Consider the following 72089-nt stretch of genomic DNA (forward strand, 5'->3'; position numbering starts at 1 on the left):
TCTTATTCTTTGCAGTCTCTTCTGAATTTCTCTTCTCTGTCCACTCCTCTTGCATTTGTGACTCCTGTTATTTTAATGTCCGTCTGTTCTTTCCTTTTTTTCCCTACTTTTTCTGATTCTCCTTGAGGACTCCCAGGCATCCCCTTCTTTAATAAGTATCTCTAAAACACGATAAGCAGTTTTTGTCTTAATCCAGATATATCTCCTAAATTTCTCCATGGATACTCTATGGCACCTTAAACTCGTTCTATCCAAAATAGAATTCATTCCATTCCAAGAACTATTTTTTCTCTTCCAATTCAATTGCTGCCTCTCTTTTTCCTTAATATTTATGTAAGTCAGGTGTAGGCAATTTTTTTTCTGTAAAGGCCAGAGAGTAAATATTTTAGGCTTTGTGAGCCATGTGGTTTTTATCATAACTACTCAATCGTGCTATTGTCCTGAAAGGCAAGTATAGTTAATATGTAAACAAATGTGTGTGACTATGTTCCAATAAAACTTTATCAGCAAAAACAGGCCAGTAGACTGGATTTGGCTCTTGGGCCATAGTTTGCTGATCCCTGATCTAGGTTAATGGCCATTCCAGCCAGAAACCTCTTAATTGAACTTTATCTTCCATATCTATCTGATCAATACGTATGATGATTCTACCTTTCCATCTGACCTGACCTGTTTCTGCTATCCCCACACACTTTCCTCTCTCAGACCTTCATCTCTTTCCTCCGTCAGTTGCAGTAGCTGTTTATCCAGTCTCATTGCTTTCTGTCTTGGAGTCCTCTAATCCATGCTCCACAGGCTGCTTCCAAAGCAGTCTTACGAAAACAGAACTTATCCTGTTGTACCTAGTTTAAAATATTCAGCACTTTGCAAATACCTACAATGCAGGGTTTCCTCAATTTTAGGTGCATAAAAGCTACTTGGAGTCTCTGTTAAATTAATCACTTGTGGGGCCCAGAAGTTCTGATTATATGAATCAGAATTGGAAGCCAGGAATCTGTATTTTAAACAAACATCCCAGATGAGTTTGTGGCATGCAATCCTCAGACATTTGAGAAGCACTGGCCCATGGGAAAGGGCAAACCCCATTTCTTAGAACACAAAGCCCTCCCTGACTTGTTTCTCTCTCCAGCCTCACCTCTCACAACCTCTCCCTGAGCATGTTGGGCTTCAGCCCTTTTCCTGAGCTGGGCTTGCTGTTTCATCCCTTTCAGTTTTCCCACAAGACAGTCACTTTGCCAGTAATGCCATTAACTCCTTGTCTGCTTGGCAAACTTCCTTTAAGGCTCAACTCAAGTACCAAGTCCTCTGATGAGTTTTTCTCTAAATGCCCCAATTCTTACCATGTATGTATCTATATTCCAGTACCTATAACATCTGTTTTCATTTGTTTATTTTTCTATCTCCTCTATTAGATTGTGAGTTTCTGGAGGGCAGGGGCTATGTCTTCTGCATTTAGGGTACACTAAAATTATATAGTAAGTACACTAAAAATTTGTTGATTTGATGTAAGAATTAGGCTGGGAATATTAATATTTTTATTTTATAGATAATTAAACTTAGGCTCTTACATGTTAACTGGCTTGTTTGAGGTTAACCATATTTCCAAAACAATCAAGAATATCATATTTTTTTTTGACTTTTGGTGCTTTTTCCATTACACATGCTGCCTGCCTAACATGATGGGGTTATTCCCTTGGCTCGGGTGAGCCTTGAATCCTGGAAGTGTCCAGTGGGATTTCCCAATTTGGGTATACTCATTAGATCTGTTGATTATTTAACGTTGTTGCTTCTGAGGCTGACTAGACTGAAAGCAAGTCAGTCCAGAGTCATTGCTCTTCACAAGCTTGGCCTCTACTCTATTTGGGTTTCTGGACATTTCCATCTTAGGGCTGCTACATCTTTTGGTTTTCTTCCAAGAATATAAATTGTATTTATTTTGCCTACTTTTACTATAATGAATTGTGTGGGCAACATTACTATTATTATAACTTGACAACTAACTGTTCAAGAGAAGGTAGGCTCTTTTTGGTGACTGCTTAAAGAGGGTACTGCCCATGTTTTCCTTTTCTGTACTTCTCATATAGCTCCTGGAATTCAAACCACCTACATCTTGAAATGCCCAGCTGAGATTAGGCAGCTGAAATCCAGCAAAGTTCAGAGATAACCACAGCAATCTCTAGAACACTAGGCTGGGTTTAACATAATTATATGGGAAAGGAATAAATGCTAATTCTTGATTACTTTTGTCAGAAAAAGAAAGATAATATGTGCTAAGAGATACAGACACGTAAACTTCAAGAACAGTCAGTATGCATTTATTTAGTGCTCGTTTTATTTTCCTTGTATTAAATTTTATCATTTCTGTCTCCTATCTACTAGGAATCTTGCATTTTTATCAATTTCATCCCACCTTGCACATAGTAAACACTCAGAAGAAGCTTGTGAAATGAAATGAGTGATCCCCAAATCACATTTCAACCTTTCCCCTTTGACCTATGGTACAATAATGATTAAAAAGTGAAATGCTCCAAAGGTAGGCAACCAGAGATAGAAAGACATAAGGGACCATTGGAAACCATCAACCAGATAATCAACCTCAGAAAAGCGGATGTCTGTATGTATAGCTGGTTACTTACAACAATAAAATACAACAAAGCAGCCTGGAAACCAGAAACTTGGCATTTTAATTTAAGAACTTTCATATTTCCTCGATAACTGTCTGTTTCACATAAATAATGTCCACTTGTAATATTTGTATTTCCTTGAAACACTTAATCATTTAGTATTTAATGAATTATTGCCTGCACCGTAAAAAATAAGCTGGTCTTCTTTTTAAGCAATTCAAATTTTTATTGGTTTTGTTTACCTAACAAGGAATCAGCCACTATAGTAGTTGCCACTTTAAGTGACCACAGAAAAACAAAATATATAATTATTTTATGTGGTTATGTTACAAGTTTATAAAGTTAGCTTCAGCATACTCATGTTTTGCTATAAATTGTATTCTTTTGGCCATACATAAGCTGTCAATACTAAAAGGTGTCTGAACATGCACCCAGATTAGCAATGTATAAAGGAGAAAGTAGGCTAAAATCACTTGTAAATCTTTTAAGTTTTAACATCCATACCAACGCTATTTTTGTCCTTTGCTATATTATGCAGTCCTTAATACCAGGAAAGATGTTTTAAAGTTAAATAGTAGCACCTTTTCCTATATATTGGTTTTAATCATGCCAAAAAATCATGTTTGTTTCTTACCAACCTTTATCAGTATGTTCACATTTTGAATCAAACATTTTTAGAAATGTTACTGAACACAATTTTATTATAAATAATGCATGGATGTACTCTGCGTGCAGTTCAAAATTTGGCAAGATGATTACAGACCACAATGCAGACATGCAGAAGGAAAGGGTATTAGGATGTAAATGAGGAGGAAGAAACAAAATTCAGTACATGGTAATAAAAGCGATCTGAAATTTGAATAGGTATAAAACATATTTTAACAAACTGCAAAAATATTTGTGACTCAACGTTAATTTAAAAACCAAAGTCTGAAAGGTCTTTTGTGATGACAGGCATCTGAAAAAGTGATCAGGAAGAAATTAATAAACAAGACTGTGAGTGATTTGTAAATAGAATCCATGTGGCATGTGAATTAGTTATTGTCCTTTCTTTTTGGCCACATTGTTGGGGTTTGATTTACTATATCATCACATTAGATGCTGGCAGAAAACAGCATTGCTAGCTTATTTCCAACATGTGGCCCCGGGTTACTAAAATAAAAATGTAGAAACTCTGTTGTATTTTAAGACAGAGTTAAAGCTCTTGGGCCCAATTTGTTCCTGAAGTCACTCTGAGAACATTGCAGTGTGTTTTGCTGGAACAGAATCAGGACCTTTTGCACTGATGTGACGGGGCAATGACGAACGTCAGGCTAAGAATGGGAATCTGTCCCCATGGGTTTCCTCCCCCCTCACCTCATTTCCTCTCCCTTCCGTTTTCTCTTGTATGTATTTTCACACGCATCTCATCCCAAGTTAACCTAAGGCACCTTCCTGGGGAGATGAAAGAATTAGGCAAGAATGCACAAAGTACGGGGTTTTTACAGTCTCAAAAAGCAGTTTTGCCTGTAAGTGACAGAAAAACACCATGTCAAGAATTCTTTTCTATTAGTTATTTACAAAAAATAATATAAAAATTAGTAATAAGCTTTATAGGTAGCTGTTAAATTGACTAATTTGTGTGATCTTAAAGAATAGTCAGTATTTTAACTATCATATTATACATATGCTGGAGAGCATTTTTATTACAGCATGGGTGAGAGACGATGCTGACTTCTCCTTTGTCAAGTGGACCCTGCTCCAGCCACTCACATTCTGTCCATTACGGGGTTACTGGCATCTCTCCGTTGTAAAGGTATGAACACTGGGGCCTGCCCTTCATTTAATCATCTACACGTTGTGTATTGTAGCTAAGTAATTACAGACGACAAAACTAAACAAATAGTGTTTAAATTACAATAGTGAAAGAAGATGTTTTAATAATCCTGAAAAAATCCTACATAGTATTTTCTTTGCAGAATACATGAATGGGAGATTTCAAAGCAGTCTTCTGGGAGTGTTCCAACCCTTCTCTCTCTTTCTCTTTGTGACATTTGCTCTTCTCCGAATGTAAAAAGTTTAATGATTTTCAAAAACCTTAATCTCTCTTTCTGGTAATTCCTCCTGATCATTTAAATAGGTTTCTAATGTCAAAAAAATACACCAGCTAAACTGCTTTCACATTTTGTGTCCAATTATAGTTCAACCAATGATGTGATACTACGAATAAAAAAGTTCTTTTAAAGAATTTTTAAAATTTTAAGTTGAGTAATTTAACCTTCATTTAAAAATTCTGTTTTACAGTGACACATTTCTTTTTTTGTATTGGATTTACATTAATTTAAAAAATAAATCTCTTTAATAGGAATTCTGAGTGGGCTCAATTTAGTTGTAAGTGGTGTCTGAACATACTGGAAGTTATTAAGAGCTATATTGAAGTGCTGACTGTAAAACAATCAAGTGCTTTCACAATGAGGCTTTTAATTCTTGATGCTTTTCTTCTCGTGCTGTAAACAGCTCATAAAATGTCATATGTAACTGTGAGTGTTAAGAAAATAATCAGTCTTACATTTTTACATTATTTTGTGCAAACACACAGTTGTTTTGTTTTGGCAAATGCCTCACTGTCTTAATGACTTCTGTCCAAAATAAAGAAGATGAGATTAAGTGAATATTCCTTCATTCAAGATGAGCTGTATTTATTACTGGAACGGAAGTTGTCATATCCGTGATCATTAGCTTTGAACTTTAAGCATGACTGCTTGTCTTCCAAGGACTGTTTTTCTTCAAATGATTGGCACCAGCAGCATAAGCACGACTGTACAAAACAAATAACTCGTTTATATGTTTACATCAGTTACACTGTCATGACCCTTCCTACTTTCTAGGGTTCTGACTTTCTTTGCATGATCCAGAATTCTTGGGCCACTTTCTTTCCACGCTCTCTTATTTTTCTCCTTAAAAACATATAATTACACAAGTAGTATATGACAATTTTTTTAAACTAGAAAATACAGAGAAGAAAAAAATGTATATAATTAAAATACTTCACCTTTTAATTAAAATTAAAAGAGAAAGTCACTCTTAATTCTTGATATTTACCCTTGATTACTTAAGAAATACTCTTAATACTTGATAAATATATAACTCAAGACCTTTTATATGCAAATAGAAATATGACCACACACATACATATACATGACTGTATATGTGCATGTTTGTGGAAGCATGTGTATAATTTATTTTAATAAAATTGTTATACATACTACTCCATAGACTGCTTTTTCTCACTTGACAGTGTCATAAACACCTTTCCATGTCAATGAGTTTAACATTACATTGCCATTTTTTTCAGCCACATGTTATTCTCATGTTCCTTTTCAGTATTGTTATACAATGAGATTATAAACTATAAAAGTGTTTCAGCTTTATTTATCCAATTTTTTTCTTGGATTTTTTAAAATGCAAAACTTTGTTCATTCTGTTTTCTGAGAATCTATATGCATAAGAAAATGAAATGGGAGGTGCACTGTTTTCTGTTCTGTAAAATGAAGGAGTTGATCTTGATGATGTTCTCTTCCAGCTCTAAAATCTATGAGTTTATGAGTGGGTAAAGAATTTTATAGACTGCCTTAGAGTTTACAAGGAAGCTAAGTTCTTGGCTTTCCAATAATGAACTACCAGGGACAAATAGATCACTCCCATATAAGGAGAGGGAACATTTCATTTCATGTTAAATTGTTGAAGGAGTGAAGGAGTGGTTGGATGGGTATTACAAGGCAAGCAATTGAACGAAGAATAATTGCACATATTCTACATCAAGGAGCACATCTCTGCTTTACAAAGGTGGAAAAGAAGAGGTAGAACTTGAATAAAATTTCTTTGCTTGTCTTGTTATTCTTATGTCCATGTGAAAAAGAGACCAACTTAACTATAATCCAAATTGTGCTGCATAGTCCAAAATCCACCAAAAACAGAAACAGTGTATTTAATTCATGTTTTAGCTCTTATTTTATTATGTGATATCTGTCAGATATCAATGCATGTAATTTTTATTAATTTTATTAACAATTCTATGTTTATAACTGATTGGTTGAGGCAGCAGGGAGTGGTTGACTAAGATTTATAGGCAGAAATCAACTATAGTGATTTATGAGCAAAAGTCATATTTTAAAAAATCATCCATGATGTAATGCAAGGGAAAATGTAAAACAATTTACTAGATCTCTCTGGATAGAAATATTAATAGTTTGGAAGGGTTACATTTGGTGCCAGATTAAAGGGAGCTTTTCATTTTGGAAAACTCTTACCTTAAAGCAGTTTTTGAATCTTTTGCTCACCAAATACAGAGCTATTGGATTAATGCAGGAATTCAGGGAGGCCATGTTGATGCCAATGTAGTCCAATACCAACAAAAAGCTGTAAAAAAAGCCCAAAACATGTCTGTGAAAAATATGCTGCTCTGAGCATGTATTCTTTGCAGACTTTTGTGTTTTTGTGAAGAAAAAAATTACTGATAACAATAGTTTTGACTTTCTCACTGGCCTTTGCTGATAATAATTCCTCTCTCTCTTCCTCTCTGCCTGGCTCTCTCTTTCTCTCATTCTCTGTCGTTGCCCACCCTCCACCCCCTTGCCCAGTTCTCTCTTTTAAAATAAAATCTCATTTGGAAGTGCTGAGGCTGGCTGAAAGAAGGATTTACAAAGTGTAGAGAAGAATCAGACCTGATGTTTTCAATCATGCTATTGACTCATCATTTTGACAACTCTGGCGCTCCATTTCCAGGGTTCTTATAAGTCCCCTTTACTCCTTCGTCTAAAATAGGAGCGAAAGTAAAAAAAGGAGAATCTTAATTGCTCCTTAAGGATTAGAAAAGTAATACCCTCTCTTTCTGCCTATGAAAGGGGTTAATGGAAAAACTTCTGAATGGCATTATTTACAATACAATTTCTATTTTACCTTTCTTACCTCAAAAGTTCACATCTATGGGGATCATTCTGATCATAAAGAGTGTGTTTCAAAATCCTGCTGAGGTGAAGAGGAAGCCAGCACAGGGCAAAGACAAGGACCAGGCAGAATACTGTTTTCGCCACTTCCCTTCTCTGAAATAAAACCACAGTCAGACACTGAATAAATGGTTCGTTATAATCACGGCATTATCCTTGCTAAGCAGAACAGTTAACACTGTTTACAAAAAGTCAGTGGCATTTGTAAAAATTCAGGACAATGAGCTTCAAATTAAATAGTTAATGTGAATTAGAACTAAAATAACTAGAGACTCATTTTAATAAGTAATGGCTCTTTCTAGATCCTTTTAGGTTATATAGAATATCTCTAGATAGATAATATAAAAAATATCCCGTGTATATTCAAAAATACCAGAAGCAAGAAAGGGAAATATGCTTTGGTATATAATTATTTTAGTTTGTTATCATCACAATAATTTTCTTATTCCTAACCATAATTGTAATCATGCCTTAGTACATATTTCTATTTTCTTACCTGCTTTAAGTGATCATTTAAAGCAATTTGCATGCCACTCTTCTTTCTCAACATTTCACAGGTCATCAAGGTATAAAAAAATGCAGTGATGGCCAATGGCAAGCAGAAATAGAAACTAAATAGCCACCAATCCTTAGCATTCTTGTAAAACTACGGTGAAGAGAGAATTTTATGATTAATATTCCTCTTTAAGAAAATCTTACATACCAAATGTTAAATTTTAAGAATGCTTTTGCATAACAAAGGAAAGCATCCCCAAAACAAAAAGGCAACCTGCTGATTGGGAGAAAATACTTGCAAACAATATATCTAATAAGGAGTTGATATCCAATATATATAAAGAACTTATAAAACTCAATATCACAAAAACAAACAATCTGATTAAAAAGAGGGCAGAGGACATGAATACATATTTTCCAAAGAAGACATACAGATGGCCAATGGGCACATAAAAAGACATTCAACATCACTAATCAGGGAAACGCAAATCAAAACCACAGTGAGATACCACCTCACAGCTGTCAAAACGGCTATTACCAAAAAGACAAGAAACAACAAGTGTTGGTGAGGATGTGAAGAAAAGGGAACCCTTGTGCATTGTTGGTGGGAATGTAAACTGGTACAGCTACTATGGAAAACAGTATGGAGGTTCCTCAAAAAACTAAAAATAGACCTACCATACCATCTAGCAATCCCACTTCTGGGTATTTATTCAAAGAAAATGAAAACACTGATTCAAAAAGATATATATTACCCCTATGTTCATTGCAGCATTATTTACAATAGCCTATATATGCAAACAACCTAAGTGTTCATCAATAGATGAATGGATAAAGAAAATATGGTATATACATAAACAATGGAATACTACTCAGCCATAAACAGGAGTGAAATCTTGCCATTTGCAACAACATAGATGGAACTAGAGAGTATTATGCTAAATGAAATGAGTCAGACAAATACTGCACGATTTCACTTAAATATGGAATGTAAAAAACAAAACAAATTGAACTAACAAACATAACCAAATAAAAACAGACTCATAGATACAGAAAACAAATGAGTGATTGCCATAGGGGAGAACCGTGAGAGGATGGGCAAAATAAGAGAAGGGGATTGAGAGGTAAAAACTTCCAGTTATAAAATAAATAAGTCATGGGCATGTAATGTACAGCATAAAGAATATAGTCAATAATATAGTAATAATGTATGGTGATGGATGGTAACTAGACTTGGTGTGGTGATCATTTCATAATGTATAAAAATATCAAATCACTACGTTGTACACCTGAAACTATTATAATACTGTCTGCCAGTTATATTTCAATAAAAAAAATTTAAAAATCATATTCATCAAGAAATAAATACCTTCTAAATAAAATCCATTTCATAAATACTATATAGAATTTTTCAGGCCACATCTACTGAGCAAATAATTAAATACATTAAATGAAACAAACTTTCCTAAAAAAGCATTTCAATTCTCTAGGGCAGTGTGCTATAATTATGCATAAAATGTAAGTAGTTGGACAAAATTCAAAATATTTGGAAATTCTAATATTTTTGTCTTCACATAAGCAAGTTATCCTTAAGGTGGTCTTTGTGTGAAATACCACATCTGAATATGTAAAGACATCCTAGTGTTTAAGGGAAGTTTTCACTTTTTAACAAGTTTGTTTTATGGGAAAAACAGATATGAAAAGGTCTATGTTAATCATTTAGCTCAGTAATGTATAAATCTAACCTATCAATTAAAAAAAATCAAAACTGCTTAAGACATGCCTTTTCTCTTATTGTTTTTCTGCTCTATTTAAAATTTTTTTAAAAAAACTTGTTGCTCCAGATTAATCTGTGTCAGAGCAGAATTTAAGTAACTTATGCAGTTCACATTAATGTCCCTCTTTATTCTTTTGATTACCATGATATACACAATTCGTAAAGTATCATGCAGTCTTTTTACATATAAAATAGAAAATAATCATCGGTGACACTTGGACCAGCCCCCTTTGCTTTAACTCCTCTTAACCCATTCTGTTGGGAAGATCCTTTTACACTAAGGCTCTGTACTCTGATGACCAGCACTGCCCTTCTTTTTGCTATCTCCTAATTCAACGTTCTTGAATAAATGGCCAAGATGAAAAGTTCTTTGCAATGGCAGCCTTCCCTCTACAGAGAGGACAGGCTTGCTGCTCAGAATCCTGCCATAGCAGGGCCACTTCTACTTGACCATTCGCTGAAGCAGCCATTCTCTCTCAAGGCTGCTGTGTTGTCTTATGCAGAATACGTAGTAGTGGTCAGTCTTTGTGGGGATTTGAGTAGAAAAGCTGTAAATTCAGACAGATTCTCTCCTGTGAACTTGGGTTATCTGCATCCCTGAACACCAGGATTTTCTTGGAGATGTAGTGACCCGGCTTCCTGCAGCTTGGGTTGTTACTCACCATTAACCCCGCAGTCCTGGAACTTACACTTTAATTTATGCCAAGGACAGTCATAAATCAATACCTTCCCAAGAAGGGGCGATCAGGGGGAAAATACCTAAATATTTATAAGGCAAGATGGAAAGGGAAAAAAAAAGTAAAACTTACCTGCATGAAGGCTGTTTTCTGAGTGGGATGAAGCAGGCAGATTCGCAGATAACTTCCTTTGTAGTCAGCGGTAATCATATCAAAACCCACGGCTTCAGGGACAGCCAGAACCACAGAGACCACCCAAATTAAAACAATTTCTACTGCTGTCCATTTTGGAACCCCGATTCCTTTAATTCGACTCCAAGAAGCAACAGCTCGATATCTGAAGAGCAAAATAGAATTGTTTGCCAAGCTGGCAGAGCCTGGTTTTATTGAATTATATAGTTTATTTTCTAAGTTACAGAGCAATCACTAGTATAGTGTCCAGGATATACTTCACTTAAATATTCACTCTTACCTGTCAATACTTAGAGCACACAGACTCAGCACAGTGATGCCCACGGAGGCCTTCTGTATGAAAGGCACCAGCTTACACATCTCGACTCCAAAGGGCCAGTCCTCCGCCAGCAGCTGCATGGAGGAGACATGAAGCTCTGTTAGGGAGACTTTCATGAGGCGCCCTCTCAACTGCATTACTTAGTGGAGAGTAATTAACGTACAGGGTAAGATAGCAAATTCCAGTTCTTATTCTTTTCCTCACGGACTACTCCTTTGAAAAGCACCAGTGTTCGATATATGGAACAAGAGAGTGGGCTGAGAATAATGAAAATGCAGCCAGTTCATGAGAATTCGTTATGCGTTTATAGTAGCTCAGGGTCAGGATCTCGACCGTGGGGCCAACTGAGGCCCGTCACTTAACTTCCCCTGACAACACTGAACGTGCGGTGCTGAACACGTCTCTGATACTGTCATGGAGTCTCAAATGCTCAGGTCACGGCCACGTCAAGACACGGGTTAGTTAAAAATAGATGATAAATGTTCCTTAGCTAGAGAGACTAGGCACTCCCATGGAGAACAGCGTGGGCATTCGCCTACTTTTTCTTCACTGTAGTCAGCTTACTTGACTGGACAGTAACTCCGCCACAGTAGGCACACTGCTCCTTGAACACACCAGGCACGCTCCTGCCTTAGGGCTTCACTGCAGGTCTTTCCTTATCCTTGAAGGCTCTTTCCCCACAGATCCACCCGGCTAACTCCCTTACCTCCTTCAGGCCTTGATCAAATCTCATCTTTTCCACATGACCTACCCTGATCACATTATTAGTACAGCAACCACCCAGGCCTCCAATCTCCCTTACTCTACTCCACTTTTGGTTTTATCTATAGCACTTATCAACTCCTATTGCATATATTGTAACATTTACTTATTTGTTTGTTTAGTTTTTGCTCTCCGGAACTCTCAGAGTACAAGACAGAATATGACCTCTGCAATTCCCAATTATACATGTATTTCTTTCTGTCTGACTTCAGACTATGCAGCCATCTCTTGTTAAACTCAGTTGTTTTCTTTCTTAAGATGACTGGGTGTGCCCCACACTGGCTAATGAATCCCTTTAGGTAAACATCTGGATCGAATGTTCATGAGGTTTTGAAAAAAAAAGAAAAGTATTTCAAATCTATGTTTTTTTATAAATGTTTTAAAAAGTAACCTTCCAAAAGTGAAAACTATTTTGAAACACAATTGAATCTTTCTGTCCTTTCACTAGTGAAGGTTCTTTCCAGAGTCTGTCAAGCTGGGCGATTGTTCTATAACTAGAATGGCACCAAAGGCTGAAATGTGTATCTCATTACCAATATGACTTGGAGCTCCAACAGGGGATCAATTTCATTTCTAAGTTAGACATGAAAAATTACACCAACATGTAGGACAAATGTTGGCAAACTTACCACAAATATACTTATTACAGGGTTCTGAAAGCCGACAGAGCCAGTCAGGTAACATAGAGGAATGGAGGGGGCCAGGTGTAAGAAAGTCATTGGTGTTGGGAAGATAATAGGGAGTGTTGGGGTCTGGGGTAAATCTCATCTAAAAGGAGTAGCTGCTAATGAACATGATGTGATTTTTGCCAAGGGACTCTAAATACAAAAATCTCTTGGTTTTTAGACCCCAATTGAAATTTTTATATGAAATCTCACAATTTAAGAAAGTTGTCAACTAATTCATTTTTTTAGAAAAATTGTCAGATAACATTGTATTATCATATTAGGAGAGTATGGTGGGATTTGGGGTACCGTCTTGATAGGCTTCTCAGCAAGGTCTCTCAGAACAGGCAACATTTGAGTAAGGACCTGACTAGAATAAGAGAGTAGGCCAAGCAAAGAGCGTTTTAGGCAGAGGAAAGAGCAAGTGCAAAGGCCCTGAGGTCAAAATAAGCCTGATGAGTTGAAGGGACATTAAGAAGGCTGATAAGGCTGAAGTGGAGTGATCCAGGCCAAGTGTCTAGGATGTGATGTTGTAGAGGTAGGAGTTTGAATGTTTTTTTGAGGAAATTCATTGCTTTTGAACAGGAATATGGCATGATCTTATTTATGTTTTTAAAAAGATCACTCTGGCTCCTCAATGTAGAATATATTGTGTGGCCAAAAAGGGAAGCTTTCGTGAGAGCTCATGGTGGGCTGGGCCGTGTGGTGCCATGGGGCTGAGGAGACTGGGTTATAGACGTACATATTTTAAAGGTAGAGCTAGCAGGACTTGTGGATGGGTTGGATGTAGGATTGACTGAGGAGTCAGGAAACTCAAAGAGGTTTATCATGTGAATGGTGGAGCCATTTATTGAAATGGGGAAGACTCAGGGTACCAAGGTCTGAACCAGCTACAAATTCAAAGTGCTTCAAAAGAACTGCCAATTACCCTCAGAAATATGAGAGCAAAAGCTTCCAGACCAGTTACAAGGACTCTGCCAGGCCCAGCTTGGTGTAAATGATCCAGACCATATTCTGTCTAATCATTCTGGTTGTCCTTAGATGAACTAGGAAAACAAAAAAAAAAAAACAAAACTAACACTGATATGGCACTTAAAATGCACTATTCTAAGCACTCTACACATCATCTATCAGTGAATCCCAAAAGCAATCCTAGGAGGTAGTATTACTATTATCCTCATTTTATAGAAGAAAATTGAGGCACTTAGAAGTTTATTGACTTGCTATGTTGGTTCTAACTATGTCCACAAATTCTTTGCTACTCCTCCCTTCAAAAGGTGAAGCCTCGTTTTCCTCCCCTTGAATGTCGTTTGGACTTAACGATTTGCTTTTAACAAGTAGAATGTGGTGACGGTGATGATATGTGACATCTGAGACTAGTTCATCAAAGGCATTTTAGAGCTTCCTCCTTGCACTCTCTTGGGCACTGATTCTGGGGGGGGGGCAGCTGCCATGTCAGGAGGACACTCCAGCACCTCCACTGAGAGGCCAACATGGCAAGGAACTGAGGCCTCCTGAAATGACTAGCACAAATTTGCCAGGTGTAGAAGTGAGGGGATCCTGCAGCCCCAGGCAAGCCTTCAGATAACTGCAGCCCCCGCCAATATCTTGACTGCACCCTCATGAGAGATGGAGCCAAAACCACCCAGCTAAGCTGCTCCTGAATACCCAACCCACAGTCACAGTGTGAGATAATAAATGTTGATTGTTTCAAGCCACTAAGTTTTGGGGTAATTTGCTGCTCGTCGTTAGACAACTGATATACTTGTCCTTGGTCACTCACTTAAGTAAGTAGTGTATCCACATTTGAACCCACGTGGTCTGATTCTAGAGTCTATAGTGCTTTAGAAAAGCTGACCTTAGAAAAGAGAATGTTTAGAATTAAATCAATATTAGCATTTTAAGGCCCATAGCTATGTGTCAAATAATGGTAAAATATTTAGATGTAGAGTAAAATTTTCTTCTAACCACTTAGCTATTTTATTCATGTCGTGTCCAAAAATTTGGATAGTCTCAAGTATTTTATTGTCTCAAACGAATTCCAAACATGCAAATATTAGTATCACACAGGTACAGCCATCAGATGAATCAGGATGAATGAGTGTCCAGGCCACTGCAGGGAAAGAAGTCCAGCCAATGAAAATGAGCTCTGCAGTGAAACCAGGCCCTGTTTTGAGGTTCTATTGTCTTTGGCTCAGCCTAGAAAGTGGATGCTTGCTCTTCATACCACTGGGAGGCCTGCAGCCCAACCTCTGACCCAAGTTATCACAGAGGATAGAGAAACACAAACTGAAAACTCTAGGGATTCTCTTCAAGTGTAACACAGAGATAGTCAGAAACCTAAACGTAATGAGAGACTACGGTTTTCTAATCTACCCTTCAAAAGGGAAAAAGACTGCAAAAAAAGGGAGTGTTAACCTTTATCAGCTTCAGTATTTCACAGTTTCAATTCAGACCCGAATGCTGCTCGTCCTGAGAGGCCATAGAAAATGGGGGATGGAGTGCCCACTGCCACTTCTATTATTTTGTAGTGAGAAGGATGATTTTGGCAACCTCTGACTCTCTCCGATCAGAAGGCTTTGCGGAGACATCCAGAAGCCTGATATCCTGTGACAGAAACCATGCCCACAACTGATGCTCATCTTTGTCTTCATGGCCTCCACTAAGAAAGTTTTGGGCAGTTTAGTGCCTGGAGCTTATTTAAATGCAAAGACTTCAACCTCTTGTTTAATGGTAAACAAAGTCCTGGGTGGGGGAAAAGCTGTGAAGTTAAAAAAAAAAAAATCACTCTCAACCAAGATGATATCTTTAAAATTCGGTGAAAGAATGTTCTTATAGATTTTTATGATTCCTGAAAATTAATTGCTTCACTATTTGCTGTCAAAAATAATGACTTTCAACAACTATAATTTGAAGTCCAACAATATAACTTTCCTCTTTGTAGAGGAAATTGATTCTCTTTGTTGCCAGAGGAAGCAACTCTAAACCCCACCAATGACACATTCTTATTCTTTATGTTTGGTTGTTTTCTTTGGACTTTACCCCATCAAATTAGATAACTTATGAGCAAGATCTGAATGCTGAAGACAAATCAAGCACATAATCAAACAAGACTCTCTGATTGCAAAATGAATGTTAGAGTTCGAGATTGGTTCCAGGTCCCCGCCACATGAATTAAATTTTCAGGTCTTGTTTAAAGTTAAGTTTGAATATATGTTACCTACAATTTATCAGATGTAGCCAGTTAGAAAATACTCCTATAACTGACACTGTTTTTCACACCGTGAGTCTCATTCACCGAAGAGCTTTTGTTACTGTTAGGTCCTACGAGAAGGTGGTGGCCAATTGACAAATAGCAGCCTATGCTTGTGCTGACCCTATTCCTCTAAAGCCATGCTGCTTCCTTAGCACATTTCTTTTGTATGAATAAACACAAATAAATAAACCCTAGATTGAAAAAAGTTATGACCATACTGCCTATAAGGTCTCTCCTCAAGTATGGCTATGATTTCAAAATTTTATGTTAGGATAGCTGCTTGAGAAAAAGAAAAGGCAACAGAATCCAAAGAAACTGTTTTTACATTACATGATAAAGTTATTTTTGAACCATATAGGTTTTTTTGTTAATTTCTAAAAGGATAAAGAGCCTGAACAGGAAATAAATATCTTTTCTTTAAAGGTATCGTTAAGTGAGTCCTACAAAAATTTCCCCAACCGGGGGATTTACATTTTTCATTTCTCTTTTAATTAAAAATTACATTCTTGAGAAATTAAATGGAGAAAATCCTGTTAATACACACTACTGTTAATACCCAAAGGAATCAAGCCTCATAAAGTCAGGAAATGCCAAAGTTAACTGTCTTGCATTAACAAATGTTCAATTGCCTCATTAACCATACATACCATTTTTTCTCCTATTTTTTTATTGCGAGAACACACTGAGCTTTAACTCTTTATTTGTTTCAGAATATTCTACAACATTTTTAATGCCTAGCACAGTGCCTGGCACACAACGGTCACTCATTAAAGCGCCTTGAATAACAGTGGATGAATGAGTGGATGAATGAATTATTTGATCATAAGGCAGAAATCATGTGACGAAACTTTTTTATGAGCTTTTCAGTTCTCATATTTGAAATGAATTCTTTAGAGAAATGAGATGACTGTGTGTTTATTTGTTGTATTGTCTAGTCCATGTCCTCCCCACTTCCAGATGCTCAGGTCTTCTTGACCCATAGAGCCAGGGCGTCGGGGATTGAGGCATGAGGAGGGATGGCTGTTCTCTTGTTGGAGTTTTGCCTCCTGAGCAGGCTGGAAAAGGTGAAAAGCAAAAATTCTTCTCCCACCTCTCTCTCCTACTCAAACCTGTCAACGAAATGACTGACATAAAGCAGACCCTACTGTTTCTCACTATGTAATGAGATCCTGTGAGGAGTTTTAGTAGTAGAGGATTGTAAATTTGGTGGAGATGGACGCAGTAAGCATAGAGACATTGTAAGAGATTATCATTTAAGAGGGTGGTTGAGCAAAGTATTAAAGATGACAACTAGGGTTACTTTGCCAGATTGCTATCTGCTTCATCTTGCGATGAACTGTGAATATTTCTTTCCAATGACTGGTATTATAGAAACGTTTTTACAGCAAGAGTCAAAAGAGGGAAATAACGGAGTGCTTGTGTTTCACAACTTTGGGAAAGGGTGTATTCTTCTGTTTTTATCTCAGTTTCCTGTAGCAGATAAGAGCTTTTCTGCCTTTGAACTAGTGTTTTTAATAAGACAAGGCACCCCTATTCAAGGATTTCCATGTTAGATCTCCCTTTTTTTTTTTACTCATCTGTATAGAGAGAATTTAAAGTAAGCCACTGGTCAAGTGCATAGAAAATATTTTCTTGACATACATTGTACCCATGCCCTTGGGGACAAATATCAATTACAAGTTCCACCCTGCATCCATCAAAATGCACTTAATCACTTAAAAGTTGGGCCATGTGAGTTAGAAATATGTGGGTCAGAAATAATGTCAGTTTATCCCCCAGCGGTGCCATTTAAATAGACCACAATGTGAACAGCACCCCCCAGAGTTGTGCAACGCAGAAGCTCTATCTCTAGGAATCTGTGCATGCACACCCACAAAGCAGAGGGTGTCCCACTGCTCTAGAAAGATTCCTTTGACTCGCTAAAATAGAACGACGACTCCCTGAAGATGAAGTAAGGGTTTTGAAACAAACCTCGAAGAGAAGCAAAGAGATACGAAAGAGATGAAAAATAAATATTTCTTAGGAGAAATTTAAGTTCACCTTAAATATATTTCCCTACCAGTGTTACAGTGAAATTTACTTCTAAGTCTGTAATAGGCCTATAAAGAAATGTATTGCTACTCTCCTATAATCTGAACCTAAAAAAAATATATCCACAGTTTGTGCTTAAAAACTTTCATTGACACATTACATATTCTGAAAAGATTCAACCAAGAGAAATAATAAATGCTATTTACGACCCTAGCCTACTGTTAGAGTCACTTATCTAAGATGGACTTTCTAAGATCACCATGACACCTGAAGAAACTGAAGAATTATAACCTGATAGCCTCATGGCTCAGAAAGACTTTCAAAGTTAATGAATTCAACAAGCCTTATTAAGTAATTTCATGTCTTACTGAAACCTAATTCTATTTGTAGAATATCCTATGGGACACTGGTAAACTACTATCAGAAAATGTTCGATTATTATGGAGTCTAAAAGCCCTTTAAAATAATTTGAAAACACTGAGTCAGGGGGAAGAAGACAATGTACAGAGTAAACATCCGGAGAATAATTTTCCTCCTCTCTGGAAACGATGGTGAAGCTAAAGAGGAGAGAAGTAGAGAGGGGACAACAGGCAGGAGGCAGGAGTATGGCAGTGAGTCTCAGGGACAGAGAAGAGTTTGAGAAATGCTTAAGGCAACTTGCTCATACATTTCTGACTCAAGAGTGACTCTTTCTCTCTCTCTTCTGCCACCACATTTTGGCCATTTTCTTGTTCCTTTACATTTTTGCCATAGGGTCTGTATGGAAAGAGAAATAATGAGTCTCTACAATAAAAGCCTTAGAAAGAAAAGAAGTCTAAAATTAGAGAAGTTGTCAGCTAAGGTATACAATTCACCACACTCAGCTATCTCCCAAACATAACCAACTTCTTCTTAACTTTGCAAAGTCCTGAAAGAGCATGTTTCACTTAATAAATTACATCTTGAATCTTATTTCAGCTCAGGCTTTATCTGTCAACACCCTGTAAAGCACTTAATCATTTATTAGCATTTGGCATGTTTCTCTAAAAATAATCAACTATAGCATATTAGCCACACAGAGATAACCTTATATGGTTTTCTTTGTGAAATGAAGACCATGGCTCGCTGGCCATGAAACACCAGGGTCTTGGCTGTTATCCTCTTGTAAAGCTATGGAAATATCTTCAATCCTGAAAGATTCATTTAAAGTGAGCAAAGGAAAAAATGTAAACTTTTGATAGATAAGTCTCACCATATTGAAGTAAACATTGCTTTGACATTTTAAGATGCTTGGATTTATGGAGTGACCAAGTGGCAGATCAAAGGCAAACACAAGAAGTACCATAGACTTAACCTAGGGAAACTTTCAATGTCCAAGGCCAAGAGTTTGCCAACCATCTTGTCACAGGAATCCATGTTTGAAGCAGTGAGTTGGGAATATGAAGTCTTGAGTTTCTGGGTTATTTGAATTCTGCTATTGACCTGTTATTCAGTTATGACCTATATCCTCATACAGAAAGGGGAGCAAACTTTCCCCCATCTTTTTCATCTGGACAGTTACAAAAATATGAGTTACTAAAGCCCACTGCCCTTACACCTTATATATAACATCTTTCGTCAATAAACACTTGTCTGGTATTGACTGTTACAGGTGCTCTGCTAGGTGGGTGTGGGGAGTTAGGCTTTCTTTGTTAATTGATTTGAGGTCATTCAAAGCTTCCTGTCTTATTGTTTAATAATACTCTTGTAAAAGCTAGTACTTTAAATGTGCTTAATTGGTGATCCTTAAAATTTTTTTGACTTTAAATAAATGAATCTCAAAGGTATCTAGGCTCTGGTTCTGGTTCAAAATTCTTCTGCTACTAAAAAATCTCTAAATATGACTAAAATATCACTAAAATGTCTTAGTTACTTAACTGGAAACGGGAACAGCGTTATTATCTTGGGAAAAATTAGACTCCCTGCCCCATGACACCTCTACTTCTTGAATTGCTGCGTACGCATAAACTTCCATTTAAGGATTGCAAAATTATGACTTCGAAAGTTAAATTTAATGCTGTTCCATTAACTTTTACTATTAACGATGAAACTAGTTAATTAATACAGACTTGTTAAGTACTAAAAGTAGTCTAAGATCAGATAATGAGAAAGGTGATTTTGATCAGAAATATAGTTTTGAGTGTGTCACAAACAGACAATGTCTGATTACCTGACAAGGTCACTTTACTCGAAACTCATTTGTGGGTTCAGTGAAGCAATTCCACATTTTGACACGCCAGCATTTTAATGTTAGATGCACCCCACCTTAACTAGTTAAATGTTAAGGATCAGCAGTTTCGCCTCTCAGAGCTACGAAGGCAGTCTCTTTGCCTCCAATAGCGCCTACAAAGTCTTAACAGCAAAACCATCTAAGGGCACTCCAACGGCTCACGGCCTAAATTTAAAAAGCTCTCCATCACTACTCGACATCCGATTACACTTAGATCTTTATTAAACTAATGTCCATTTCAATATCTGTCCTAGTTTATAAGCAGATTGTTTTCAAATGCAGTTTGCTTAAACATAAGGGAAGCTATATTTGAGAATTAATTGTCAACTCATTTATGTAAACATAGTACAAAGAGAGTGCAGTTGTTAAATAAAATCCAGAAATAATTTAAAAACATTATTTACTCAAGAATTTTTAACTACTTGAGAAGTTAAAGAAATTTTAGCTCCAATGTGCACTCAAGGCTTGTTAAATATCATTGCTAAACCAAACAAAGCCAAACCAACTAACCAACCAACCAAGAACATAAAAACGTTCACAGCGTCCACAAGTACATGAATCTCTTTTGATTCCCACATAGCTTTGACATTGGTGCTCCTACAACTTAGTAGTTAGATGGCCTCTCACAGGCACACACACATCTAAATTACCACACTCATTTTAGTCTATACAGGAAGGACACAATAAGTAGCTTGTGAATAAGGAGATATTCATCCTCACATCAGATACTTAAACATTGGCTTTTGGGTCAGGTACAGATATAAACCACGTAAATATTGGCATGGTGACCCCTGTATATATTAGAGATAGACATTAATACATGTATATCTATGTGGACATGTTACATAAAATAGTGATTCAAACTAAGAGTACAACAATAACTTTGGGGCACAATATGGCAATATCCATCAAAATTGCAAATGCAGATATCCTTCAATCCAGTAATTCTAGGTCTAGAATTTACCCTTCAGATATAGTCACACGTGTGCAAAGCCGTATGTACAAAGATGTTATTTGTAGTCATGTTTATAATGGCAAAAACTGAAAAAAGAAAACTCAAACACATTTCCATTCATGTTCATACACACACACACACACCCTAATAACATTTACTTATTTGCTTACTTTGTGCCAGCCACTGTGCCAAATGATATTTACCTGTCTACCTATGTATCTATACATTCTTATAACATTTAATATATTTATATATGTATATGTATACACATAAATACATATATATTTTAAAATACCCTTTTTGGATTGCAATCAGTCCCTTTTCATTTTTCATCTGGATGGTCTTATGTAATGTAGCGTGTAACAGCCCTACTATGTACTTTTGAGAAGGATAAACAAGGCTTTTATTTTCAGTAGTTTACTGAATATTTGCAGTACTTCAACAGCTTCAGTTTTCTGACTGTCTTATGACACCTCTCTAGCCTTCAAGACAAGATTTCCTCCCTGGCACAGGAGACCTGGTGAGTAGATTGACTCTTCCTAGAAGTTTCTGAATACCCAGTTCCTTGAGGGAGTCAAGGCACAGCTGACATGTTTCCTAAGGTGTTTCAGTCCCTCACGCAGTGCCTCCTTGTGAAATCCCGTCTCATTCTACAGTGGTGTCAAGGACTATGGCTTCCAGCGAGATCTGTGACATTTTGTGGTTTGTCAACTTTGTCAAACTCCAGATTTACTGAACTCCAGATTAATGTAATAGATTCACATTGACATTTCTGGGCTCCTGGGTGTTCCAATAGATGGAGTGAGAGGTTCTATGAACCCCCAGAAATTGTAAATGTGTGTGTGTGTATATATATGTATATATGTGTATTATAATATATGTTAATTATAATGTATATGTAAATTACCTGTAATAAATTAATTACAGATAATATGTAATATATATAATTAACCGGATTCTCAAAGAAAATTGTAATACCCCACAAAAACAAAATCGGAAATCACTGATTTAGAGATTCAAATCTCCCACTTTAGGATAAATTTAAATGGCATTCATAATTCGCTTATATAACTTTGTGTGAAGTATAATGCCCGGCTACTCTAAAATTCTAAATGCACTTTTTCAAACTTACTTCCATGGTGTCACAATTATTTAGGGGAATAAGTGGCTTTCAACTGGTTCTGTATTCGGTGTTTTGGTAAATAAAGCCTTTAGAATAACAAACAGTGATAGTATCAATGTTATATACTACAGACCATCTGAAGGGGATTTCAGGAGACAGAAATCTTCAGATGATTCAAATTAGAACTAGAAGTGCTTGCCAAGTATCCTACTGTGTGGTAGCGTGTCACATAAACCAGTGCAGTAAATGAGGTCCTAAGAATACTCCAGGTTGGAAAAGAGCATTCCGTGCCCGAGCTCGCTCAGTGCAGGGGGACAGGGAAGATCATAGCTCTAGGGCCAGATGGCCTGGGTTCAAGCCCTAGTTTCATCACTTTCTAGAGGTGTGACATTGGGCAAGTTACTTCTTCGCCTCTTCAACAGGTAGTTTCCCCATAAAACAAGGGTGATAACAGTAGCTCCTCCATAGTGTTTGCGGCACTGATTTAATGAAATAAGCTAAGTATCTAATGCATAATAAACGGTAGCCGTTATTGTTATGTTCTCTCTCAAGTGACACATATTTATGCATACTATAAAAATAAACCAAAGGCCACTACATAGGATTCACTGATGGCAAACCTAGTGATGGGACCTAATTCTATGTGATGGATTCATTTATGACCAATATAGATGACTAGATGGTCACATTTGTAATAATTTTGTTTCAGAAGTAAAAACAGCTTTAACAGACTGAATGACTTCAGGCAAAAGGATGTAACTTCTTAGGAAAATCATAAAGGACTTTGAAATGAAAGTAAAAACTGGGTGCCCCTTGGGAGTCAGATATCCTCTGGCTTATCAAATTTAATAATTTGACCAGACAGAGAAAGTATGATGGTCCTGGAAGAGCTGATGTACATCTGGCCTGGAGGCAACACATCGAAGGAAAATGTCCTCAACCCCACTTTCCATACAGCACTTCAGCTCCTGGCTGACTTACGAACCCTCAGAGTTCATAAGAAGTGGTTGCCTAGCAGGATTTTAGGATTTCTTCTATTTATCCCCCATTTCTGAGAGTGTTTCCTTCTAGGGCCTGGATCCTAATCCAAATCCTATCTGTAAACCTCAGAAATCTCTTGGATTCCCTTAAAGTGTGGCTCTTTGGATTAAGATTTCCAAGAGATTCATGAAAGGCAATTTAAAGGCATGCCTTATGGTGTCTTCTCCTGCCACAAAGATCAAAGTGTCTCCGGCAACCCTTTTCCAATCTAGCCATTTTTTCCTGAGTACTGAGCCCAGGATTAGCTTTAGGCAAAGCCCCAAAGCACATTCCCATTCCCTTACACTTTAGTTCTGTTTTTATGTTTGACTTTCCACTGCTGAGCATGATACGCAAGCAGAGTTTTACATATTTGCGTATCCTTTAAATTTTCTGGCTCTTTCACTTTGGCTATTTTTCTTAACACCATAAAACCTTAGTCAGTGGACACTAACAGCGTTACTGTAGAGTTGAGGAAACTGAGGCCCAGAGATGCTGGGATGTGTCCAGAGTCCCAAAGCAATTTGGAGTCAAAAAGTGTGGGGGTTTATGTCCTGCCTTAGCTCTCTATCTCCTCTGATGCCCCTGGTAATCAGACAACAATGTTAGCCGCTGAAACTGTTAGGCACTCTACATTGAGTGCTCTTTATCTTGTCCGCTAAGTAATCAACGAGGTGCCACTTAAACATTGGAACCTAACAGATTTGGGTCTGATTTCCACCTCCATCTCTTTCTCATTGTGAGACCTTGAACATCCTATAAATCATCTGTAAAATAGAGTAATATCTCCTCGTGGGTTGTGGGAAGGAGGAGAAAAGGAAAGTAACACATCTATTCCAGAGCTTGGCCCCCTGGAGGCATTCAATATAGAGCAGGTGCAGTGCAGTCATTCAGAATAGTGAACTGTGTTGTGTACTCACCAGTCTGGGTCTCCTTCTTGTAGGTCATTTGCTTCCTAAAAACCTATTCCTATTCTAGCCCTTATGCTTTCAGGGCCCTCCAAGACAATGATTCCCAAGGTTAGTGTACAAATGAATCACCTAGGCATCTTAAGGTGCAGATTCTGGGGCCGGTCTGTGGCCGAGTCGTTAGGTTGGAGCTGGAAAGATGTTGTTTGAATTGATAAGGGCAGACACAGCATCTACTAGGGTTTAGGAAATCATCCAACTGCGAACAGGAAGAGGAAATGCTGACTTACCAAAGGTTTGTGAAGTGTAGTCATCATTGTTAGGAAGTACTCATACAACTTAATTTATTTACTACTCTGCCCATTGCCTGCTGTGACTAAGGCAAGTTCCTGCATATAAGAAATTCACAGTGTCTTTTTTTTTTTTTTTTTTAAGGAAGATTAGCCTTGAGCTAACATCCCCTAGGCCAGGGCTGAGCCACTGTTACTTTGGTGGCCCAGGGCTTAGCAGATTGAGATTCTGAGCGCAGACCTAGTACTGCTCATCAAGCCATGCTGAGGCAGCATCCCACATAGCAGAACTAGAAGGACCTACAACTAGAATATACAACTATGTATATTCTACATAGTTTGGGGGAAAGAAATAAAAGAAGAAGATTGGCAACAGATGTTAGCTCAGGTGCCAATCTTGAAGAAAAAAAGATGCAGATTCTGATTTTGTCAGTCTAGGGTGGACTTGCAGCTCTAACAGGCTGTCAAGTGATATCAACCCTGCCAATCCATGGACCACACTCTTTTGGTGAGGAAGATTGGCCCTGAGCTCACATCTGTGTCAGTCTTCCTCTATTTTGTATGTGGGACACTGCCACAGGATGGCTTGACGACTGGTGTCTAGGTCCACCCCTGGGATCCAAACCCTGAACCCGGGGCCGCCAAAGCAGAGTGCAGGGACTTCACCACCACACCGCCAGGCTCTCCCCTAGGCCACACTTTTGAGTAGAAAGAACGTACCCAGTGAGCTGGACTTAGGGACTAGATACTTCAGAACCAATGGTTCTCAAACTTTACAGTTCATCATAATCACATGGAGGTCTTGTTAAAATACAAACTACTCTGCTCCACCCCAGAGTTTCTGAATCAGTAGGTCTAAGGTGAGGCCATAAGATGTCATTTCTAACAAGTTCCCAGGTGACGCTGATGCTGCTGGTCTGGGGACTACACTTGTTCTAGGCATAACAGAAGGCTACGGAATACCAGAAGAGAATTTGGTTCCAGTGATTACTGACTTTTAGGAGGATCTTCTTGAGTAAGCTCCCAGCAAAGGCTCGCCCATCTCCCCCTTCCTAACCCGGCCCCCGCAGGCGAGATATTAGCAGACTTTCTTTACCTTGTAGACATTGATGGGGATGTCAATGATGATGTGCAGCAAGTCTCCCAGAGCCAGGCTGGCGATCAAGATATTAGGGCCGTTCCGCATGCACTTGTTCTTGTAAATGATTCTCAGCAGTGTGGAGTTTCCGATGATGCCCAGCACGAACACTAGGCAGGACACTACTGTGTTGATGTACTTGAAAGTCTCCTTGATCTCGATGGTTCTTTCGCACGGGGGAGGAGGGAGGGTGCGTCGCTGGGCTCCCGCCGTCCTCCCTGCTTTAGGCATTTGCGGAGGTGCTGATGACCGCGGCACGCTGGCGTTGGACCCCGTCGGCCAGGAGGTCTTAGTCGGGGGCGTCATTATCTCTTCAGACCCCAGAAGTGGCGGAGTGGCCCTGGCCGGCGGGAATCTCCTCTCTTCTCCCTGGACCCCTGCCACGCCGCAGGCAAGGATCAGCGCCACCAGAACGCGTCCACACAGGGTTGGCAGAGGCTGCATGCTGCTGCCTGCTCCAGTGAGCGTCAGGTGGCCGCTCCGCAGCTTTCAGACTCTGGACATCCGCAAGGGAAGGAAGATAGGACCCTTGGATCAGCTACCCCAGCCACGCCCCTGCAAACCGCTAGCGCAGAGCGCAGAGCTCAGCTGCGCCACTACTATCAGCGCGCAAAAGTAACTCAAGTTGGCGCGCCAGCGGGAAACTCTGGCGCGTGTGACCCGCCTGCGCCGGTCAACTGTCCTTTTAGAACCAGCTTTCTCCGTGTTTTTTCTTCCCTCCGTTCCCCCACCCCTAACCCTGGGTAAATGATTCGCGGTGAGGCGGGGCATTCTGGAAGGGGTGTACCAGGGAGGGAAGGATGGGTCTCCAAGGCAAAGCTCTGAGCTCCTTGGTGTGTCCGGAGGAAGCATGTACGTTCTGGCTAGGCTAAGGACGCGTGGGCTCGCGGGGAATTACGGCACCTAGAGGCCAAGGGCATATGCCAATCTCTGCATTTTGCTCCACAGGGAACCCGGATACCCGATGTCTGAACAAGACTCCTCACGGCGGGTGAAAGCTGCTCCGCCTGGGCTGCCCGCCCTCTGGTTCCCCCTGCGCCCGCAAGAGTGCGCGGGCTGACTCGGAAAATCTGAGAATTCTCAACTCGGTCCGACTTGGGAGCGCATCAGCCTTTACTCGGAAGCTTCTGTCTCCTCCAAGTGGCTTGAAACACTTACGCGCTCTCCTTTACTCCAACCTCATCTAATTCGCTCTCTCTACTTAACTTTTTAAAAAGTATCTTCAAACTAGTAGACCAAGCCGAAGCCCCAGCAAAAGGTTCAATCACCGATATTAATTTAACACCACGCCAGAATGTTTACCTCGCGGATCCGACGCACCAGGCGCAGAGCGACGAGCGGGGACTTTCTTCCCTGGACGCGCTCGGCTCCCAGCTCGGTTCCAGTTTTCTCCTGGAGCAGAGCACGCCTCCCGTCAGCTGCAGGCGGGTCTGGCTCTGACGAAACGCTGAGGGAATGCCAGACAGTGTAGCCTCCACAGCGTGCTCGGGGTCTTTGCTGTCCCTAGACAAGTACTTTTATTCATTCGTCCCTTCCCCATCAATCACAGCCAGACTCCTCCCGCGCCTTGCGACCGCGCCACAACCTCTCCCCTTGGGCGATGCCTGGACAGCATCAGCAGGAGCTACCCATTGGAGAGGGCAGTCCTCCGCCAGAGACGCATCCTGAGAAGCTGTTTATTTGTCATAGTTCTAAGTTCTTCAAAAGACAAGCCTAAATCAAGGGCAACTTTTCACGCACCCCGCGACGCGCTGGGGAATCCAGACTAGAACAGGACTCTCTGTTAAACGTGTTAACCTGGACTTTTAATGACAACTGTGCCTTTTCTTTCTGGTAAATATCCTGCTATGATATCTAAGACCTGGTTGGTTTGGGGGCGCTGCTCTTTGCTCCGTTTTTGTTTTTGCCTTAGGTTTCTAGTCCACATCCGCCCCAACACGGAGGAGCGGGATCCGATCCTTTCTTCTCAAGCCCTAGCTCACTGCCCTCGGAGAGGACTAAAATTTCTCCCTCGTTTCTCTAGCAGTGGCTATTCTCTCTTCCTCTTATGTCTTGAAGAGTTATTGTCAGGCCATCTCAAGGATGTTTATACTGTCGAGAGACCTGATACCTATAGGGGACATGAAAATAATCAGAAAGCTACTGTTCAAATACAAGATGCTATTTGTTTATCAGGCAGAGCATTAAAATAAATTCTTCCTATCCATTCTGGAACTCAATTTTTAAGGGATAGAGAGAAATAATAGTGACTGACAGTTTTGCCCTAAGTTGTATGAAACAGAAGTCAGAAAGTCAGACTGTGGGATGCACGTTGGATATTACTCTGCTCTCCTCCAGTCAACTAAATCCCTGTTGAATCTGTGAAATGTCAGACCCAGGAGGAATCACTCCATGCAAGCAATTCACCTAGAGGCTAGGTGGCTCATTCTTGGCTTCTCAGCTTGTTAATGTCATAGATGGGATAAGAATCTTGGATTTTTGGCTCCTATGCAATGCTTTCTGGGAAAGTGAAAGTAGAAAATCAATTTCTATTTAAAAAAGTGAGCTCTATGTGTGAAATATGGTCTAAAGAACATGGGTAAAGAGTAAGGCTACAGAAATGAGAAATATGGTGTTGTGAGTGCTAATGCCAAATCTGGATGTTTTGATCACCGTACTTGTCTTCCCTGTCTTGGTAAATAAAAACAAAGTCAACATTCAATTTCTTTATAGCTGAGCCAAGTAACAGTGTTATGTGAATAAGGAATGATATAGGTGCATTTGGAGTATGAATATTTTGCTCAGTTGTGAACCTGTGCTTTTCCCCATCATTCATAAACGGAGGGACCACTTTCTCTCCCTCTCCATTCACTTTCCCATCTTCACCTCCATTCATATTTCATGCACCCAGTCCTGGATGTCTATTCTAAGCCTCACCAAGATCTCTCTCTTCTCTTTTTGCATAGCACTTTAAGACTGTTAAACACAACTGAGAGCTTGATCACATAGAGACTTTTATGGGTCACTATTGATTTCATGTGAATTAATTTCTTTTTCAGGAGAGGGGCAGAATGGTAGGTTCTTTCTGTACCATCACAACACTTGTCACAAGCTGAGCTCAAGAACTACTTTTTATAGGTTTGGTAATTACAATTTTAAGCTATTTAATTATATTTTAGGAACTCTAGTTATAGGGTTCAAGAACAAAGCCAAATAATTTTAGGGTAATCGTACACATTTCTCACCTGGAATTTAAAACACAATGTTGGCTATCCCCTATATACGGTCTCCTACCTGTGTGAGGCACCTTATTCATAGGATCTCATTTTCACCCTCACAGCAATCTTTGAGTTAGAAATTGTCTTTCATGATTTTACAGGTGTTGAAATGGAACCTCAGAAATTCACTCAACGTCACAGATTTGGAACCAAGATTTGAATTCAAGACTCTCTGGTTGCACAGACTGTGCTTTTTTTGTCCCTGTGTGTGTGAGGAAGATTGGCCCTGAGCTAGCATCTATTGCCAATCTTCCTCTTTTTGCTTGAGGAGGATAGTCCTTGAGCTAACGTGTGCGCCAGTCGTCCTCTACTTTGTATATGTGACGGGGCCACAGCATGATTTGATGAGTGGTGTGTAGGCCCGCACCCGGGATCAGAACCTGTGACCCCTGGGCTGCTGAAGCAGAGTGCAAGAACTTAACTACTACACCACTAGGCCAGCCCCCTCTGGTTACACAGACTGTGCTTTTGATTAATTTAATTACAAAGAGTCTAAAGAGACTTTTTTTTTTTTTTTGAAAAGCAGTGTTTTAGACGTCAGTAACATTTAATTGAAGTTTTTTTTTTTTGAGGAAGATTAACTCTGAGCTAACATCTGCCACCAGGCCTCCTCTTCTCACTGAGGAAGCCTGGCCCTGAGCTAACATCTGTGCCCATCTTCCTCTACTTTATATGTGGGATGCCCACCACACCATGGCTTGATGAGCAGTGTGTATGTCTGCACCTGGGATCCGAACCTGCGAACACTAGGCCACTGAAGCGGAACATGCAAACTTAACTGCTGCGCCACCAGACCGGCCCCATTTAACTGAACCTTAAATTGAGTGAAAAAGTAAAGGTAATCATGTGAAAGATTTATTATTTGATCCTCACGAATGACACTAATCATGTCACAAGAAATGGAGTCTCAGTTTCCTCTTTTGTAAAATAGAGGAAAAGGATTAGATGCTCTCTAAAATGCCTTCTTGTTCTAGTATGTCAGTCTGACAGACTAACCGACCCTGTAAGAATGGCCTGAAGAGCAGAAAATTAAGAAAGGATCTTATGTCAGATTTTTTTCCTTCTTTTTACTTTCTCTACTCATGCCTTGAGCAATACTACTACAGATACAAGGTTTTTCACTTTATGACTTAAAATCTGTTGTTGATAAACTTAATTAGTAAATTCACCAGTAGTTAAAGTGCTATGTAAGTTTCATTTGCAAATAGGATCAAAAAGTTGTATCAAATTTAAGTAGTCCTTTCCCGAAAACTTTTGGGTTTGAACTCATTTTGCATTTAGCATTTATGAAGGACTTTTTTTTAACTTAGTAAATATGGAATCTTTCACAAAGTTGCTTTTATGAAGACACTTTTGGAAATGTCCCAGGAAGTGTATCAAAATCCCAGATTGGCTGAGATCACCCATCAAAGGCAGAAAGGGTGGTGAAGGACAATGTCCCACTATCCCTTTTAAATGCTTTAACTAGAAGGTCCTGCAGACATGGTTGAATGCACTTCAGAATTCATTCCTCAAAGAGGTTTGCCATGGGGAGCTCCTGCAAAGCAAACCTTTTCCCCTGGTACGAGAACAAAGAAAAGCCCTTTTAGCCACAAAAAAGCTAATACTTTCATGTAATCCCCTTGATATGAATGTACCCTTCAAAATCTACCTTGCATTCTCTAAATCATGAATGTTGAGGGGCAAGGTGTGTGAAAAACACAGAAAGTGTTGGTTCAGTTGCTTCTCCACACATTCCCCCAGGAACAGATCCAATGATCAAACAGTGGTTGAAGTAAGAGCATAAAGAAGAATTAAAGTAAGTGCACAAATCAATAGGAAGCAGCCTGAGCATTTCTATTTCTTGGATTTTTATCTTGTGTTAAATGGCTGTAGCTATTCGGGCCTAATGGTTAAGGGGGCTTTTTTTTTTTCTTTTTAAATTAAGATGTAATTTATATATATCTAAATGGACAGGGCACAAGTGAACAGTTTGAAGAGCTTTGACAAATGTGTATGTCTCTCTGACTTATGCCTAATGGGGCTTTTTGAAAATGAATTTATTCTTCTAAAGAAGCAAAGTTTGAATATTTCAGATTTGGACACTATTTCCTATAGAACTTCATTAAGGCATCATCTCTACTTTATTGATTTATTTTATACCTATTATCAGCTTCTGTAACTAAAATATGATTCATAAATTAGGGGTGTGTTTAAAATGAGAGAATGTAAGATTTGAAGGCTTGTCAATGATTGCTTGATAGTGCCTAGTTCTGGTCCATGCCCCTAAAGTAATGAAAATTTGATAGGACTATAATAACTAGAAATAAGACAGAATTGTTTTTTTCTGCTTATAGAAAAATTGAGAAGCAGGAAGGCCATGCTTCCTTTTTTCTGTCTGAGAAAAGCAGCATAGTTCAGCGGCTTCAGCCTGGATCTACCTTAATTAATGACAGGATTTGCTCTCTTGCTTATGGCTTAAGTAATTTCTATATTCCTTTCTTTGATGTATTCTTTTTTTATACCAGCGTCAGTAAAAGAAAAAATGAGAGTAACCTGGTCTACAAACTCCTTAAAACTGCTCACAGGAACTCTTTGGCACAACCTTAAAAATGTATTAAAAATTCCTGTCTAAGCCGGCAGGCCAATCTGTGCTTTCTTGGTGTGTCAGTGCATGCTTGACACTTCTGTAAATTATTTTAGGCCATTCAGTCATGGACGAAACACTATCATTACTTTATATCAGAATAATTCTATCATGTGTAAAGCTCTCCTTTTGGGGGCGATTATTTCATATGGATTATAATTTATGATGAGCTTATGGATCATTTTCTCTTACTATTTTCTTTAATTTTCACCTTTCCTTATTTCTCTTCTTTTAACATCCTAATGATGTGTCCAAAGGGATGTGACATAGTCAAAGTAAGTTAGAAAGAGAGGAGAAAGAGAAACTCGGGGATTTAACAGTCCACAGTTAAATAAAGGAGAATTGCTGGTGGGAATGTAAATTGGTGCAGCCGCTATGGAAAATAGTATGGAGAGTCCTCAAAAAAATTAAAAATAGAAATGCATATCATCCAGCTGTTCCATTTCTGAGTATTTATCCAAAGAACACGAAGACACTAATTCTAAAAGATGAATGCACCTCTATGTTCACTGCAGCATTATTCACAATAGTCAAGACTTGGAAGCCATCTAAGTGGCCATTAATGAATGAATGAATTAAGATGTGGTATATGTATATATATATGTGTGTGTACATATATATATTCAATGGAATACTACTCAGCCAAAAAAGGTGAAATCTTGCCATTTGTGACAACATGGACGGACCTTGAGGGTATTAAACTAAGCGAAATAATTCAGATGGAGAAAGACAAATACTGTATGACTTCACTCATGTGGAAGATAAACTGACAACACATAGATCTGGAGAATAGATGGTGGTTACCGGAGCGGAAGGGGTGGGAGTGGACGAAAGGGGTAAAGTAGCACGTGTGTATGGTGAGGGATGGCAAGTAGACACTTGGTAGTGAACACAATGCAGTCTATACAAAAGTTGAAATAGAATGCTGTATACCTGAAATTCATATAATGTTTTAAACCAGTGTGACCTCAATAAAAAAATTAAGGGGAATTTTTTTTTTTTTTTAAAGAAAGGAAAAGTTTTTTGCAGTACAAAATAGAGTATGCTGGGAGACAAAGAAAAGGAAAATTTAACAGCAGTCTTTTTAAAAAATTGCATTTAATCAATGAGATATTTTAATTTCATTTCTGCTAATAATTAAACTCTGGATTTTAATGGAAATCTTTTCAACCAAAATCTGCTGACATCTTTAAAAGATTTCCTATCATTTCTGATCCAGTTGCGGGAGAACAGAACTACTTGAACCAAAACGTAAGGGGAAACAATGGTTTTCCTGAAAGTTTATTTACCTCGTGTTAGATGAATAATGTGGTCTCCAGCCGTATGTAAAATAAACAGCTCAGAGTTCTGGCATACCTTTGTTGAGGGAGGGATCATCAGGGGCTTTCACAGCCGCGTCCAGTTTCATAAGGCTGTTTCTGGTCATCTCCTCTGGAGATGCGTGTGCAGGGACTCGCCTCTTCCCTTTCAAGCCTGCTAGGAAGAACAGTTGTTGCTACCTATGGACACAGGGATTCCGAAATGGCTTCATCAGCTATGGACTATCCAAATGAAATTACTCACACAATCTCACAGGAAATACACAGGAGACATACTTCCTACAAGGGCAGTGGGGCAATGTGAGGCTAGCATTTGAGGGGCCACTGCAAAGGCAGTGAGGAGAAAATAGCAGGCAGGGAGGGAGGCAGGAGAAAGCAATAGGGAATCCAGAGAGTGATCAATCCTTTGAATATCTGCAGTGTTTATTTTTTTTTCTTGTGGTCAAAAATACGTAAAATTTACCATCTTAATCATTTGTAAGTGTACAGTTCAGTAGTGTTAAGTATATCTATATTGTTGTGGAATAGATCTCCATAACTTTTTCATCTGGCAAAACTGAATCTCTGTACCCATTAAAAAACAACTCTCCCCTCTCCCTTCCCCCCAGGTCCTGTTAGCCGCCATTCTACTTTGTTTCTATGAATTTGACTCCTTTAGATACCTCATATAAGTGGAACCATACAGTATTTGTCTTTTTGTGACTGGATTGTTTCACTTAAGATAATGTCCTCAGTGTTCATCCATGTTGTAACATGAGACAGGATTTCCTCCCCTTTTAAACCTGAATGATGTTCCATTGTATGTATATGCTACATTTTGTGTATATATTCATCCATCCATGGACATTTGGGTTGCTTGCACCTCTTGGCTAGTGTTGCAAGGAACATGTGCTGTAGACTGAATGTTTGTGTGCCTCCAAAATTCATCTGTTGAAACCTAATCCGAAATGTGATGGTATTTGGAGGTGAGGACTTTGAGAGGTGGAGCCCTCATGAATGAGATTAGTGCTCTTATAAAAGAGATTCCAGAGAGCTCCCTCGCCCCTTCTGCCATGGAGGACACAACAAGACGGCCGCCTGTAAACCAAGAAGCAAGTTCTCACCAGACACCAAATCTGCCAGCCTTGATTTTAGACTTCCTAGCCTCTGGAACTGTGAGAAATAAATTTCTATTGTTTATAAGCCACCCAGTCTATGGTATTTTTCTTATAGCAGTCCCAACATGGGTGTACAAATATCTCTTTGAGACCCTGCTTTTAATTCTTTTGGATATACACCCAGAAGGATACCCTGCTGGGTCACATGGTGGCTCTATTTTTAATTTTTTAAGGAACTGTTTTCCATAGCAGCTGTACCATTTCACAATTACACTGTTTATAGTTTAAACTAACTCCCAGAAAATAATTAGTTTATAATATCAATGAATAGAAAAATATGAATAGTTAAATTATAAAATGTTGTGATATGTCTATCTCTAAATGTATCAGAATTAAAATAGTTGTCTTCTTTTATTTTCCCCTCTCATTTCTTATTCTGATACAATGGAGAGGATTGAAGCCAAACAGATGAACAAATAAATAACTTAATTTCCAATGTAAACTGCAAGCTAGTCCTTCATCATCCTTCCTTCTGGAGCTTTCCTGAGAAAAGAAAATCTTCTGTTTGTTGCCATGGGAAGGGATTTATACTTGGGCAGTGTGGTGTATGATTGACTTTATAATATGGTATGATGTCGGGCTTCTGTGAACCTTTACCACTTCTCCTTCTCACCACCACCCAAACGCATGCCTTTCCCTCTGGCTTCCTGATGTCTGGAATTCCACATTCAGGAACTAATGTGCTCATGGTCCTTTCTTGAGAGCAGGTTTTTCCTATTGAGAAGGTAAAGAGAATCACCAGGGTGGGACAGGGCCAGAAGGAATTAATTCCACTATGGAGACAGGCAGTGGTTGGGTGATATGAGAACGGTGTTTGAAAGAAGCGCTTGAGATATTGGGGCACCAAATGCTAGGCAGGCAGGACAGATATAGTAGAGGGAAATCTGGTGATGGTTCATACTGGCACAGGGTCTCCCACAAGCCACAATGAGGTGTCACCTGGGAGTGTAGTCATCTCAAGGCTTGACTAGAAAAAGACAGGCTTCCAGTTCACTCAGGTAGCAGACCCCCCCCAGCCCGCTTCAAAGCCTATTACATGGCTGTTGGCAAGCCACAGGTCCTCACTGGTCAGAGACATCAGTTTCTTGCCATGTGGGCTCCTTCAGAGCACAGCTCACAACCTGGAACCTGATTTCCCTCAGAGCAAGCAAGCAAGAGAGTGAGAAAGAGCATCCAGTACGGAAGTCACTGTCTTTTTGTAATACTAGAAGTGACATCGCATCACTTTCTCCATATTATATTAATCAAATCACCAGGTCCAGCCCACACTCCAAGGGAGGACATTACACAAGGGTATAGATTCCAGGAGGTGGGGGTGATTTAGGACCATTTTACAGGCTGCCTGCTACGACTACTAAGAGAATTCTAAAGAATACCCCAGCACTGAAAGATAGCACTAAAGAAAGGTGAACATTTAGAAAAGAGGGCCCCTCCTCAAGGCTGAGTTGGGGCCCCCTGGATGGTGGAGAAGTTCACTGGGTTGTCCTGGGCCAGAGTTGGTCCACAATCACTGGCCAAGGTTGCTAAGCAGGAAGCATCCTGCTGGGGAAAGGGTGGGCTGAGGCTGGCACAGGTTGAGACTGATGAGCAGAAAGTCTTGGACCAAGACTAGTGAGCAGCAACTATTTGTTGGGGTTTTCACAAAATTTTCCCAATGGTTGGGGCCACTGATGCCCTGCATGCTTGCTGCTGGCACATAACTTGAAGCTGAGTTTCAGTTCATGTAAAGTTCACTTACTTATGACCCACCCTTATGATTAAAAGGCAACATCTTTGAGCTGCAACACCAAATGGAGAGCATTTGCCAGGGCTACCACCCATTATGTATCCTGGACTCCAACTTTTGTCCTCCTAGCTCTTCAAAGCTGGAAAAAAGCTGCCTCTTCCCCCAACTGGATTGGTAAATACCTGGGGGAGGGAAAAGCAGCCTCAAAATGGCAGTTTTACTTCTCTGGATTTCCTGCTTTTTTGGAAACTTGGCCGAATAATTCATTACCTTGTTAAATCTGTGAAGGCTTCAAGCTAATTAAAATACACATATGCATACACACACGTACATGTGCATATGAGATATCTATCTCTCATCTTCAACAGAAATAGTCTTAATTGCTTAGTTCTCCCTTCCTGGTGGTAGAAGTCAGAGATTCAAGGACCACTGTCGGGGCACTGAGCCCTCAGTTCCTTGCTCTGGGAGTTTGAATAAGTTCAGAGATTCCCAAGTTGAGGTAGGTTGAGGGTTGGATTCTTGAACTATATCTTGCCTTGTTCTAGTTGGTGTAGAAGCTGGGCAGGCCTGAAATTGCTCAAGAAGGACATTAGCAGATCCATCTTGGGCTGTGAGGATTGAGGAAGTCTGTATCTAAGAACTAGGTCAAGGGCCAACAAGAGGTGGGGCTGCTCAAGAAAAATTTAAGACAAATTCTCCCTTTTTGACAATTTGGTGAAATACTAGCCCTGGAATTTAGGTGAATTTGACAATCATGAACTTCACAGAAATGTTTTCATGATATTTTTCCAAAGTAGTTGAAAAAGTAGGTAAATATCATCACTGAGATGCTTTGGATAAGATTTATCCTGAGTAAGAGTGGTAATATCTTTAGCCTGACACAATTTCTTTTCTCTTAGTGCATTTATCCATCCATCCATCCAGATATTTACAATAAATAATCCATATCTTGTGAGGGAGTCAAGTATTTGCAGAAAAAGCTATATTATTACTCAGGTTTATTTAATCTTTTATATGCAAGCATGTAGACAAGCAATTAAATTAATCTTTTATGAAAATTTGGGGGGTAAATAAGGTAACACTTTTATTATATATACATGTATGTATGAATTTAATATTATGGAGTACCATAATATGTCATCGTATTTTCAAAGCTGTAGTGTTAGCCACTATCTTATGTCCAGAACCAAGTGACCTGATCTTTGGTGGTTTTCACTTACCACCAAGAAATATTCTGAGCAAATGTTTCATCCTATTTGTTTACCACAGGGTGGTTTCAGTATTGTTACCAAATATTTTATATTTTTTTTCATGACAGTGTTTTTTTGGTGTAAAATTAGCTAGAGTACACGATATTTTAAGGAGCTTTGTTTTCAAGAGGAATGTCTTTTCCTGAAAATGTTTACCACTGGAGGCATCAACAATGTGTTTGGTTTAAAATTAGCTCTAAAAACACATATTTAAGTTATTTAATCTGGAATATATAAATGCAATGGATTTGCCTGAAAAACAAAAATGACCCTTTTCCTTTGGAATTTCAGACACAACACAACTTCTCGGAAGTCAAGAGAAGACCAAATCTGAGAACAATGAGATCCTTACCTGTACTCTAGGGAAAAGATGAATTTGCTCTAGGGAGTAGAAGCAAGGGCAAAATGTCATTGTCTTAGTAACATTTTCACCAAATTATTTAAGAAGAATTTTATAAGCATTTCTTAAAATATTTCTAACGCTTACTTTAACCATAACAACCATCTTCCAAACCTCAACTTTTAAATGAATTTCTGTGAGTATCAAATTTACTTAGGGCCATCAACAAAAGATCCAAAGCAATCGTGGTTGGTTCTGGAGTAGGCATTTTCAGTTGAAAAACTCAGTCGTGTGCAAACATGTATCAGCTTTAAATTTTAGGTGCAGACATTGATGAAGGTCAAAAGGTTAGTGATTCATTTCCTGTAGTTGTCACTATGCTGCTTGTTACAACAGATTTCTGGAAGTGACTGACAATGGAAATAATCATGTAAAGGTCTTGTTTGTTTTGCATGAGCAAATATAATGTGGGCCCAATACTGTGAATTGTTTTGATTATTAGAAATCCTCAGAGCACACAAGTGAGAGGTCCAAAATATACATGACTCTATCTTCCTAAACAGTTGCAAGTATGATGTAAGGAGAAAAGGGTAAGATAAATCTGTAAGATCTAGTCATGGTAGATGTAGCTTTTCATCCATATACATCTGTGAATGTTCTTTGACATTTAGTGATGATATTGGCTTTCGCTTGGTCTTATGACATAGCTTCTGTCCTTTTTAGGTGGCCTTTATTTTTCTAAATGTACATTATAGGATTTGCCCTCCTGTGGCTTATTTGCTATTATTTTTTGGGCTAAGGTCTATCTATCTTAGAACAGTGAGATATTCTCTCTCTTAGTTCTTATGTGGGCTAGATGTTTGTTAAGGACCTAAAGATTGATTTGATGGTGGGCAATTTTCCATTGCCTTCTTGACCACATCTTCCTTTTAAATCTCTGAACTAGAAATAGGAGAGAATCATGCCCCCTTGTAAGGGAGGTAGCCTGGAAAGGAGAAAAGAGCATGGACCTTGGCAATTCTGAATCCTGGCCATTTACCAAACTGAGAAGCCTTATGAGAATCATTTTACCTCTATATTTCTCTTGGGTAAAAGGGAGCGTAAGAATAATGCTCCGTTGTAAAATTTATGTTCTATAGTTTGTAAAATATTCAGTATAGCTCTTGGAATAAAGTGTCTAGAAATATCAGAGATCATTTTTATTAATACGTTTTCCGGTTCCTTGAAGGTAAATGTTAAGGTAGGGACGCTGTTAGATCATGATGGGGTCTCTCTAGCGAAGTTTTGCTCCTGATAGACTTGATGCATTTATGGATTGACTGGTAGCTAAGTCTTGCAATTCTGGTATTGGCTATGGTGCTGGATTGCCTTTTTTTTTTTTGAGGAAGATTAGCCCTGAGCTAACATCTGCCACCAATCCTCCTCTTTCTACTGAGGAAGATTGGCCTTGCACTAACATCTGTGCCCATCATCCTCTATTTTATGTGGGACAGCATGGCTTGATAAGTGGTACGTAGGTCCGCGCCTGGGATCCAAACCAGTGAACCCCGGGCTACTGAAGCAGAGCACTTGAACTTAACTGCTATGCCACTGGGCCAGTCCCATGGATGCCTTCTTTTGATAATCCAACAATATGATGACCAGAAAATGAGTAATACTGACCACCTCAGTGTTTGTTTCACTGGTGTTCAAAGACATAGTCAAGGTCTTTATGACCAGTTCAACAATAACCACTTGAAAATCAGGGAAGAAAGCTGAAAACAGTGAAAATAGTTATATAGACAGCAGATTTTGCATTAGTTACAAAGCTAGAGCTACATAGATTCTGATGTCTTATTTCAGCAAGCTCTCAAAATGTACTTTCATGAAGGAGTGCTCCCAGTAAGCTGCTTTTAGAGAGGAGTATCTAAATAACTGGTCTGTGGTGGCGTCAGTTCCCATTTTTACTTCAGAAAACGTTTTTTTTTGAGGAAGATGAGCCCTGAGTTAACTGCTGCCAATCCTCCTCTTTTTGCTGAGGAAGACAGGCCCTGAGCTAACATCCGTGCCCATCCTCCTCTACTTTATATGTGGGACGCCTACCACAGCATGTCATGTCCGCACCCAGGATCCAAACCAGTGAACCCTGGGCCGCCGAGAAGTGGAATGTGTGCACTTAAGCGCTGCACCATCAGGCCGGCCCAGAATACTTTTAAATTTTGTATTTATTATTATTAAACATCTGTAACATTGTACCACAAATTAACATAGATGATTTCTTTATTCTTTGGATGTTTGTTTTCAGAAAGACAGTGGTGTTGTGATGAAGAAATGGTTTCAAGTAGAAACTTTCATGAAGATGGACATGGACCATCCATATCAGTGCAGATCTGAGAGCAAAATCATGTCAGAAATTTTGATGCTTTGTAATTTATTGACTTTTCAAAAGTACATACAGAAAGCTATTTAAAAAAATCCAGTGTTTATTGATACATCTATGTTCCAAAATAGAACTTTTAGCAATTCTGAGATGTTCTCAGAAATAATGAGATTTGGCTAAATGCACGCAGTGCCTAAATTTTGGTCTTTGCAAATTTAACACACACAGCTGGGTCTTGTTATTGGTGCCAGTGGAATTTGTAGAATTATCTATTTTATGACACATCCACACCCACTTTTACCTTATAAGGTAAAGACCCAAACTCTAAATGTGTATTATACATAGGCCTATATTTAGCAGCAAAATAATGATTTTTGCAAGCCAAAGAGAAACAGAAATTCAGTCTCCAGATGCTATTTTTGAAAAGCAGCATCTAAGTAGATTCTGCCCAATGTCATGATAATGTTGTTGACTAAGATAATTGCAGCCTGTTTTCCTAAAGCCATTATGTAAAGCCAGATTTCTATTTTTTAATACATCTAAAATATTTACATGCATAATTGAGACTAAAATAAAATGAAACTTCAAGTATCGTAAGGACATTGATGAAGGGGCTCAGTTTTATTAGAGTTTATATTTAAAGTCATGCCCCCAAATCTGCCTTTTTTCATATGTTGAGGAATTGTGCAAATTTTCTATAAAAAATCATATTAAAAAAAACCTTATAATCAACTTGCTTATAAATGATACTCTTGGAGAAGCTTCCTGATCCATAGAGATTTTTTCTGTCTTGACCATGTGGGGTTGGATGCCCCCAGAGGTTATGCTTGTGCCATATGACCCAGCCTCGTTGGCTATAGCTGATTGGTAGGGAGAGACCAGATCCAAGCTGTGCTATCAGATTCTTTTTTAAAAAAATAGATCAGGGAAACCATTTTTCACAGGAGATATTAGTGGCCTCCATGAAATGGCAGAGGTCAGTGCACAATTAAGATAATTTAGTCAACTACCCAACAGGAGTGAGGAAGAGCTCTGTTGACTTTGAGTCCATCCATCCAGCTCTTTTGAGCCTAGCTATCTCCTACCTTTCCTTAGGGTTGAAATAGTAGTGTATCTAAAAAACTCCCCTTTTGCCAAATTATTTTCAGTAAAGCATCTTTCGGTAAGTATAGTAATCAAAATAGTTATGACCGATACGAAAACCATGAATAAGAACGACACTTATTTGCTACTTATCTAAAATAAACCTTATTCTGTCATTCGCATCCTCTTACTCAGACAAATTATACACTTTTCTTTTTGATTGTTGTCTATCTCACTCCACTGGTCTATAAGTCTACAAGGCAAGAACTTTTTCTTCTTGTTCATTACCATATTCATTTTGCCTAGAACAGTAACAGGCACATGGTAAGACTTCAGGAAATATTGATAAGTGAATAAATTACCAAAGTTTAAAGATGGTAGCCATAGTATATTTCTTTTCTGGAGGCAGGGAGGAGATGCTTAACTCTGTGAAATATTAGGGAATTGAAGAATGAAGGTGTGTGTGTGTGTGTGTGTCTGTGTGTGTGTGAACTGATAAATAAGAGAACTGGAAACACAAGTCAGCTTTTAAATTAATGATGGATGACTCAGTTGGCCTGGCTAACCTACATCCTTCGCGTGTGACAGTTTTAGGGGGAAGACTTCCCTATGCCCCAGTTTGATTAGGCCTTCTAAGTGCTTACCTATCACAATACTTATTACACTATATTGACAAATCTTGTTTGCTTGTCTGCCTCAACGCACTCCACAATTCTCTACACTTCTAACATCACCACCATCATGACTATCACCATCACACCTCCGTCATTACCACCATAGGTGCCACCACCACCACCACCACCACCATTATCATCGCCACCACTGTCACCACCACTATCAAATCACCACCACCACCATCACTACCGCTACCACCACCAAAGATTTTAGGTCCCTTGAGATCAGGTGCTGCGAGCATGTATACAAAGTAGTTTTTGAACAAACATTCTTAGGCGTGTATCAGAAGTTAAACTACATATGTACATAGTGAATTTCTTTAAAACTTAACTGAAAAATCCCCTCATGAAATTCTAGCCCTTTTTTCTTTTGGAGAAGATATTACTTGAATTTTCTGACCTTTTGTTTCAAATATATGTAGATGCTATTGTGATTAATGTAATACAAACACAAATTTATTGAAGTAACTGCAATGGAGAAAAGTTAAAAGCAACCTATACATAACCATTATAAAATTGTTCACTACATAATTTTATTACATCCATAATATGGAATACTATTTAATCACTGATGACTGAATAAAGTGTATCTGTATGGAATGATGTCCACAACAGAGTGTTATGTGAAAGGATATGCTTCAGAACAGAATGTATAGCTCCAAAATATTTTGACGAAGTATATATACACGTGCATGTACATATACACATACATGCGTATGTGTAAAAACATAAAGAAAAATAAAAAAACATATATACCAATCATTTATAATAGTTATATAGGGGTGGCAAAGTGTGTAGAAAGCTTACGAAGGACTCTTATTTTTTAGTTTTAGAAGTATGTGTTGTTTAGAATATGTTTCAATTCATATGCAATCAGTTACTGTGGTAGCTGGTCTCCTAGATGGCCCACCATGATCTCTGCCTCCTACCTTTAAATCTGTGTGCAACCCCTTCCTACATTGTACCAAGGTTGTTCTGTGTTATTAGTAGAATATGACAGAAGTCAGTATGAGACTTCCAAGATTAGGTTAAAAAAGACCTATTTTCTCTCTCTCTGTCTCTGTCTCTCTTTGTTTCTGTCTCTTTCTGTCTCTCACACAAACACACACACACACAAACACTCACACACATACTCTTGTCTCTCTCTCCCTCTCTTATCACTTGATCTGAGGGAAGTCAGTTGCTATGTTATGAGTATCCTTATGGAGATACTATTCTTATGGAGAAACTGAGGCCCCTGGCCAAAAGCCAGTGAAGAAATGAGGCCTAATAACAGCCATGAGCATGAGCTTGGGAGTGGATCTTGCAGACCCAGTCGAGCTTCAGAAGACTAAATCCCCATCAACAGCTTAACTATGACCTGATGGGAACCCCTGAGCCAGAACTACCCAGCTAGACCACTCCTGGATTCTTGACCTCAGAGACTATGAGCTATAATAAATGTTTGCTATATTAAGCTACTAAACTTTGGAATAATTTGTTACACAGAAATAGATAACTAATACTGTTAGTAAGTACTTATTCAATGAATACCTGAATTAAAGTTGATTTAAAAAAATATATAAATGTATACAAAGAATGAGAAAGCAGTTGAAAAAACCCACTGAATTCATGGCAGCTCTATGTCATTATGTGTGGTCTCAATCCATGGATATAAGAAGCAAAACTACTGTCACATGGAGGGAGTGTTTAAGGAATATATTAACATGTAAGTATTAATAACATACTTGAAAAAGTTCAAAACATTGTCATAGACTATTATTTATAAGGGTGAAGTGATTCTGACTTAGACTCAAAGAAAAGCAACTCCTTTTTGTAAAGTGGTTTATTTTTTACATAGGCATATATAAATATTTATAATATATATACTCATATGCATATCTCTATGTGTGTGTGTTTATACACACATATACATATACATATTCGACATGCTAGTATAAATTAGATTGCTTAAAATTAAATGTAAACTAAAGTCTGAGTTATAGTAAACAGTGAAAAAACATTATATATTAATATTTGTTTTCTCATTAAGAAGGTATGTGGTTACGTTCAGAAAAATCCACGTATTTACAGCTAAGGACTTATTAGATATCTGGGAAACTCAGGTACTTTGGGCAAACTACTTCGACTGGATCACGTGACTAAGCTAACTAGCCAATGATCCTGATGTATTATTTTTTTTTTTGAGGAAGATTAGCCCTGAGCTAACTGCTGCCAATCCTCCTCTTTTTGCTGAGGAAGACTGGCCCTGAGCTAACATCCGAGCCCATCTTCCTCTACTTTATACCTGGGACGCCTACCACAGCATGGCTTTTGCCAAGCGGTGCCATGTCCGCACCTGGGATCTGAACCGGTGAACCCCGGGCTGCCAAGAAGCGGAACGTGGGAACCCAACCACTGCGCCACTGGGCTGGCCTGATCCTTATGTATTAATATCATACTTGATATGGTGAGGGGGAGAGCCATTTGGTAAACAATAGCACTGTATCTTTTATAAAAAAATAATTTACTTTACAATAATTTAGGGAAACTCTTGTCATGAGAAACTGGCTTTGCTCTTTAGGAATCAATGTTCAAATTATTATATTATTTGGGAAAGGGTTTTCTTGATATCTTTATTTTTCACTTTGATGCTGGGTTGCCCCAGTTGGGGATAGTGGGTCGCAGACACTGAAGCAGGGATGGTATACAAAAGATAGCTTAGTTGCTAGTTTTTAAAATACATCTCATATCTGATGGAGAAATGGTTTGCCACACTTTTTATTTGTAATTTTTTCTCCATATAATAATTCTTTTCCTTGATACTTAAATTCCTGATAAAATTCTTGGTGAATTGACTACCATTCAGGCATTCATTTCACTCATTTATTCATTTATCAATAAACTTCTGAGCGACTGTCCAGCGTGTAAGTATTTATGTGGCTGTTCCTAATTTGATACTACTTCTTTACGTGTTTCCTTTCACATCTTTCTGCATCTACTCTAAGTTAGAGGGTGATCATTTCTTATCTGGGAAAACTCAGCTTGCAAGTTGATTCAACATGGTTCTAAGTACTTTACACAATCACATTGTAAGGGAAACCTTAAAGCTACATTGTGGAATAGGTAACTAAAACAATGTTAAAGCAAACACACTACTAGTTATGAAGATCTTCGATTATTACAGCTACCAACAAACATGCGCAGATATGAGTTTTGTTTTTTTTTTTTAAAGATTTTATTTTTTCCTTTTTCTCCCCGAAGCCCCCCGGTACATAGTTGTATACTCTTCATTGTGGGTCCTTTTAGTTGTGGCATGTGGGATGCTGCCTCAGTGTGGTTTGACGAGCAGTGCCATGTCCGCGCCCAGGATTCGAACTAACGAAACACTGGGCCGCCTGCAGCGGAGCGCGCGAACTTAACCACTCGGCCACGGGGCCAGCCCCTGAGTTTTGTTTTTTTAAAATATCACTTCGTGTTCTGGACTTTGGCAATAGCCCACTAGCCCATGGCTGGATGCGGTCATCTCAGCCTCCTCCTCCCCATTTCCTTGTTTCACTTATGCTTTCAATAAATGTATTAACTATTCACAAGCACAGTAGGAGTAAAATGATGAAGCAGTCAGGCTCCAGGCTCTTCAGGAGCTCACACTACAATTTTATTAATCTGTCTTCTGTTGTGTCCTCAGATCTCTGTCCACATTTTATGTTGGACTACTTGCCTCTTGGTCAGGGGCTTCCAGACTCCCACAGCTCTTAGGTCTTGTTCATTTCATAGGTTTGACCAGGATTTTGTTAACTCTTACTGTTGGCTTCAGGATTTGGGTACATGTTGAGTTAGATGATGCTTTCTTCCAGGAGTGAATTCTGGGTATTTGATCTCTCACTAAAATATGCTGATGAAAAGTCCATCTGTCTCCAAGATAATCAATTTACATGATGCCAATTATCCTCATATTTGGGAGAATCTTTATTATGTCCTTTATTTTCAAATTTTGGGCGGGGGATTTTTAGATTTTGAAGATTCTATCTATATCTTTCTTCTTCACCTGTGGTGGAAAGCCATGTCCAATTGGGAATTTGGTGACCTTGATCAGAGTTCACCTTGAAAATTGGGTAGCTATGTTTAGGGTACGATGAGGGGACAGAAACCTGACCTGCCACAAAATTTAAGATGTAAATATATTTAGAGGATTCTTGCATGCAAGGGAGATGTTGAGAATTCCACTGGCAAGGAGCTCTTGTGAAAATTCCTAGAAAGGCTCTTATTAAGCTAATTTTCAGATGGAAATTTTCCTTACTGTCTTAGAATTTTATTTTGAATTCTCATCACACACACTACATAGGTTCTGTGATTCACAACATAAGGAGTGTGATTTTTACCAGACACAAAATACAACAGTAAATTGTCCTCTGATTATAAAAATGGAAAAATAAAATTGTTTAAATATCTGAAAGGAGAATACACAAAGTAGCATAGAATATCTTCTTATAAAACAAATATTTAAAGAAATAACTTTCTAGGCAATTTGGAACCTGGTCACTAATTCCTAGATAAGATTTAACCGTGATCGTATCCTTGACTGTCAAGCAACACGTTTATTAACTCACCCTGAAACGTGTCTTTTGAACTGTATCTTTGCTATGAATAGGATTTAGCTCCCAAGTCTTTAGAGCAATTTAACGTCAAACTCCATTCAGACTGCTTCCCTTAGCCAACATAAGCAGTTTATTTTCCTTCTTGGACTGCCTGAGTTACTTAAATGCATGAGATTTTTTGCACTTCCAGGTATCTGATTTTAGGAAATTTCTACTACTTTCTCAGTGTCTTCTCTGTCCTTTCTTCTAAGAGTGGAAGGAAAAAATGGGAGGAAAGGACCATGTAGAGTTTGTGTCTTCTTAAAATATAGTTTGACTAGATTTGTCTACTTGAAGAGAAGTAATTTTCATGTTACTATTAAATAGGAGTTAAATATCCTTTTATCTAAAAACAATTATCTCTAGTAAAATATCTTGGCTAGGGTAGCTCAAATCATACAATAACAGTTCTCTTTAGTAAAAAGTATTAGCTCACAAACTAATTTTTATATAGCTATTTCCTGACTGACTCAATTCTCTTTCTTATATACAAAGAGAAGACAAAATAATATCAGAATCCAGTTTTATAACACAGACATAACTATTTTGGTGAATTAGATTATCTGAAAAAATCAGAAGAGAAAGCCAGTTGAGAACAGGGAAAGAATAGACCTGAAGGTGGAAACAGAAGTGCTGAATCTTAGATACTGTCTATCTCAGAAAAGGAAGGATGAAGAAGGTGCAACATTAGCGGATGAAACTAGGATTTAGGGGACCAAGGGCGTTCCAAGTCTTTGGAGTAAGGTGGACATCAAAGACTGTCTTACCTCTTTTCCAATCTTTTCAGTGTCTCTTCCTGGATCTAATCTATCAGAACATCCTTACATGGTGACATGTGGAAATGATATGAGAAATACCAATCTTTGTTGCTTATTTAACAAGGTTTAGTATTTAAAACAATAATGGTAGAAATAGTTCCCATTTATTGAGTGAAATTTCAATGATATATCAGTCACTTACTTTCGTTATTAAAATCTTATTTTAAAAATCCTATGAAGAAGATATTTCCCCAGCCTTAAAGAGGATACTGATGCTCAGAGAAGGTAACGCTGTGCCTACGGCCATGGTGCAAGTAAATGACAGATCGAGAACCTGAGACCAAATCCATCTGACTGCAATCCCGGGCTCTTAAGCAAATGTTTGATCATGCTCACATTGACACTGGATTTCTAGGTCCACTCACAGCTTCCCTGTTGGCCTTCCACTGACATACTTATTGGAAAAGACAACAAATGCAATTGAAATAAAAAATTTCCAACAATTGGTGTTGGCCAAAGCAGTTTTTATTTCAATCTCTTTTTAGACAGTGCTCAAATTTAATGTTTTAATCACACAGATTTAGAGTTCAATTTAAATCTCTCCAAGATTAAAACAAACGAATAAATCAGGAAACATAATGACTTTTGGAAAGCATCCAGTTGTAATAAATCTGTCATGACCAACTAAAGGATACATCACATTAAAGAAGCAAACTTTGATCTTTCGCCAAGTACTCAAACATGCAAATTTCCCTTGTGCTGCATTATGTATATTTAAGAAATGTTGATGATAGGGCTATTTTAAAGGCTCTGCAAATATCCTTTTTTGGAAATATTTGTTTCTGTAACAATCTTAAGATGCTAGCAACTCATATGCCCATTTCAAAATATCTGTGGATATCAGGGATATGTTGAAATTCAAAATATAACTTAGGGAACATTTACTCTGGTGGGCAGAGGAGTAGGTTGGAATTTTGAGTGTGACACTTTTAACTTGTGTGACCTTCAGCAAATTTTCTGGTCTCTCTGAGTTCTAGTGTTATCATTTGTATGTTTGTCAAAATAATACCTTCTTCATAAATTTATTGGAAGGATTAAATGAGGTTGTGAATGAAAAATGCCTTGTACATTGTAGGTGCTGCATGATGTCTACCTTAAAGAATTGCTGTGCAGATTAAATGTGATAATGATGCTTAAGTATTTGCATCTTGTGAGTACTCAACAAAGGTATGTAACTGTCTTCTCTAGACATTTAAAAAACAATTATGTTAGCAGATTGGGCTTAAAATTCTAATCTACTGACATGTTCTTATGGAATGTACACCATCTTGATATTCACCATCACTAGAGCTCTCCATTCACTAATTTATTCACCCATTCATAGTTCTAGGTGCTACGCTGGCACTAGAGGTTGAATGTATAGAGGGGAGTCAGATATTATTGTCGCCATAAAGCAGATTCGTTGTATGTGTGTGATAAAGGTTTGAAACATCAGAGAGAAGGCAGAAAAGAAAGAATGATTAATCCTAACAGAAAAGAGTTTAAAAGTTTTTCATGAGGAAGGTCATAATGGAACTGAGCTGTAAAAGGTGTGTAGATGTTCTCCAGGCAAAAAAAGAAGGTAGAAAATTTCATAAAAATGGAACAGCTCAATAAAATTCTCAGAGATATAAAACCGCCAAAGGCACCCAGGTAACTTCAATGTTGGTATGGGTGGAATGAAGGCCAGAAGAGGGCCATTCACTGCAATAATGTTGGGAAGGTAGACATGGAGGATCATGGAGGCTCCCACATACCAACCTAAGAAGATCGGGTTTACTTTTCAGGTGTGGAGAGCATGTGAAATCACAGTGGGGGTCTTGAGCAGATTAGTTTATCAGAAAATATCATTCAAAGTCTAGTAGAAAAGGGATGAGGTGTGTGGGGGAGGGGGTAGGTTGTGATGCACAGAGACTGTTTGGGCTAAAATTGTCCAAGTCCCTGAGCAAGATGAAAAGACTTTGGGGCCGGCCCAGAAGTATAGTGGTTAAGCTCGTGCGCTCTGCTTCAGTGGCCTGGGGTTTGTGGGTTAGGATCCCAGGCACGGACCTATGCACTACTCATCAAGCCATGCTATGGTGGTGTCCCACATAAAAATAGAGGAAGATTGACACAGATGTTAGTTCAGGACCAATCTTCCACAAAAAAAAAAAAAAAAAAAGATGAAGAGACTTTGACTTTAAATATTTGGCAAGGGAATGAGTGGAAGTTGAGGAGGTCATTTATGACTCAGAATTCACAAGATGTGAGCTGAAGAGAATGAGAAGAGGAGTCTAGAGGCCATTCTAGTGTGGGTGCATGTTTGGTACTATTCATTAAGAGAGGAAGCTCAGAAATCTAGTGGGAAAGATGATGAATTCAATTTGGGACTAGTTTAATTTGTGATGCTTGAGACATATCCAGATGTGATGTCTGGTTGAAAACTGGAGGTGTGAGTCTGGAGCTTACGTCTTAGATGCAGGTTCCTGTTTGGGGTTATCAGCATTCTGTTTGGATGCTCTGATGCAGGCTGGATATGGGGAGTGAGTGCAGAAGCCAGCCCACAAAAGATGAGAAGAAATGCCAAAAGAGGTAGGAGGAAAGTCAGAGAAGCCAAGGGAGGGAAGAGATTCAAGAAGCAGCTCAGAGGTTCAGCATGATGGTAATAGAGAAGTCCATTGGCTAAATTTTTGTTTGTTTTTAAGTCCCTGTAGACACTCATAATTATTTCTAGAAGAAAAACTTCCTAGTAGAGAAGAGGTGGTATAGTTTATTTGTCTATTCTCTGTTCTGAGGAAAATTAATATCTGGAAAGGACCAATGTTTACAAGGAGACACAAGTGTGTAAATTGCACTGTTATCTTAATTGGATGTTCTTTAGTTTGCATATTATCAAAATACTCTTAGTGTTATATCAAATAAGGAATACTTGCATAATATTCATAAGATTTTTTTCACATTTGTTGGTTCATTTTTCTCACAACAACCTCATATCTATTTTATAGATGAGGGAATTTCTCTTAAGCAGGTTAAATGATGGGGCACAGATCATCAGAACTGGGGCGGGAAAGCTGGAACGGAAGTGTCTTGGTCAGCTCAGGTTGCAATAACAAAATACCACAGACTACATGGCTTAAATACAGACATTTATTTCTCACAACTCTGGAGGCTGGAAGTTTGAGACGAGGATGTCAGCATGCTTGGGTTCTGGTAAGAGTTATCTTCCTTACTGGAAGATGGCTACTTTGTTACCAAATCCTTAGCTGGTGAGAAGAGAGAAAGAGAGAGAGAGAGCTCTGGTGTCTCTTCCTCTTCTTATAAGGGCACTAAACACATCACAGGGACTCTATTCTCATGACCTTATCTGAATCTAATTGTCTACCAAAGGTTCCATCTCCAGACGCCATCATGTTGAGGGACAGCACTTCAACATATGAATTGTGAGTACACAAACACTCAGGCCATAACTTTGTGGTTTAAAATTTTTAAAAAGAGATAAGAGATGTTAGTTATTGGAAACCTTCTAAGTATGGACAGTTGGACAGGGACAATTGTGTTGTGCTCTGGAATCCATTTGGCACATGATAAATGCTTAATCAATATTTGTTGAACCAATTCTCAAATAAAACAGAAACTTTGCCTGGAATGCCAAAGTAATTATATACAACAGCATTTTGAGTATAGAGCTATAGGGTAAGTTCAATGTCACTTTGCAATTTCATAAATATCCATGAAGAGAGATAGAAGAATAGAAGGTTTCATCAATGTTATAATGTAATTTGATACAATTTTAAGATCATTGTATAAAATTCCTCATTGTTGTCTGGTAATATTAACAAGAAAAGCCTGAAATAACATTGTCTTACATTTATTAAGTGTTTACAATGAATCAAGCCCTGTTTCTGGTGTTCTGTATTATCTCACTTAATCCTCACACTAACTCTGAGAGATGGCTAATTACAGATGAGGATTTTACGGGAAGCTAGGTTAAATAACTTGCTGAAGTCTGTACAGAAATAAAGCTGTTTCAGAAACCAAGAAACCTGAGTCCAGAGCCCACACATTATCCACTAGATTATACATACTTCTCAGATATATCAAACAGGCTTTTCATATATTTCCCTTTTTCTTTGATTAGATCACTTTGCATGGATTAATAAAGATGACAATTTGAATCATTTACAGCAATGTTTACAGCAAATAAAGGCCATTGGCATCATCATACAAAGAATTAATAATGTACCCAATCTTACCATATTTACTCATATCTATCATCTAGATTAAAACAAAAATGTCAGTAATTTTTTTCTACTAATAGAAGATGTCTAGACAGTTGGCAAGATGCTGACTCAAATCAGTGGAAAAAGGAAATTGCGAATTAGGCATTTTCAGAAACATTACTAAGCAAACATTATTTATTCTCTAAATTATACAAACTTTTTCTTAACAGACTCAATTATTCTTAAATTATTTTATGCTAATTATATGGATAATAATAGTTTGACAGGTATTATGCCTTTGCAAAGATCTGTCTAATATGTTATAAATTTTTATTTCCATTACAAAAGTTCTTTCTTTGATGGAAATGGTTAGCCTGCCACTTAAGGAAACATCTAAAATAGAAATCAGTCTAAAGTAGAAATCAATTTCTGACTTAAGGATTGCTACACATCATAGTTATTACATTCTAGTTAAATACTCCTTCTGCTACAAAGCTATTCTTTGGTATAACTTCCCTGAAAGTGTGTAACACTTTGTCCTATAGAGCAGAATTTTGCTGTGGGGATATAATAATTAAGAACAGTGCTTTCTTTAAATGATCTCTAGTATATAAAAAGATTTGAACCTATTATATTATACTTATGTCATCATATGAAATGTCTATTACAGTCTCAACTATTGTTAAAATCCAAGCATTAAAGAGGTCTAACTGTATAGGGTAATTGCCACGACAATGGAGGTTTCTTACAGGCTCATGGATTTCATCTTTCTCTTTGTGATCCATGGAACTCATCTATTGCTTTACTGTAACTCTTCTTTTACCTATTTAATTTTTCCTGTAGCTGTTTTGAGATCATTTTACCAGCTTAGGTATTTCATAAGTAGTACTGCTTTTGATTTCAACTTTAAAGGATGTTCTAGTTTCATTGTTCTAAAATTTAGTCACTTAACTATGTTTGCTTTATTTAATAACTTAATGATTTTATACACTTTTTTCTTAGCCTCCTCTCAGCCTTTATCACTCTGATTTATGAAATTTAACTATTTTTGGCCTTTTCTCATCAAGGCCTAAACTCCCCCTTCATTATCTTAGTTTCTTTTCCATGGACTTTTTAAGCTTCATTATTTATTTGTTTCTTGGCTTCAGCCATCAGAAATATATCCACTATTCCAAGTCAGATGCCATATTCTTTGTTTTTTGAATAAGTAAATAAATTTTTCCAGAAAGTTTCTAGAAAATTTTAAGAAATTTTTTAATAAAAAGACAGCTATCAGTACTTTTCTAAATTTCTATAATATAATTCTTTTCCTTTATTGAAATAAATGTGGGGGAGACACCGGACATTTCAGAAAACTTGAGAAAGTGACCTTACAAAAGTCTCCTTACACTGGAGATGGTCAAGCTCAGGCTAAATGACCACATAACAGAATCTATACGGAATCACATGGAATGATCCGTCTTATCTTATTTCACACCTAAACAGTCTAGAGGACAGATTGCAAAGTGAAATCTATAAAATTTAAAACTCTCTGATCTTTTGGGTGTTAAGATACCAATTTTATGGGAATAAACTTTTGGAAGATTTACCAGGTTGCATGACTGGACAGAAAGATGGCCAATGAACCTCAGCATGAGCACGAATATTCCAGAGAGAATATTATTCAAAGGGTGCTAGAGAATTCTTGGCCCTAGATATTGAACCAATGTAAAGTAGGGGCCTGGCTATAAGTAGAATCCATTCCCTGAATACATTGGTCTAATATGTTGTCTTGGACATGTGTGAGTCCTGTCAACTTCAAGATTATATAATTCAATGAGCCATCACAAATTTAATCTCCCTTTGTACATTAGATTGACAAATTTTTACAAGGTGTAAGGCACTATGTATAAGCTGTATCTTAAAAGAAATTAGAGCTCACTTATTAGAGGAGATAAAGTAGGTGAGCCTAAATTTAGATGAGAGGCAGACTACTGTCAGTCTGTAATAGAGGTATAAATAAAAGGCTGTGTAGTTCAAAGACAGAAACTCATGTAGACTTGAGTAGATTCATGAAGTGGTTATTATGAGTTAAAAGATGAATAGAATTTCAAAAGGCAGAGTAGAGAGAATAGTATTTCCAGGCAGTGGAAGCAGCATGAACAAAGGTGCCCAGGCATATTCTCATGAAGAGCAAGTCATCCACTTTACCTACATATTAAAGGATTGGTTCTTGCCAGTTGGGTAGGGGCCAATCCCAGAAGCCAGAATGAACTTAGTTCAACTACTAGGTTGTGGGACTGGATTTAGAAAGGCAGTAATAAAGTACTTTTGCCGTATCTTCCCTAAGGTAAAAAAGTGAAAGAGTTGGTAGACTAAAAGTAGTGGTGTTGTAGACAAATTTCCAAGTGTGAGATCTTGGAGGGGGTGCAGCTGTTGAATGACTGAGTGAATACCTTGGGGTTACTGTGAACTCAATGCTGTTTGTCTTAGAAGGGTGTTTCGTTACAACTGGGGCCTATAGTAGGACTGTCCTGTGTTGATCCCTTTGATCTCAAGGATTTATGACTTTATTGACTTGTGTGTATATATGTGTATTTTATGTTTTTGGATAACTGATTTTAATTTTTAGCTTTTAAAATATATAGATCCTTCTTGCTATTGCTAACAACAAGAAAAAGAAGCAAAACCTCTAGGAAGATCTTGGGATAATCATTTGGGCTCTTTTGGATTAAACAAACAAACAAATGCACCTTTTTGCTGATTCCCAAGACAGTAAGGTTGGACTTCTGGTTTCAGCTTCAACATTTTGTAAAGAGCTTGGAGGTCATTACTACCACCCTTAGAACAAGAAAAATCCTAACAAATCGAAAAGTAACAACTTTTCTTGGACCCATCAGAGAACTGAAATCACAGGGCAAACCGTCATACCAAAATTTGGAGAGACAGGAAAATCTAGAGAGTTATAGCCAACATCTGCTTCCCTGGAACAGAAGCCACAAAAACTGGGCGCCCAGATAACCATAGTAGATTATAGCTGAAAGCTGCAAGACTCAGACTCTCTCTAAGGACTATTATTTTGGGAATACCAAGTCAATAAAGGAGACAAAATCAAGAATAGTAGAGGAATTTGAAGCCTCTGGAACTTACAGCTACAGCAAATATTAAACACAGCCCAACTTCTAAAGAGATTGATAGAAAATCTCATACTGAAGGACTATTTCCCTCAGTTCCTGTTATCTGATACATTTTGTACAGTTTTCAACAGAATATACAAGTCACGCAAAAAGCCAAGAAGAAATATGATCTGAAGAGACAAAGCAAGCCTCAGAAGCAGACTCAGATATGACACAGCTGGTGGAGTGATCAGAGTAAGACAGTAATGCTTTGTCACTATTTGGCCTCATTAGTCAACCCTTGAGATATACAGTGCCTCAAATCCTGACTCATGTCTGAAGCAGTAATAATTACAAAATAAGACTCTCTTCAAAGCCACAAGTCTTGAAACTATTATATACATACAGAAACATCACAGAAACCAAACTCAGAAGTCCTGCAGAGAAATTGCACACCTGCTTCTCTATAGAACAGCTGTTATCTAAAGAAAAAGGCGAAAATGTCCCAGGATAAGCCAGACTAAAGTTCTAGAGTATAATCTTGCAGAGTTGGCTGTCCTCAGCTTCTTCCTTAAATGTTGGGGTGGAGGGGAGGGTGCAGTGCAGAGGGGAGAGGGAAGGAAATGATGCATTTGGCATGTTGTCAAGCTAGTTGTGTCATCACTTTCAACGGTTTAGAAACTTGAAGCAAATATAGTTATCAACACATAGGAGAAGGTTTAATATCTTTTCCTCTGGAAACCGCCAGTTTTTCCAGCTAAGATTTGTCCTACTGCTCAGTTGTTTTTGGTTCACTCTGATTTATTGCGGAGCTCATGAATCACTGGCCTCTCCTATATAAGAAAAAAAAATCCCTTTTCCATTGATTTCAATTCTATGTCGGTAACCGTGTGTGATACACTAGATGATAACCTCAGCCATAGGCCATAAGCCTGAGACTAAGAGACTGATGGGTAGAGTACAATGACAGGAATTCAAGTTAACATGTAACAGAGTTTTTATTTCCCTAGAGATAGCTGTGTGGAAGACAAGGGAAATACACTGACGTTATTAGTGATGTATTTATAACAGTCGGCACTCCCACTTTCAGTTCCATTGTTGAACTGCCATTGTTGTTTCCATAAAAATCATACTAGGCAGTTTCAAGTTTATACAAGTGATTTATGTCCACACTTGCAAGGGTGAGAAATGGTTCTTTAAAGCAAGCGTTTACTTGAGAAAAGCTTCAAACAAATCCTATGAGGTTACGGGATGGGGAAAGCAATCTAAGACTATTCTTAAAAAGCCTTGACATAATTAAATAAGCTTTTCTAAGTGAAAAAGCATTTTGAAGTCAACATTGGTCACAACTCCCAGTGTAACAAGTTAAACAATGTGTACTTATACTGAGGATTTAGTTGAGCCCTTCATTATAATGACCAATGACCACCTGTATAGTAATAATAATACTAAAGATAATTTCATTGATTTTGTACTGTCTTTGCACTCATCTAAGAATAAAGAGTTTGGTTTTTATTGGATTTCCTATTGGATGACCATCAAAAATTTTAAGATAAATTCAATTTTTAGCTCCATCAAAATTTCTAAACCTATATTGGTCAAACATATCTGGTGAATTTCTAACTTTCTTAATGGCAATTAGAAAGGAGTAGGTACTGGTTGTGAGGGAATACTTAACTGCTTTTTCCTAAAAATGAGACTACTTAATGGTATCTTGTAAATCACATTTAATATTGCCTTCAGGGATCTACTAGTCTAATTCTCCACAAAATCTCTGATGTGCTAGACAAAAATCTTCTAGAAAGGTAGAAGGGAGATTTTCTTTTGATTGAACAAGATTTCTTCCGGGTTCAAAGAGAATTTTTAAAGTTAGAGTCAATGGTCTTATGGGAATAACATACTTGAGTTTGGGAGTCAAAGAAATTTGGCTTCAAATCTCTGCTCTAAAAATAGGATTTAACTTGGCTTTAGACACCTACATATCCTTTCTGAAGCCCTTGTGTTTTTGGAGCTGAGGGATAATTGGATATTACAGTGCTTGGTACACGGTAAGTGCTCAATACTTGCTACTTCTGCAGTTCTCCATGCCTTCATGTAGTTTTTAATGAGCTTTTCAAATGGATGACAGATAATAAGGGAATCTGAAGGTGTTCATACCTGATAGACGGCTTCTATTTTCTCAATGAAATGGGAGCTTATCAAGATTGTCTAATGTGTTGAAGATTGAAATGAAGGTTTAAAATAGCTATTGTGCCCCTGTCTACAGGCACTTGATATCTTTATTGTAAGAATATTGATGTTCTGGTTTCTTTTGCTCAAACTCAGGACTTGTAGTAGTTTCATCTGTATATTTTACTGCTAAGAAAACCACAGCCAAATAATTGTTGAGATGAAATGAATGCAAATAGAAAGAGTAAAAAATACGCTTTCTTTATCATTTACTATGTTCTCACAAAGCTAAAAAATATACTTTTGGAGATAAAACATAGAGATTGCCACATTGTTTTTCATCGTATTCATTTACTTAGCAAATATTTATTGAGCATCAATCTGGAGATACAAAGGTAAATAAGATACTGTCTGTACATGTCAAAAATTAAATTAAATTAAGAAAAATTTTAAACTTATCTCTTCCTTTTCAAAATTTTAGTTTTTGAAGCACTTAATAGAGTAGGAAAAACAGGTAAACAATAAGTGATAATATTATGCAGTCTATGATATTACAGGGTATACAGTCATATGGATATGTCTCTTAGATTACTTTTTACAAGAAAACCCAGGACAAGGAGGAAAGTTAGGTGACAGCTTTCAATTGCAGCAACTTTAGGATCTATTATAGCATTTGAGCTGATGCTACACTCTTTCTGGACTGCCCCCATCAATGACTGAACACAGCAGGGGAAGTAGGGCCTAGTCACTGCCCAATAGGAAGCTCTTTGATGGCAGTCTTTGCAATGGAGTTCCCTGCTGGGCTGGCTGAAATCTTCCCAGAGCTGCACTGCAGTCTCAGACTCTTCCTACCCAAGCTTCTGCATCACAGTCTGCAGACTCTCCCCGCCTCCTCGTGCTCCCTCTGCCCTTTATCTTCCAGAGAGCTTTCCCCCAATAAATCTCTTCCACTTCGACTTGATCTTGAAGCTGGATTGATACACAGGGTTCTATGGGAACACGGAAACAAGAGCAGCCAGCTCTGCTTGAGGAAGTCAGAGAAAGCTACTGAAACAATGCTGGAAGTCTTGAAGGCCAAGTGAGAACCCACCTGGCAGACGAGGGAGAGATGGTGTTCCAGGCAGTTGGATTAGCATGTTAAAAGGCTGGATCCAGAGCACGTTTTCTGTGGGTAATTGTGGGTAACTTAAGGTATCAGGAAGTAAGAGTTCCTTTGGGCTAGCAGCAGCCGCAGCAGCACGAGACCAAAAGGAAGCAAAAGCCAAAGATGGAAGTGTTTGCTACCCATGCTGAGGCGGAGGAACCTAATCCATCTTGTGCTAGAAGTCTTTTGGGGAAGACTTAAAGACTTAGTCCTGGACTTTTCTTGGGAATTGGCTGTTTCCAATTTCTCATCATTTTTCAGTACTGCTGTACAGAACAATTTTATACATAGTTTACATTACATTTTTAGATGTAAAACGTAATTAAATTGTGGAAAATCCCTGTGACAGAAAAAAATAAAATAAAAATCTCCTCTGCCTTAGCCACTTAGCAGTAACCATTATTAAATTTTTGGTCTATTTCTCTTCATTTTAAAAATAAATATGTCTATATTTCTCCATGGCTTTTGAAATTTTTTTCTCCTGAGGTCTTAGTGCTTTCCTTATTAATTTTCCACAGTTATTTACATATTGTGAATAGTAAAAGAGGGTCTGTTTATATATTTTTCTAGTTTGTCATTTGCCTTTTAATATTTTTTGTTTGAACTACCAAAACCCCAAACTATGACTCAATTAGCTCTTTCAATGCTATCTTTTTAAATTTTAAAAATTAATTTTATACTTAATTAACCTCTTCAGAAATTCACTAATAAACTACTAATTTTCTCATTTTCCTTTGTTTTTAATTTTTTATGCATCTTTTTAATCGCATCTGAGATTTATTTTCAGGGACTTTTAGAAAGTGAAGATGTGGGGGCCGGCCCCATAGCCGAGTGGTTAAAGTTTTGCATGCTCCGCTTGGTGGCCCAGGTTCATGGGTTCGGAACCCGGGAGCTGACCTACTCCACTCATCAGTCATGCTGTGGAGGCATCCCACGTACAAAGTGGAGGAAGACTGGCACAGATGTTAGCTCAGGGCTAACCTTCTTCAAGCGAAAAAAAAGGGGAGGATTGGCAATGGATGTTAGCTCAGGCTGAATCTTCTTCACACACATGCACACAAAAAGTGAAGATGTAACTTGATTTTCTGCCCTAAATACAGCCTTTTACCCCCTGAAAACCATTTGTTGAATAATCAATTGCTGTTAAATTGAATTTTGAAGGAAAATTAGGAGTTAGAAGAAAATTGGTGAAAAAAAGAGTTGAAGTAGACAGATTCTGTTCCCAGTGATGAGACAGAGCCGTGGAAGCTGGAGTCAGTGATGACAGAGAGGGCAGGAGTACAAGAGAGAAAGAGAAGGTGAGTGGGGTCCAGACCAGGAAGGGTATGAACTCAGAAATTTGAATATTACGTGGAAAACTATAGGGAACTATTCCCCATGTGTACACAGATTTGGATCTTATTTCTGTTTCATAATATTCACCCGACTAGAAATGATAAAGATAAATTAAGGGAGAAAAATATCAAACAAGAACAAATCATATGAAGCTATTACAATAAGCGAGAGGGCTTTTATATCTCGGGGATTATGGAGGAACGAAGAACTAGCAGAGGAAAGGAAGCCTATAACACACAGAGTAGAAAAACTACCCAAGATGAAGTCCTAGGACAAGACGGTATCACATAAACTAGGGAGCCACTTTCAAGAAGCGGGGAGGGGCTGTCAACAATGAGAAACGATAAATGAGAGTTGCTGTATGCTGAGGGAAGAAAAGTTTTCCATTTTATCTAGTAATATAGAGATGATGTTGTCCTTTTCAGAAGCATTTCAGTTGAGTAACAGGATGTCAGGCCATATTTCAGTCAAGTTCCTCTAGGGGATTTCTGTGATACTGTCTACTGGTGTTTCTCTCATCCTTCTCCTTGGAAGTGCCACCTTTCACTGGCTACCATAGGGCTGCCACCATAGCATATGACCTCTTCCCTGACCTCAGTTGGCAGGCCATTGACTGACCAGACCCATTCCCCGTGCCTCAGTGATTTGTTCATGTTGAGTACTGGGGCCCAGCTAAGCCAGTGGGTGCCTTTTCCAGGGATTTTAATGTGAGATTCAGAGAATAGAGGTTAATCCCTCTCTGATAATAGAAGCTGTATGTGGTAATATTTGGGAATCTCATGCCCCAACACATGAAGAAAGCTCCCTATTGAGAGAAAATGAAGCCAAATGCAGGAAAATGTAGAGCCAAGATAGAGAATCCAGGCAATAAGTCTCTGAGTGTACTTGAGTCTTGGCTTAATCTCTACCCTTCTCACACTGATGGCTCACCACTTCTTTGGGTTGTAGGAGTAATAAATTCCCCTTTCCATCTAAGCCAGTTCAAGTTGGGTTTTCTTTCACTTGCAACTAAAATGCCCTGACTGCTATGACCAAACGATGCTTGTAGCTTGCCAAAAAATGGAAGTGTGATGGGGTCAAGAGAGAGTTTACTTTAAGCTGGGGAAGACTTGAGCATGTTTATGCTGATAGGGAAAGCCAGTTGAGAGAGGGAGAGATTAAGGATACATATGAATACTAATAAGAATAAGCATGAGTGATGGGCTGGGGACACTGGAGGCAAGGAGATGGGAATCAAAAGCACAATGGAGACGTTAACCCAGATAGAAGGGAGGACTCTCTTCCACGCAGACAGAGGGAATGATGGGGTGGAGTGGGAACAGATGCCAACACGTTAGGGGTAATGAGAAAGGAAGTTAAGATCTTATCTATTAAGTTTCATTTTCTCCGGCAATACCATGTTATGGGTGAAAGGGGATGTGGGTAAGCAGGAAGTTTTAAAGGGAGTCTGGGGAAGAGGAAGTGAAAAGGAGTCCATCAGGGACTTGGAGACCAGTACTGGGTTCCCAGCAGGTGTGAGATGATAAGTGATAAGTGTCTAGAGGCACCATTGAAATCGCTGTTCTGGTTTTCCAGCAGTGCTAACCAGCCCTCTGCTGCATTGATCAAGAGTTTTCTTTTAATTAATAGACTTTTTTTAGAGAAGTTTTAGGTTCACAGCAAAACTGAGCTTAAAGTACCCACATACTGCCCCTTCTCCACACCACCTCCCCGGCACCATCAACATCCTCCACTAGGGTGGTACATTTGTTACAATTGATGAACCTACGCTGACACATCATTATCAACCAAAGTCCAGAGTTCACATTAGGATTTACTCTTGGTGCTGTACATTCTATGGGTTTTGACAAATACATAATGATCCGTATCATACAGAGTACTTTCCCTGCCCTGGAACTCCTCTGTGCTCTCCTTAGTCATCCCTCTCCCATGACCACTGGCAACCACTAATCTTTTGACTGTTTTCACAGTTTTGCCTTTCCCAGAACGTCATATCGCTGGAATCATGCAGTATGCAAGCTTTTCACATGGGCTTCTTTCAGTTTGCAATATGTTTTCAAAATTCCTCCATGCCTTTTCAAGGCTTGATAATTCACCTGCTTTTATCACTAGTTAAAAAGGAGAAAACAGGCTCAAAATGGAGTCACTTGTACTAAGCCCCACATCAGCAAACCAAGACTGAATATCTAACCTACTTGCAGTTTCAGCTTCTCCCAGGTACATAACCCTTAACCAGTCAATCTGGAATTACCTGGTCAGCACAAATGACGTAATCTGCACAATAGATAGACCTCTTCTGTCCCCCTTAGGAAGGCAAACTTGCCTGAAACAATGCACTCTTTGAAAATAACCTTTTTCACACCCCCTTCCCCCCTTAAAAACCTTTCCTTTTCTACTGCTCTTTGGAGCTCCTTTCTACTTACTAGACGGGATGCTGCCCGACTCGTGAATCATTGACTAAAGCTGATTTGATCTCTAAATTTACTCAGTTGAATTTTGTTTTAACACACTGAATAATGTACCTATTGTAGTGTTTGTTTGTCCATTCACCTATTGAAGGATATCTGGGTTGCTTCTATGTTTTGGCAATTATGAATAAGTCTGTTTATAAACATCCATGCGTAGGTTTTTGCATGGATGTAAGTTTTCAGTTCATTTCATTAAATACTAGAGAGTGCAATTGGTGGATCATACGGTAAGAGAGTTTTTAATTCTGTAAGAAATTGCCAAACTGGGGCCGGCCCTGTGGCAGAGTGATTAAGTTCGTGCACTCCACTTTGGTGGCCTGGGGTTTGCCAGTTCAGATCCTGGGCCTGGACCTATGTACACACCACTCAGTTCAAGCCATGCTGTGGTGGCATCCCACATAGACGAACCAGAATGACTTACAACTAGGATATACAACTATGTACTGGGGCTTTGGGGAGAAAAAAAAGAAGATTGGCAATAGATGTTAGCTTAGGGTCAATCTTCCTCACACACACACAAAAAAGCATAAAATTACAGAAAAAGAGAAATTGCCAAACTGTCTTCCAAAGTGGCTGTGCCATTCTGCATTCCCACCAGCAATGAATGAAAGTTCCTATTGCTCCACATCCTCTCCAGTAAAAGTTGGTATTTTGAGAAAAAAGTTGAGGGTGAGAGAGTGTCTCAGAGGTGCCCAGGCAGAACACTGCAGGGAATGAAACCAGGAGAGAGCTGGTTGGTAGAAAATAGAGCGCTTGGCAGCTGGACCAGGTAGAAAAGTAACTGAAAGTAAGCAAAGTGAGAGAGAGTTTGTTGGGCACACGTCAAGGACTACATTCTTTAAAAGTCAGCATGAATGGGTGGACTGAGAAAGGAGTTTAAAGTCGAAGAGGTAGGAGGCGAACAAGAAGAGTAGGGTCAAGGATGCCAAGGGAAGAGTTTACAAACAAAAGGGAGGGTAAGAAGGGGGCCTCATTAAATTGCATGTAGACGTCACTCCAGGACTAGACAGAGGTTTTCAAAGTAGCCTACTCACCCAGAGTCCAAGGTTGTTCACAAATTTGGTAGATCTTTGTCTATTTGAGTAGCCCAAGTCCTCAAGAAAAGCAAAAAGGTGCTATGGCCCATATGTAAAAAGCAAATTTTACCCAGTAGAAATTAAAGTACTATAATATTTAGTGTTTAAGAATAGAAATATTGTGGGTGAAGCAAAACTTTTTGATGAAGACAGAGACCCTTTCTTAGATAATGTGATTGTGTTTTTAAGTAGAAGTCCAATTTTACCCTTAATCTCATGATGCCCTGGACCTAAGACTTTGTTTATCCTATCAAGGGGCCCTTGTGCTGCTCTGCAGATTGACATTGTACACTCTGCTACGTGGCTGGCTCTCATGGATGTGCTGTAGAGGCCTTGGCCCCAGGCAAAATGCATTCCTTTGAGGTTAACCCAGGCGGGGCTTTATGGAGGGCATTGTACAAGGAACAATGGCCCCAGAATATGTGAGCTCACTACTCTCCAGGCAGCCTTCATCTTCAGCAGGCAAAGGCGTCTCAAAAGGCACCGGATTCTGAACTGTCAAAGAAAGAAAGAACATTCATCGTATAATTTTCATCATCTTTATCATTTGGTTGTTTGTCTTTCGAGATACTTTGAAACAGCCAAGAGTAAACCATCACTTCTAAGCAACACCTCAAAATGATAGAATTTATAAAGTTTGGTTTAGATTTATTGCCAAAAACCAGATTTGAGACAGCAAAGAACTGTATTAGGCCTTTTCATTTTGAATATTCAAATGATTATTTCTTGAGTAATTGACACTATTAAATGATCTAATTAAGTAAATATCATAGACCTATGAAGATGAAGAATATGTATATTATATACATTCTTTTTTGAGGAAGATTAGCCCTGAGATAACATCTGCTGCCCATCCTCCTCTTTTTGCTGAGGAAGATTGGCCCTGAGCTAACATCCATGACCATCTTCCTCTATTTTATATGTGGGATGCCTGCCACAGCATGGCTTGATAAGTGGTGCATAGGTCCATGCCTGGGATCCAAACCGGTGAACCCTGGGCCGCCAAAGTGGAGCGCACAAACTTAACCACTATGCCACCAGGCTGGTCCCTATTATATTTAAGATTAAAATATATATCTGCTATAATCTATTTATTTCAATATATAGAAATAAATAAATACTCAGGGAAATGAATCAATCTTAAAAGATTGGTAGAATTGGAATACATCGAGAGAAGAATTGCCCATTTACAACAGGAATGAATGTGACATCTTTAGAAGAATGAGGAGACTGGACTTACTAGCATTTGTTGGGTTAGAGAGAGAAGTTAAATGAATAGTTTGGGCCAAAGGGTGGAAATCTTCAAAAATAGGACAGAGGAATTTACATACAGAATGTCCTTGAAAAGTTTAGGCATATTGCAATGGCATAAAGAATTTCATGGCATTGATAAAAGGAATGGATTCGGGGAGCTATTAAAGTAGGTAGGAGTTGATTGTAGGAATCCAGGGATCAAGCAATGAATATCTGAAATAGAGTGGCTGAGATAGGGAAAAGGAAAAGGGCAGATTTAAGAATCAATGCATAGGAAAAAAAATTAGTTGCTTCCAACTTTCCTTTAAATTGGCATTAAGTAAAAAATATATGTAGTCATCCTTCCTAAATTGCAGTATTTTCTAAACTTCATCTAGTGGAGAATTACACACTTACACAAAAGTAGATAGAATATTAAAATGATCCCCAGTGCACCCATCACCCAGCATCAACAGGCAACCAAGCCTGGCCCTCCTTATCTATAGCCTCGTCCACTTCCCCCTTATTTTTATATATCACTTGCCATACTAATATTCAATAGTGTCATTTTATTAAATTTTATTAAACTTTTATTTCAAAATCTTGTTGGATTTTTATTATTTCCTGGAACTTATCAACGTTTATTCATAGTGCATATGCTCATTTTAAATAAAGATTTGAGGTGAAGAAACTAGTAAACATGTGACAGTCCTAGCTACATAAATGAAACTTTGAAAAATTCAAGGAAAGGGCTTAAGTTTCTCCTATTTGGGATCAAATCCATTATTTTATGGAATGCTTCATTGCAGGTAAGTAACCTCCATCTATATCTAGTCAAAAAGCAAGTGCAGGCCCTCAGTAATCATTCATTCAATTGACTGGTGAAATGACAATGAAAATGGAATTCAAGAAGTGGCTGAATTTAAACAAATGGCAGTGTAACTACTGACATTACTATTGATGACAGTTTTAAATGAATATAAAGAATAGCATATAATTAATAAAAATCACCAGAACTAACAAGGGGATACATTTATTCCTAAAAAATGTTACGTTATTTCTACTTAGATTTGGAGGCACTGTGGCATGAAGATTTCTTTGGCAGATAAGGTGACGTAATGGCAGAACTAGGACAGTGTGCGTATTAGTTTTTTATTGCTGCCATAACAAATTACCACAAATTTATTATTGTACAGTAGAACAGAACTTCAATACAGGTCTCTTTGGTCTAAAATCAAAGTGTTGTCAGCTCTGTGTTCCTTTCTGGAGGCTCTAAGAGAAAATCATTTCCTTGCCTTTACTGGCTTCTAGAGGCTGCCCATGTTCCTTGGCTTGCGTCCCCTTCCTCCACCTTCAAAATCAGCAAAGGTGAGTAGAATCTTTTTCAAGCCAAATCTCTCTTCTGTCTCTTCTCCTTTTAATGACTCATGTAATTAGATTGAACCTACCTAGATAATTCAGGATGATACGCCACCTCAAGGTCCTAAATCTTTACCGCATTTACAAAATCTATAAAGTCTCTTTAGTCATGTAAGTTTGCATATTCACTGGTACTGGGAATTCGGACATGGACATCTTTGGGGGGCCATTATTCTGCCTACAACAGCTTCTTTGTGATTTGAGCAAATAATTTTTTTCCAGTCAATATGGATTCAGCTGTAATAATATAATACTGATAAATTATTGAGCCATGAATTCTGTCACTGCAAAGTGGATATGGTGTGTATATGTCCTTTAAACATGAATCTACTCCTCTGTAGAAGTTTTGAATCAGTCTGTTTCCTCTGAACTCTACCTTAAATATTTCCCAGCAGCCCCTCTGAGAGAACCAAGAAAATAACATACTTTGAGAAGGAAAGTACTCACTATGGGCTTTGAGGTTTAGAAGGCAATGGATTTATGTGATACAAGAAATACAGTTAACGGACTAGTATTTCAACATATTCACTAAAATGCAACAAGTAAAATCTTGGCATTTATAGACATAAGGGTCATAATTCTGATTATTTTTGTTTTATTCTGAAAGTCAATGCCATGTAATAATTTATAATTTTATTTAGGAATCAAATTCTATGAAACTGATAAGCAGAATTATCACTTAAATCTCTAAGCCTTGTCTTCCCACGTCTTTAATTCGGGGGTAGTAGTACTATATATCCCAGAAGGCAGTTCTGAGAATTAAATTTTATAATGCATATAAAATGCTCAGAGAACCTTCAACACATAGTAATTGTTCAATAAATATTAGCTATTATTTTTATTTGCTAATGAGAAATCCTGGATGAACTATCCTGTAGGTACACTTTTATCTGAATTTGTGGTTGTTCACTCCTACTCTGTTATATATTTTACGGAAGAAACCGTATATTTTGGAAGTTTCCATGAATTTGGGTAATTTTGAAGGCCTCAAAACAGGGCACATTGATCAGGAATATCTACTTACAACCAATGGAGTGTCGGCCTCTCAAAAGAAATCACCTAGGAGGGTTATAAATGGATTCCCACGAAAGTTACATTCTTGTTTTTGCTATATTGTTAGGGTTTGGGAGAAATTTTTTAAAATTCTGAGAGGCAAATTCAATTTTTGGAAAAAGCCAAGATCCATGTGGAGATCATCCCATTGAATAGAGCAGGCTATTAATATTTTGGATCAATGATCAAGTGTGAATGCAGAGTAGCGAATCTGAACCCCTTATTGTATATTAGAATCACCTGAGAATTGCTGAAACTACAATTGTGTAGATCTCATCCCCAGAGTCCCCAGAGATTTCATGTTCAGTTGTTTGAACATGAATCTAACATGAAGTTAGAAAATAGGTATGTGTGTCTTTAAAAATACCCACAGGTGATTCTGAGGCTTGATCCAGGGTAAGAATTGTTGCTTTAGCCCCATTAAATCAGAATCTTCATGTTGGAATATTGGTATTGGTAATTTTTAAATCACCCCAGGGTATTCCAAAATGCAGCCAGTGCAGAGAATCTTTGCTTTATACTGATGAGACTAAATCAGATCTGAAGATGTTCTAGAAAGGTCTTGAGCAATGAACCATCCTCATGTGAGTACTGTGAAGGAACGACTTCAGGTAAATGTGAAGGTTTATGTTCAAGCGTGCTTCCCAAAATACCACCATCTTCTTACGTCGTTGTCCTAGCTGATCTGAGCACTTTGAGTGGGATGCAGCATAGGATATGTATTTACAAGATGTTGTTCACTGCCTGCAGGTGAAGCACAATATCTATGGTGATGAGCCATTGTTCAGGGAGAGGAGGGGAGTGTGGAAGTGAGGAGGACGGAGTATAGGATGTTCCACAGGTGTCCTGAATTATTGATGAAGGGAGATGAAGAAGAGCATGCATAATACAGGTCCTGCAATGCTCAAGTCTCTTTTCTGTCATCTGTCCGTCATTACTTGAAAGTCATACAAATTTGGTAGTACCTCTGTGCCTGCTAATTTTCTAACTTTCTGGCTCCTGGACTGCTCTCATGAATAATAGGAGACAAAGGACTAACATCAGAGAGAGAAAATAAGTAAATATTGAGAAAGAAAGGAGAACTTGATGAGAGATGGATCAGCATTGTAACCATACAGATGATTTAGTGCCCTTAATTATGTGAGCATCATTACTTCTGATCAAATGAATCGTAACCTCTTTTCTTCTGTCTTAGACCTCGCTGAGAATCTGAGGAGAGCTATGGATCTCTTCTCCGAAAAATGCGCAAGTCCACAGATACAAAAAGGTTTGCATATCATTTCTTTACAGTCCTCCTGGAGTCGTAACTAGACTACCCACTGTTTCACAACCCCAAGTCATTGGCTACTCCTTCTCAGTCACATCCCACTACTAGCTTTTGCTGTGCAAAGTATTAAGAGTCAAGAATATTTTGATCTTTGCTTTTGTGAAAGGTAAGCATTAAGGATAAGTATTAACATTGGTTAAAAAGATTTTTCTCACTTTTCATTTAAATTAATTATTTCTTAAGGAGGTTAAGAATTTCCAGAGAATACTGCAGTTGTGGTGTAGGCAGAGTGATCAAAGCTTAGAACAGGGAGAGAAAACAATCAAGTGTGGGGAGAAGACAGAAATGGGAATGACTAGAGAACTGGATGGAGGCTTGGCAAATGTAATTCTGTTATTGTCCAGGACTCTAGGACCGTTTAAATTTGTCCTGGAGGTATCAGCAACCTACGTAACAATCAGAAGAAAAAAGATAAACCAAACATTTTCTGTTCTTTCAGACCCCTTTTGTGAAAAGTAGGAGCAATATGGGAACAGTGAGATTGTTGGTTTGCATGTGTTGGAAAAATTGTGCCTGAATCATTACACAGGCAAGAAAAACACGAGAAGGGGAAAGGTAAAGATCTAAATATTGAAAATGGGTTCTCAAAATGTAATCAAGAAAGGCTTTGGTAGAAAAAGTAACGGGATTGCTTTAGTGTAATGACTACTTAGGGCTCCGTAAGAATCGCCCCCTCCAGGACACAGGAGTGGTGCACTTGCCCCAGGAATCATTCCTTGACCTGCTCAGTCAGGTGGCATTGAGGTGGTTCTCCTCTCCTGTGCCCCTCAAAAGCATTCCATCCTCTCCCTAATGTTACACAAACTTTATTGTCCCAGCATCAAATGTGTCTCTTTCTCCCCACTACAGTGTGAGCTTCTTTGTGCTGCCCTCTACCCTGTGGGTCTAGAGCAGGGCTTGCCACATAGTAAGTACTCAATAAACGTGTCTGTCTAATGGAATGGAGTTGATCTGAACTAGATTTTAGTGACAAAATATGAGTAATTCTAACAAGCATTTCTCAAAATGATATTATTTGGAATACACAAAATAACTGAACTCTTAAGCAACCTAATGCTAATTTTAAATAAAAACATGAGAGAAATATGTCATAGATGTCCTTTTGGATGCTTTTCTCATAGTCTCCTAAAAATAAAATTTGGAACTTCTTTTACGCAATTGGTCTTTCAACACAGATAAGGATGGTCTGGCTGGGTTGTCACAGCAATAAAATTATTTTTCTATTTCTGATATTTATGTTTGCTCTTGAGAATGTCTAACTGAAATGGTGACATTTGTGCAGTTTATTACCAGCCAGCTACATATGTATTGAAGTAGTATTATGTAACCCTAGATAGTTGAATTCCCAAAGGAAGAGCAAAGACTTTTTTGGATGACATGTCTTATTATACAAGAGTCTTAGGAAATTCTCTAAATAGTCCATCCACTAACAACTGTGACTTAAAAATCCTAGTTTGTATTTTAAATGTCTTTCCTTTTCAAAAGATACTGAATTAAAGTTTAACATCTTGTTTCCAATAAGAAAGGCATCCAAAAGTATTTTATTATTATTATTATTATTTTTTTATTGAGTTATTGATAGGTTACAATCTTGTGAAATTTCAATTGTACATTAATGTTTGTCAGTCATGTTGTAGGTGCACCACTTCACCCTTTGTGCCCACCCCCCACCCCACCTTTCCCCTGGTATCCACTAAACTGTTCTTGGTCCATAGTTTTAAATTCCTCATGCGAGTGGAGTCATACACAGATTATCTTTCTCTCGCTGGTTTATTTCACTTAACATAATTCTCTCAAGGTCCATCCATGTTATTGCAAATGGAATGATTTTGTTCTGTTTTGCAGCTGAGTAGTATTCCATTGTATATATGTACCACATCTTCTTTATCCATTCATCTGTTGCTGGACACTTAGGTTGCTTCCACGTCTTGGCTATTGTAAACAGTGCTGCAATAAACATTGGGGTGCACAGGACTTTTGGGATTGCTGACTTCAGGCTTTTTGGATAAATACCCAGTAGTGGGATGGCTGGATGGTATGGTAGTTCTATTTTTAGTTTTTTGAGGAATCTCCATACTGTTTTCCATAGTGGCTGCACCAGTTTGCATTCCCACCAGCAGTGTATGAGGGTTCCTTTTTCTCCGCAACCTCTCCAACATTTGTTGCTATTAGTTTTAGATATTTTCATCCAAAAGTATTTTTATATAAATGTGAGACAAAAAGATGGTGTGTCATAAACAGTTCAAGCTTGTTCCCTCAATTCATAAAGAATCGTGTCTAAACTCAGATAAAAGATTGCCTGGGTAAGTGACAATTACATTATATTAAATCAAATATTATATCAACAAAAGTCATAAAATACAAAATAGATAATTTTATCCCATCTATTTGCCTACTGTAATAAAATTATCTAGTTTTTTAAACTGAAGTTTAGTTTACCAGAAACCTGTGTTCAACAGCTCTCTGTTGCCTTATGCTACATCCAGAATATTTGTCCATTAGTTATAGAGAAAGAGATGCTCTTCTCTCTGGAATTAGAAGACTTTTGTGTGAGAGAAATAGTAACGCTCATTTTAATTATACATTTGCTTCAAAAAATGCTTTAAATGTATGATCTCATTTGATACTAAAATAATCTTGTGAGTAGATAGTATTCCTCCCCAATTGAGAAAAACAAATTCAAGGACTCATTCACTCATTAATTCGGCAGATATTTACTAAATTTTTATTTTGTAACAGACAAGTGCTAAGTCCTGGGAAACAGAAAGTTGAACAAGACAAACGTGTTTTCAGCCTTTATGTAATTTATATATTAGCGGTAGAAACAGTAAATAAATAAAAATAATTGTAAGTTTTAAGTGCTACGAAGGAAATAAGGAGAATGCACGAATGAGGGAGGCCAGAGAACCATCTTAAATAGGGCCATTAGCAGACATCTTTGGTCACGTAGTCAGCTGGTCACTGGTGAATCAAGGCCATACTCGTGTCTTCTGCCTCCTGAGCTGGTGCTGTGTCAACTGCTTTATATTGATATTTGGGCAAAATGGTGAACTTCTCCTGAAAAGAATTTAGGCACTTTGGGAAATGACATGAATTTTTTTCAGGTCCCAGATTGCCCTTGAAGTTGAAAAAACAGGCAGGAGTAACAGAAAGCAGCCTTCTCTTACCCTTCCACAATTTGGGACAGCCTTAGAGTTACTTCAGACCTTCATATTGTGAAGTGACATCTCACTGGTCCCTAAGGTAGGAGAGTTTGACCCCTGTCTTATGAGAAGCCCCGAATCCCGTTTCTGCCCTCTGGTGCCGGAGTCCCTATTAATGACACAGCTGCTTCATAATTGGACCTTCCATGTCATTACCTCTCTTCGTAAATGCATTTCATTAAGTGTTTTTCATATTACAAGAATATTTGCAGGTAAGTGAGAATAAAAGATAAAGTATTTATTTCAAAAGTTAATTCTGCAGCCAGGTCTATGGTTGAACCGTAAGATTAGAAGCTAAATTTGCATGCTTAGGATTGCTATTTGCAAAGAGCATTTATTCTTTCCCAACAGAGTCAGAAAAGCAGCTGAGCAAAACGGAATTCCAGTTTTTCCAGAGGGTTGTTATAACGACAGGAGTTTGGTACAATAATGTCTATTTACTCGTCCCAACACTTGGTTACCTCCCTCGTGACCCCATGGAGCCTGAGGTAATGCATTCTGCATGGTAGCTTGGGTCCAAGAAGGTTCCAAGACCTTGTTGACAATTATGCATTGTGTTTCATTATTCATCACACTGGGGTAATGTGAATCTCTCTGATGTCCACTGCAGCCTGATCTGAGGCCCCAGTTCACAAGGCAAGTCATGAGGATCCTTATCCTGCTTCAAAGCCTCCCTTGACTCTACTGTTTTCATTTTATTCAGAAGGGATAATAAGAGCAGTTTTTATGACTGAAAACTACCATTTTTTTTCCAAGAGCTTGACTCTGTTTTAACCTAGTGCGTTTGCTGTACATAATGCATCTCGTGTTATCGGAAATTTGGGATGGTTGCTCTGGAAAAAATTTTAACAACTTCAAAGTGTAACTGAGCAGCCAGAAATGTTTGTACGAGGTCAGCCGCATTCCAGCAACACCAGAAGCCTGCGCATATCTGGTGTTGTAAATAAATAAGGGACATGACGTTTGAAGATGTTTGAAAAAATGTGGTTTTCCCTGACCTGGGCAATATGGATTGGAATGTTTCTGTAACATTCCTGCTTGCCTTGTCAGACTATGGATTAAGGCAAAATTCCAAGACTTGTCAGGAACTGATGTATCCGTTTTCTAGTGGGTTTGTACAACTCATTAGGATTGTTTGGTATAGAAGTTTAGGAAAGAACATTCACTTTATTTAAAACTTTTCTAAAATCGATACCAGAACAAAATTGCATTTACATACACGCTCACTGAGCTTGGGTGGTTTAAACTGTAGAGAGCTTGAAATTCTAGTCTTATTGAAAAACAAGGAATGTTAAATGTAAGAAATAAACAAAGATTCTAGAATATTTCAGTGCCCTGGTGGTATTTTCTGGGTTAAAGGGGGTCTATAGAGTATATTCCCATAAGCGTAAATTGCTGTGGGGGTGTCGATTGCTCCCCAGTAGTAGGGACTGGCTGAGCAGTGCCCTGTTGAGACAGAAGGAGGCTGGCAGAGTCTTAGGTTTGAGTCAGACAGGAGAGGTGAGGCAGGAGGCCGTTACTCAAGGCAGCCAGAGACAGAACTGCTATTATGGAGTGTTGGAGACGCATCTGAGAAGCATCAGAGACTGTGTCACCAGGAGAGACAGGGTCACCTTGAGGGATCTTCCCGCATTCTCGCTGCCCTTACAGTCAATTCTCCACACCCCAGCCAGGGAGAACAAAGAAATATCTAAGTCAG

The 72089-nt window shown here is 38.3% G+C and overlaps 1 protein-coding gene and 1 long non-coding RNA gene across 2 annotated transcripts; one reads left to right on the forward strand and one right to left on the reverse strand.

Moving 5' to 3' along the window:
* Positions 1-2299: 2299 nt before the first annotated feature.
* Positions 2300-27321, reverse strand: EDNRB (endothelin receptor type B). The gene is made up of 8 exons (XM_008524083.2): positions 26768-27321; positions 25424-25961; positions 11031-11143; positions 10691-10895; positions 8106-8255; positions 7572-7705; positions 6914-7022; positions 2300-5421 (listed from the first exon to the last, which is right to left on the reverse strand). Exons 2-8 carry the CDS (start codon positions 25907-25909, stop codon positions 5287-5289), a joined length of 1332 nt encoding a protein of 443 aa, XP_008522305.1. The 5' UTR covers positions 25910-25961; positions 26768-27321; the 3' UTR covers positions 2300-5286.
* On the forward strand, positions 25961-28174 carry LOC139076487 (uncharacterized). Its single transcript, XR_011528143.1, has 2 exons — positions 25961-26208; positions 26414-28174. It is a non-coding gene; the product is annotated as an uncharacterized lncRNA (long non-coding RNA).
* The last annotated feature ends 43915 nt before the right edge of the window (positions 28175-72089 follow it).

This window comes from Equus przewalskii, chromosome 16, assembly GCF_037783145.1.
Source record: "Equus przewalskii isolate Varuska chromosome 16, EquPr2, whole genome shotgun sequence".
Classification (NCBI taxonomy): Eukaryota; Metazoa; Chordata; class Mammalia; order Perissodactyla; family Equidae; genus Equus; species Equus przewalskii.

Excerpts from the sequence above, each read along its gene's own strand:
- EDNRB (XM_008524083.2), bottom strand. The coding sequence starts at position 25,909 with ATGCAGCCTCTGCCAACCCTGTGTGGACGCGTTCTGGTGGCGCTGATC. Across the intron at positions 11,144-25,423 it reads TCCCCATCAATGTCTACAAG|CTGCTGGCGGAGGACTGGCC; the intron begins GTAAAGAAAGTC and ends TCCTCCATGCAG. Across the intron at positions 5,422-6,913 it reads GATTCAAAAACTGCTTTAAG|TCGTGCTTATGCTGCTGGTG; the intron begins GTAAGAGTTTTC and ends TGTTTTGTACAG.